This window comes from Pipistrellus kuhlii, unplaced genomic scaffold (genome assembly GCF_014108245.1).
Source record: "Pipistrellus kuhlii isolate mPipKuh1 unplaced genomic scaffold, mPipKuh1.p scaffold_m20_p_3, whole genome shotgun sequence".
Classification (NCBI taxonomy): domain Eukaryota; kingdom Metazoa; phylum Chordata; class Mammalia; order Chiroptera; family Vespertilionidae; genus Pipistrellus; species Pipistrellus kuhlii.
In genome coordinates this window covers 170,765,150-170,837,238 of record NW_023425529.1, presented here as the reverse complement: position 1 = coordinate 170,837,238, position 72,089 = coordinate 170,765,150, and positions in this window count along the sequence as shown.

The following is a 72,089-nucleotide window of genomic DNA, read 5'->3' as shown; positions in this document are numbered from 1 at the left end:
CTGCGTGCGGCTACCCCCACACTGTTTTGTTAGAGGTGGCAAGGGCACCAGTTATGTCTCACGGTTGATTGATCAAACTGGGTTTCTTCAAAAGCTCATCTGCCACACCAGTCTCTTGTTCCTCACTCAGTCCTCCGCTTTCCCTAAATCCTTTACCCCAATGGGCATTTTTGAGTTTGACAAATTGCACTGTCTACATGGAGATAAACGAGAGCAGTCTGATTCTTATTTAAGCCCAGAAACTCCGTGGCAACCAGACATGCATTTGAGCAGAGCAGCACCTGGAGCCTGCAGAAAGCAGAGAGGAAACCCGAGAGGACTGTGAATGCTATAAAGCCAGGGGACACTCTGCAGTTTGCAAAAACCATTCCCTCAGCACAGCAGAGTAAGGGACCAGATGAGTTTTCATATGCCAATTACCAAGGCTTTTCAAGAATGAGGGGGCGTTCCTTTGGGCCAAGTCCAGTCCCATATTGCTGTGGAAATGAACCTTCTGTTTCTTTTCTCTAACAGAACACAGAGGCCTCTTGAATGTTCTCACTTCTCACATTTATTTGTTTAAAAGAAGGAGTTTGCTGACAGAACCCCCATTAAGATGTCTCCCTGTATTTATCAATCCTGCCAAGCTCCCTGACAGGAAGGGGGTTTGGTGCTTTTAAAAATAGCTTTTCTTCCCAAATGAAGCAAAGCGTGGAGAAAGGGGAAAGGAAAGTGAAATGTGGAGCTTGTCATATGAAAGGCAGTTTCATTATTTGTCCTTTAGTGGCTTTTGTTCCCACCAAGGGAGTCTTTGGGCCTCTCCCCAATTTGCTGGAGATGAAAACCCAGTTGCCCAACCATAAAAGACAGACAAGGACAGGGGGAGGAAAGGATTTTTCCAGTACTCGTCCTTGGTCTTCAGATTGAAAGAGAATCTGAGGACCAGCTATGGTTACTAAGCAAACGTGGGAATGTTTCAAATTTGAGTTTTCAAGGCCTTGTGTCTATGAAAGTTCTGTTGGACTCTTGACGTTCCTATGGGTGAAAACTAACATCATTTGTATAGATATTTTATTTTTTTCAAAGCTCCTTTTCATCTCTCTGAACTCAAATCTTCTTACTCCCTTTAACCATCCATTAGAATCAAAAACATCTCCCTGCCCACTCCACTATCATCTCGGCCACAATCCTCCCAATGATTTTGGGGACATGGTTACCACATGGAAATGGGGTGGGGACTAAAGATATAAAAGAATGAACCAGTATCTGCTATCGGTTGACAGCATAGTATTTTAGAAACAGCCCTGGGTCAGATAGCGATTGGAAACCAGAGGGTGGGTCCTGTTTTACATCTTTGTAGCTCTCTGGCCATATAGAAATCATTCCAACAAATGTGGACCTCATTTCTACATTGTACTAGTAAAACAAGGCCAGAGTAGTGTTGGTTGCTTAACCTCTACAGTTCCTTTCTGCTCCATGGATATGGGTCTGGAAATCTTCTTGATCTTGATACTCCTATTCTTATGGTGATTAGAATAAATAAATTGGGAAAACTTTTCAGCTTTGGGGTAAATAGAGCCTGCTTTCGCTTTTTAAAAAATGACAGGCTCTCTACTAGTACATCTAATAGTACTTACCTCATAGGAAAGTTGTGAGCATCAAATGATAAAAAACTTGAAAGTTGCTTATCATAATGGCAACCATATTGTCAATGAGCAATATATTTATAGACATAGGAGGCAAAAACTCATTTTGAGGTATGGTATTGACTTATTTTGCAAATGGAGGCTGTCTTAGATTTCAGGACAAAAATTAGGTCATGTAAAAGAAGGGGAGTCTTACTCTTTGAGGCCACTCCTGGGTGAATCTCTGCCGTTCAGAGGTAGCTGGTGACACACTTGTAGCATTGAGGCTGTGATGTTTGATTTGGCATATTATTATTTTTAAAGCAGAGCCCAGAGGTCTGTCTAGGCTCTGTAAGAAAGGAAATGTCTAGGCTCCCCTGTCAGTATTTGTGGAATACACAAAGAGCCAGGGAAGCCCTATTGGAGAATCATTTGAGAAAGTTTTAAATTAAAAACTAGTGCCAGGTTTTATGATCGGGGCTACAATCAAAGGAGTTTTGATAATTCAGCAGAGAAACCTGCAACATCTCAGACACAAATGTTACCCTTTCACTTGGGTCTGAAAATGCAACAGGGAGCAAGGAAATTATTAGTGAGCATCTCTTGACTGCCAGATTTTACTACACAGAGAATCACACAGGTTTCCCAGCATCCTCTCAAGTCCAGTTGAGACAGTGGAGACTTGTCTAATGCTGCAATAGTAGGTTAACCTGAAATGCAAAGTCAATCAGGAACACTGTCCTCCTACCACATCATGCTGTCCCCCCCTAAGGATCAAGCTCCCTTCCCGGTGTGAGGCTGGCCATATGAGATAAATGGAATAGGATATGACATCCCATTTTCTTGAATTATAAAACAGAATTTGATTAGCTTGTTGATTAATCATTTAGTATATCTCCATATTTTCAGAGGACTGGAGCAGACTCCTCAGGGTGTTTCATGTTTAACATTTGAGAAAGCTTATTGTCTCATATTCCCTGTATTCTTTAAATATGCTTTCAAAGTGATAGAAAACCACAGATGAAAGGTACCAATGGAAAAAAAAATTAGCACATTTCTCTTCATGTGTAGGTAGATGCATATGTAAATGTGTAATCTGCTGATCTCAACGTGTGTTAACACAGGAGCGTGTGAGTAATCTCAAGAGAAACAGTGACAGCAACTTAATTAATTCTGCTGACATTGTTATGTCTTTAAATACAAGTAAGAATTGAGAGTGGATCAACTTAGAAATCTCTATGACTGCTACTGATGTTACTTTTCTATTCAGTAAAAATGGAACTGCAAATTAATAAAACCAATCAACCCCTGGTAACTGATGGCTTATTGATGATCAGATTTCTGTGGAAGTTCAAGGGATGTCCTCCTTGTCTGGAAAGGAAGGACTTCTCAGTCCTTGTGCCCAAAGAGTAGCAAGGCATTTAGCTCAAGAACGAAGAGAAAGGTTGGCATTGTGGAAGTTACTAACATGGCTCCATATATCTCTGTCATGTTACCACAGGTAATTAGCAGAAATGCTTTCCTAACAACTACTAATACAGGCAATATTATCCACAAAAGTTCTGAAGAATGAAACCTTAAAGAAACACAGAAGGAGAAGAAAACTGGGTCAACATGCAGTGCTTTATTTAAGTTGTATACGTATGTGAATGAAAAGCTCTCAAAACTAATTAATACTCTTAGAAGTATTTAGTTTTCAAATGGTCTATTCCAGTGGTCCAAAGAAGATGGTAGATTTGTATGTAGTCATTGACCATGCTGTTAACTAGTTGAACTTGGACAAGTCACAAACTTTAAAAAAAATATATATATTTTATTGATTTTTCACAGAGAGGGATAGAGAACTAGAAACATCAATGAGAGAGAATCATCGATCAGCTGCCTCCTGCACACCCCCCACTGGGGATGTGCCCACAACCAAGGTACATGCCCCTGACTGGAATCGAACCCGAACCCGGGACCCTTCAGTCCGCAGACTGACGCTCTATCCACTGAGCCAAACCGGTCCCAGCTAGAGTGATTACTTTTTAAAGATCTTCCCTCTACATTAACTATCCTTTAGTTCACCGGGAGAACAGCCATAAAATGTAAATATCCTAGAGAGAAGAATTGTACATTCACACTATTCATGTGGAAATAGGTCTATTTTTGCCTGGGGTTAATGGAATTCCATGAGGCAAACAGATGATTAGGAATATTTGAATGAATGTAAGAGAGTCTTTCAGGTACCTCCAAATACCACCTCATTGATACTGTCTTCATCTGGTTTACCTCTAAAATTAGCTGTGCATTTTGGTGGTGCAGATACAGTTGGGGGAAGAGCCAGGGATAAAACATGAAACTATGCCATATAGATCTTTTATTGTGGGTGGCATAATGATGACCCCAGATGCTATCTCTCTTCATCCACTTCCACATTGATGTCAAACCCACATTTTTTTTGTGGGCTGTTCCTAGCTATCGAGTAAGGCAAATTCATTGTGGAACTATTATAGGATTTTCCAGGAGGACTTTGGCTTTGCACATTCTGGTGGGCTGCCTGAACCTTTCTTGGAATCATGTTGCAGTTGATGGCTCTTCCTTTCCAAGCCTCCTTCTTTCTCTTTCTATTTCCACAGCTTCAGACCTGCATCCTAACCTGAAGATTCTCTCACCTTATCCTGTTCCTTTCCTAATACATCTCTTGCACTTCTGTTCCTGTCTTGACACCTGTTTCTCAGAAGACCTTAATATAAGTGGTCTGAGAAAGCAGGCAGTAAGGCAATGATTGGGGACTGGCTAACTCACTTTCTGATGGGCAAAGCAAACACCATCTTAAGCAGTAGGTTGGGCACAGATTCCCCTAGAACAAAATCATGCCTCAATTGCAAATGATTTTACTGGTGAGATGTTGGAAAATGTCCAGGTGGAGGGGAAAGTCATTACAAGTTTCATGGGGGTATATGATAGTTACAAAGACAGTGGAGTTATGATTACCACAAAATTCTACTGAAACCCTTCAGAAACATAATGAGAAATTGAGAACTGTGGAAAAAATGCAGCAAAAATAAGAGAGGACCTGATTTAGTGAGTATGTGTGAACCATAGAAATAAAAGCAAACACAGGGATCTAAACCATATCATCCAGTTTGTGCCTAATAAAAATAAGTTTTCATTTTAAATACAATTTTTGGTGTGTGTGTGTGTGTGTGTGTGTGTGTACATGTGTATTCAGCCAACATTTAGGCCTAGATTGAAGCTAACACATGGAAAAAAAGAAAGAAGGAATGAATACTATATTTTTTATTTCCCTAGAGTAAGCATGTCAAACTCGTGGCCTGTGGGCTGCATGCCTTGTTTATTTGGCCCATGTTAGCCTTTGAGTTTGACATGCTTGCCTCAGCGTCTCCTACCTAGAGAGGAAGATTGGCTGACCCAATGGGTAATAATATTTCTTTATAATCTTAAAATTTATGGAAGTCATCACTGATTATATTCATTTATAACTTGGATTTGCATATATTTTCTTCTAAACAATCTGGAACCTATACAGATGACTTTAGCAGCATGATTCACTTTGAAAATGTCATTACAAAATCCACCAATAATTAAAGTATGTTTATGATAAAGTGGATGATGGAGAAGTGATGAATTTGGTGCCCTAAAAGCTGGACTGCTTGTCTGGTGTAACCAGTGGTTGAGAGTTGACCAGTGAACCAGGAGGTATGGGTTTAATTTCTAGTTAGGGCAAATGCCTGGGTTGCAGGCTCGATCCCTAGTGGGAGGCATGTAGGAGGAAGCTGATCAATGATTCTAACTCATCATTGATGTTTCTATCTCTTTCCCTCTCCCTTCCTCTCTGAAATCAAGATTTTTTTTTTTTAAAGCTGAACTAAGTGTCCTTTATGATGTATTATCTTCTATTATTTTTATTACATTTTCCTTTGATTGATTTCTATATTTTCTTCTCTCATTTTTCTCTCTCACCCTAAGCCTAAATTGAGTGAAGGATATTTCCTCCCAAACTGATTGCTCATGTTACCAATTTTTTCAACTGACTGAATATGGACTTTGTTTTTGAAGCAACTCTCTTTTTTGTTGCCTCTTCAGTTCTGAGATCATTGGTATGAAATTTTTCTCAATTCTGATTCACCAAATCTTGTTTTTATTTAACATCTTTTGACATTCTTTTCATGTGGCTCTAAGTAATTGAAGAAATTTGAATCCCCTTGTTTATCATACAGAGATATTTCATGGAAACCTTAGTACTAATAGTATAGTTTTACGTTACTGCCGAGCTCTTATAATTATAGAAAGTTAAAGGCTTCTAAGAATGTAAGAATGTTGGCAGTAGTTGTGACAGACATAATGTGGCCCACAAAACCTAAAATATTACTATCTGGTCTTTACAGGCAAAGTTTGCTGACTCCTGATAGAGAAAGTCCTCTCTCTTCCCTCTTTGCCCCATACTGACTTGCTGAAGAAATAAGGCCTTTTTCCTGTAAAGAGACCAACACTCTTAATTTGTCTCACTGCTTTCTGTGATGTTTAATTTGTTTCTCTCTCTTTTCTATTTCTTAATAAACTGGAAGTTAAATTTAAAATTTTAACAGATTAACCAGATATATGTTTATTTTAGTCTATAAATATCCTTGTTTTCCCCAAAGCTTTCCCTTATTTAATCATATGTGCATTGAAAATAGAAACAAAAATGGATAATGTTTATGCACACTTACCATTTGCCAAAGATAACCTTTCAATGTTGAATAGTCAGTAAGAATGTGAAGGGGAATCTATTATATAGGTGAAGGGAGATCATCATTTATGTAGTAGGAATTAAAGGACTTAAGAAATCCAGGAGAAAATCACCATTCAATAAGATCTTGAAAAAAAGCAGAGAAAAGAAGGGGGCATTTGCAGAATGTTTATGTTCTTGTCACTTCAAAGAAAAGTCCACAGCAAACACAAGAGGAATTTTAACTGATGAGTTAGGGTTTCAATAAAAAACAAAAGTGGAAATTTATGACTTTTGGTTGTCCTGGCAAAGAAACTCTGTGCAAGCTATTCTCTAATTTCCATTTTCTTAAATCCATTTATTACTTTTCTGCCCTTTGCTATGGGAGGCTGACTTCTATCACCTACCTCTCTTACCACCTGGCTTCTAATTGGGTTAGGTTGAAGGAAGTTATCCATAGGAAATCTATGAGTGCCTGCAGAGGGGGAGTTCATAGGAGACAGGCTAGTTACTTATTACACTAATTCCATGAGTATAGACTAGAGGTTTTTACCAGTCAGGTGCCTGGTATATTTCATCAAAAAAAAGGTGATATTTACAAATGTGAGCAGCGATAAAAGGAACTAAGAAAGGACTCCTGGATTAGCAGTAGCATGACTGTGAGGTGTGGGAGAAGGGAGGAGTATATGGTGGGAGGTATGGACTGCCAGAACGATGTCATGAATGCATTATTTTCTGATGATCAGAGTTATTTTAAGAAATTTTCTGCTATAAGAGATCTTAGGCATCATCTAGTAGTACAGTATGCCACCCCATGAAGAAATTTCTCCCTTAAAATTTAATCAGTCTGTTTTAATGATAAGATTCTTCTCTCTCTGAAAGTAGCTATCTTGGGTAACCATTCTCCTTATTTATGAGTTCTCTCTTCTCTCCAGGGGCTAAGAAAATAATATAATACAACTAGGTCTACCTAGCTCCCTTCCCTGCCCTGTGGCAAAAGCATCATATTCCAGCTTTCCAGCGAAAATTATCATACCAGTGAGTGACTAGTAGAGTCTTGAGAAAAACTTCAAGGACTTATGACAAATAAAAAAGGAAGAGCCTGATTAACTTGAGTTAGGAGCAGAGGGGAAAGTTGCTTTAGAAAGAAATCCAATAGAACTACTGGTCAACAATTAGCCTGTTATTCATGGCTCTTTAAATTGCATTTAATAATTATCAATTATGTAATCCCATGTGCAAAGCTGGTGCTAGACCATGGGAGAGAGATGGCAGCAAATAAATGTTTACATGGCACAAGTGTCCACACCCACAGGGAATTTTCAGTGGACAATTAATTTTCTTGAGTAAGTGGTTGAGAGTCCTAAGTTTAATGAATTGACATTTATATCCCTTTTACAAAATCAAAAAGAAAGAAGTACCTTAACCAAATTAGTTTTCTATGGCCTCTGTAACAAATTTTCACAAACTTAGTGGCTTAAAACAATACAAATTGATTGTTCTACAAATCTGTAGCTTAGAAGGCCAACCTGGGTCATACCTGTACTAAATTAGTGTTGACAGAGATCTATTTTTTTTTTCCTGGCGGTTCTAGGATTTCCTTGTCATTCCATCTTGTAAAGGACATCTTCACTGCTTGGCTTGTGAGGATTGAGCCTGAAACCAGGATTTGAACTAGTGATCTCTTGGTTTATGGGTCAATGCTCAACACTGAGCCATGCCAGCTGGGTGAACCTCTCTCTTTTATTAGCAGTTTACTTTCCTGACAAATGCTAAGACCTGGAGACATTTTCTGAGTCAGTTACTGGAAGGACATAGGTGGCAGAGTTCCTAAGGACAGCAGAATAGGCAGTGCTCATGGATAATGAAAGACAGCAGTTCCTACACCCAATAAACATTTTTCAAACAAGCTCTGGAAGTTGTCTCCTGTGCTAAAGTATTAAGCCATTAGCTTTAACAGTGCCAATGTGTCCCCGCTTCCAAATTTCACTTAATTAGTATCCAAGGTAATATTAAGAACAAACTTCACACAGTGGAAAGTGTGAAAACATTAGCTGCTCATAAATGTGATGGTCTCTTGAGACACAATGAAGGAAAAAATGCTAGGCAGAATATAAACTGTTATCTATATAAATGGTAAAAAAAAAAAAAAAAAAAAAAAAAAAAAAAGTTGAGCCAGGAGGATAGATTACCAGAAGGGTTAGTAACATGCTAAAGTGTAGCACTGTGTAGAAGAACTTTCTATGATAATAGAAATGTTTCATGTCTTTGCTGTCTAATATGATAACCACTAGCTATATGTGCCTGTCAAGAACTAAAAATGGGGCTAGTGCAATTAAAGAACTACATTTTAAAATTTATTTTATTTTAATTTATGTTTAAGTTAAATAGTCACAATATGGTCAGAAGCTACCTTATTGGACACTGCAGCTATAGTGATTAACTTTTCTTTCTTTGCCTTACCCATCACACTGATCCTCATAAACCCCTGCCCCAAATAGCAACAAACAAAACAAAACAAAAACAATTACAGCCGTTCAGGGCACACAATAAACACCTATACTTGTCCAGAAGGGGCAGCAAGTCTGTGCCTGTGTCAGAAGGCCCTGCAGATCCCTGATTAGAGCAACCAGGATGGGGGTGTAATTCTGGATGACACTGAATTATCAGGATGTGCAGTGAGAGAGGGTCTGTGTCTGGAACTGGTTTCAGGAGATTAATACTACAGGTGCCAGTATCATGATCCTGGTGGAAAGAGCAGAGATAGAATCAGTACCCCTGGATTTGTCACCTACACATATTGGAATAAAGGCATTTTTAGGGCTCCTTGTCCGTTTTTGTTAACTCTTACATTCCAAGCATTTAAACCATTTCCTCTTACTAAGTGGATCCAATTTGTACTTTTAAGAGTGGTGGTATACATAGTTAATGATATTCAAGTTGCTTGGACCTCCTATTATTGTAATATTTACGTCTGACAAATGTTCGCTTTCTGAGCTACAGTTTGTTTCCATAAAGTTCTACTAAGGTGTATAAAGAAAAGGGCAGTTTGTTGTACAATTAATATAGTGAATATATTGAAATGAATACAGTTGCATGAAAAACTGATTGTCTCAGAGAATACTGGCTGAATAATCGCCATATGAACAGTTCATTGCCACCCGGCTCCAAAACTTTTGTCTTCACATGTAGCATGCTTGAAATTATTTTGGCTGTTTGGAAAAATCTTGTGCCTAAGAGCAAGCTCTCAGCACTGCTGTTCAATTCAGAGAATATGTTCTCAGGGCCAAAATGAAATTGAGAGATGAAGCTATGTCTTAATAAATATGATGCAATTTAACAAATGGAATGAATATAATAAATTAATACATAAAATAAAATGAAGAAATTTAAAACTAATAATAAAAGAATAAAAATTTAATAAATACTTTGAAATATCTTTCCTTTTATAAATTTATTTATTTTTTATTTTTAAATTTCATTTATTTATTAATTTTTATTGTTGATACTAGTACACATGTACTCTTCCCCCACTTAGCCTATTTCTCTCCAGCCCCCACCACAACTCCCCTGGCCTTCACTATACTGTTGTCTGTGCCCATGGACTACGCATATATGATCTTTGACTATTCTCTTCGCCTTCATTTATTCCGTCTGAGATATACTGTTGATATGGCTTTCCCCAAGATGTTGCTTCTTTGGCATGATAATTTAAAAATCTATCAGCCATAATAATGAGTAGCAGAATGATCACAAGTCAAAAAATAGCCTAAGAGTTGTGGAATTTAACTTGTTTCTATTTCCTTTTGGACTTTATGAACTATAAAAAGATGCATTTATTGCCCTTTAGAGATGATTTCTAAGTTATGCCTTATGCCTATATTCTTTTTTAAATTTTATTTTTATTTTTAAAAAATATTTATTGTTGGCCGAAACGATTTGGCTCAGTGGATAGAGCATCGGCCTGTGGACTGAAAGGTTCTGGGTTCGATTCCGGTTAAGGGCATGTACCTTGGTTGGGGGAACATCCCCAGTTGAGGGTGTTCAAGAGGTAGCTGATCGATGATTCTCTCTCATCGATGATTCTAACTCTATCTTTCTCTCTTCCTCTCTGTAAAATATCAATAAAATATGTTAAAAATATTATAAAAATATTTATTGTTGAAAGTATTATAGATATTCCCCTTTTTTCCCATTGACCCCTTCTACCCGCCTCCTCAGGCCTTCACCACAATATTGCCTGTGGCTATGGGTTATGCATATATGCATACAAATTCTTTGGTTGATTACTTCTCACCCACCCTCCACCCTCGCCTCCCCTCTGGATTTGGCAGACTGTTCTATGATTCTATGTACTTTTCAGATTATTAGCATTATATTGATTAACTTAAATCTAACATTGTTTCCCCCTGTGTTTGTGAGGGAGAACAGTGAGTTGATCTGTCATTCACGTTGTATTCTGAGACTGTGACAAATGTGCCAGGATGTTTTCTTTATTACACAATGTCTAGAAGGTGTTTATAGATGTACTTGTATCTTTTATGACTCCTAGAACACACATATCTGAATCATGGCATCACCCACCAAGTTGGCTTATTATGCACAAAGACATTTTCTAAACACCCAGAGGCCAATCACTCTCACAGCATCTAGGCAACACTTCTATGTGTTAGGTTATGGATCAAGTTATTTTCCAGCACTCTGCTTACTTTGTATCTAACAACTGCCCAAGTGCTTAATGCAGTTGAGTCTTTGCCAACAAAGAACACATTAGCTATTCTTTTCTCCCTCCCTTTCACTTTCTTCCTTCCTTCAGGGGTAATTACTACTATGTGGAAAGGCTATGCACTTCACACTGTGGAAGGTGCTGAGATAAACTATACTTCCCCCCCCCCCCCCTAGCAAGTAGCCTACAACTTGTCAGATTACTAGATATATAGAAAATGTCCTATAAATGCTGGTTACCAGGGCTTGCAAATTCTGGGGAATTAATCAACAGAAAAATACTCATTGAGACACTAATAAATATTTGAATAAATATCAGATATGTCCTCTGCCTTCAGTGAGCTTGTATTTTATTTAGGTAGGGAGAAGAAAATCACACATATTAAATAACTTCTGAACAACTAAATCTGAACTGTGTGATGTTTAATAATGTTAAATACAAAACAGTGAAATTAGTGAGAGCAGGAGTAGTTGGGAAACATACCATGTAGGGGCAGAAGTGAATTAGAAGAAGTGGTGTCTGTTCATATTTGGTTCATGTTACATAGACAATAGCTTTGGACCATGATTAAGGAGTAACTAAATTGATCAACCCTGTCACCAACGATGAACCCCACAATCATTTCCATATTAGCATTATACACTAAAATTATTGGAATCTTAAAAATGATTCTTATAGGTTTAGGGCAGCTATTTCTTTCTCATGAAAATTTCCACTGAGGCTGCGGAATAGTCATGGGATAATTATGGTGTGGCTTTCAGATAGGAGTTCCTAGAAATACTGAAATAGGAAATAAAGGAAAGTATCTGATTGCTGCAGAATCCTTGGCTCCAGGAAACCTGTGCAGGATATCTTCATTTTGTGCCTCCCCATCTACTGTATTCTAACCCCTGCCCTGTGATTGGGAGGTTGGCCAGTATAGATAGAATCAAGAGAGACTTTGGCCTTCCGCCTTCCATCTGGACTTGGCCAATGGGAGATGCTGGCAAGATACTAGAGGGAGAAAGAAGAATGAAGTCAGAGTATTGATCCCTTTGATTTTCTCAATTGGGGTCATGATGGGTTGACTGCCTTTATTAATTGAAAGACCACAACTGTTGGGAAGTCTTCTTTTTAGAGTTCTCTCTCCAGATTCTATAACTGGCCCATTCTCTTGTCCCTTTAGGACAAGATATTGCAACCACTTAGTAGTCCCAAATTATTGTGAAAATTCTGTTGCTTTTCCTAACCCCTGCCCCCTCCTTTGCAAGCAGTGCCTTTATTTCGTGCTTTTCAAGTACCCAACGTCAGTGTACTACCAATTTCCAGTGTAATGCAAATTCTAGGATGGCAGAGGGACTTAGAGCAGTTATGCCTACCCAACATAACAGCCCATGGGACCATTTCTTCTGTCAAGGTATTATCTTGAATGGTGTATGTGAGCTTGAGCCTGGGGTAAACATAGTTGGTACAGAGCACACTTGACTATAGTAAATTAACTAATAAATTGCTTGAAAATGAGGCAGAATAACAAGAAGCTAGGAAAATTCCTTGGCAAGTAGAATGGGAAAACTGAGATAGGTAGCTGAACAAACTGGCCATGTAATTTACAGACAGATAATAAATTTCAAGGTCTTATCTTACACCTTCCAGATCATGCTGGGGTATACCTGCTTCTGTCCCAGTCCATCTTTGGTGACATTCTTTGAAGGTGAAACTGGATAGGGACTGACCTATACATTCATTTTGATATAGCCTCATAGATCCTCCCCTTTGACCTCCCCCAAAATTCTGGTCTTTAGAAAACAGATAAAGGACCCAGTGCATGCTCTCTCTCTAGAACCCACCCACACCTTCTTTCTTCAGGCTTGTATGTTTGTTAGCTTTCTCCCAAGATTTAAGGGTCCTCACAAGACTTGCAACCAAAGGAGCAGCGGACAGTGGCAGCTCCTAAAGCTGTTTTTAATGGACTTTTTTTTTTTTTTTTTTTTTTTTTTTTTGCCTCTGTAACTTGTTTCCTGAGTCCACACAACCCAGCTGGCTCACTTCTGCCTCTGACTTTCTTTCTAAAAGGCTAAGGGAGCTCTCTGAGTAGCTTGCTTGAATCTTCTCTTCTAGTGTAAGTACCTGCTAAATAAACTTCCTTTTGTGCTAGAGTTCTAAGTTCTGAAGTCTTTCTTTACAGAACTCAAAAACTGAGAGCCAACATTGATGGCAACAAAAATATATTCACTTCAGACTGTGTGTCCACTTCGCCTCTCAAAAGAGCTACTGCATGTCCAGAAGACTGAGCCCCCCAGCTGTAGGCAGTCATCTCCTGACTACCAGCCACTCTCTCCAACATTCTCTGTAACCACACCAGTATCACTTCCCATTTGTGCTTGCAAAAATAATTGAATTACATGCTGAAGTAGCTATCACTTTAACAGCTCCATTTGCACGTGAAAATGCTATTTGTGTGAGAAAATATAGAGTTTTGTGCACACCAATAATTTGCTTATACAAAATTTTATCTAAATTTTTGGGTTTTCAAAAACTTTTTATTTAAAGCTGATTGTCTTAAAGCAGTTGTTATAAATAGGAAAATAACCCAGTGACAGTCTTTCTTCTTCCATGTGGATTCTTATCCCAGGCATTCAAATCCTATTTGATTATTTCCACTATTTCCCCTCAGAATCTGCTTGCCCAGGAGATTCAGGGAGGGTGGGGGGAGGCATAGGCAACATAGCAGACTGACATCCTGCTTCACTTCCCACTGACAGCTGAGTTCTCTTCACAGAATCTTGCATCCAACAATGATGTGCAAATCAAGATCTCAGATGGATTTGCAAGTCCCAGGTGGAACTCATAGCAAAGGCATTTAAAAAACAAAACTCTCTTTTGACATGTAAACTGATTAAGTGTGATATGTATGCCCTTTCCTTCAAGGATAAGCTTGGAGAACTAGAAGTAAGATCCACAGGATGGCGGCTCTGATGCCAGTCACTCATTCTGAGGTGAAATATGAAAATCCCAGAAGCAAACTGGGGGGCTTTACTCTGAAAGCTTAGAAAAATTATGCCGTTGAACAGCCCTCGAACTCTCCACAGCCTGCATGATATTGTTCTAGCAATAAAATGACTTTTTTTTTCTGTTCAGCTGAAGGAATGTCTGACACTGGAACTGGTCATTTGTTTTGAAAGCTTTACATTTCTTTTAATCAACAAACTATATCAAGTAAATATTTATTTTCTACTGTGGGCTTGGTATCACCTAGGTGGCCAAAGAAATCTAGTAAGTCGTGATCCTTGGCATCAAGGAACTTACTATTTTATTGGAGTTAAAAATATATAAGAAATGAAATAGGTAATTAAGAATAGAACAGAGCATATTTTTTCCAATAATTGAGACTTACTAAATGTTAGCCAGTGTAGTGGGATAAAATGGCAGGTATTTCCTTTGATTCTGAGGTGCTTATAATCTAGTTGGTGAATGATGTAGGTATAATTTGTATTTACCATAGATTAGACAAAGAAGAGGGTGTATTAGATTGGAAAAGTTAAAAAATGGCATAAAATTCAGGTTGGGTCTTTTTTTTAAATTTCTTTACTGATTAAGGTATTATATATGTATCCTTAATCCCCCATTACCTTATCCCCATTATTATCCCAACACCCTCCTCCCAGTCATGCCCTCCCCCCTGTTGTCTGTGTCCATTTGTTAGGCTTATATGCATGCATACAAGTCCTTTGATTGATCTCCCCCTTACCCTCACCCTCCCCTACCTTCCCTCTGAGGTTTGATGGTCTCATCTATTGGGTCTTAAAAGATGGGTAGGATTTAGGCTGGTAAAAATGAGGGGTTAGCTATAATCTAAGAGAGGGAATATAGACCTGGAAGCTACATGATAGGATTGGTTAGAAAGAGAAACCACTAACTTCTTTCTTTGAGACTCAGAGTTTATTTAGAGAGTGGTAGATGTGTCCTTGTGTCTTTGATTTTTGCCCTGGAAAGTTTCAAGACAGGGACCATCATGGTGTAGCATGATAGGAATATCAGTTAGGTGGCATGTGGTCCTGCCAGCAACTGTGTTCCCCTTCACTCCTGTCTCTTTAATTGCCAGGCTTCTATCTTTTACAGTAGCCTGCCTTTTCTTCTGCAGGTAAGTGCTTTGTGAGCTTTTGTTTTATATATGGAAACATTTCAGCAGTGTCCTTAGCCAAAGCTGTGTCATCAATCATGCTTGACAAATTCCGGGATGAGGGAGGAGGAAGAGAAGCATGCTTTTCATTTGGGGAGGCACAAAGGTCAGAGAGGCTTTACTCTCACCAGAGCTTTCAGTCTCAATATTTTGCTGTACACCTCTTTCTTTTTCTTCTTGTCAAACTTGCAGCGTTTTTATGCCCTTTTCAACTTCTTTCTTTTATGAAATGTATTCTACAAGCCTTTGTCAAGTTCCCTGTGAAATATCTTTGATGCACGAAGTCCAGAGGGCTTTAAAAAATCACCTCATTTTGTACTATTTGGGGAACACTAATCAATCCTTTCTTGTCTTTAAGTCCGCTGTGAGGACCACGCTGTGAGAGCCAAGTTGATGGGGGAGGGAAGCAAGAGGGATGACAAATAGAAGGAAAGTACTTCTGTGTCAGTCAGCCATTCATTTACAGTGCGGGATAGGTAGGAAGAAGCAGGTTGGGATTATGGAGAAGTCTTGAACAGAGTTGATAGAATGGGAGTAGTTACAATTGAATAAGACAGTGAACTTAGTGAGCAATTCAGGTTGATCAGAGCAATGAGAGAATTAGAACTTGGCTGCAGGCAAATGAGAGGCTTAGCATATCTCAGTGACATTGAATTAGGGCCAGGGATGGGCCAGAAGTCAGATCAGCAGACAAAACCTGGAAGACATCACAGCAGAAAAAAGAAGGAAGGGGAAGTACAAGGTCCAGGTGCAGAAATGGGAATCTCATGCCTCCTGAGACCCACAACAGAGAAGAGTTGCTCTTCCTTAAGAAGAGGACTTAACACAGGGGACAAAATCACAGGCCTACAGGGCCAAGCAGACAACTAAAGAGTGAGGAGAAAGAGGTGTAGCAAAGCATAAAGGAGCAGTGGAGATTGTGGCCAGCTAGAAGCCACATGTCCTCTCTGTCTAAAGGGGACAGTTGCTCCTTAGTTCCCATAGATAGCTGCTCAGAGGAAAATAAACCCAGTGTTACCAATTCTTCTGATTTTTTATAAAAGAAAAAGTAAAAAATTGGATTTTTTTAAAAGAAGATTTTACAGGCTAAACAAAATACATCTTTGGGCTGCCAGTGTGCAGAATAAATTGGCGAGCTAGCTTGGAATACTGAAAGTGTTTTCCTTGATATTGTAGAAAGTATGACAAGAGAACAATATTTTACAATGGTAATAATAAGAACAGCAATTTAGTTCGACACATCCACTTGGCTCAAGGAAAGTCATCTAGGGACCAAGGAGAGATTTTTGATAGAGAATTATAGAGGTGGGAGGAAGGGGAGTCTCAGAGGGAAGTTAGTCACCCAAAAGTAACCAACTAAATAACAGTTACCATCAGAGCACCGGGTAGAAACTAGGATTCATGCCCATTTCTCTAGTCTAGAGGGTCACAAAAAGGCACTGCACAGAGTCTCTGGCAGTGATATCTGCAGGAGTTTACCTTACAGGTGGGAGCAGTGCCCAGACAAATGAAAAGTTAAAGACAGGGACCACATAACACAAAGGTACAAGTGATATCAAAAGATAGTATATGATTAATTTCTAAACCCTCATTGCCACTGATATCTTCTACATCACAGCAAATATTTATTGGGCTAGCTATGGGTAGAGCACAAATAAACTTACTATGTCAAAGACCAAAGTGATTATCTTTTCTCCTCAATCTGAGAGTGAGAAGGTATTATTTTTTCTCTCTCTCTCCTTCCATCTATCCTCTTACTCCCCAACCCCCATTACCATGCCCGTGGTCATTATCTTTCTTACTCTATCAAATCTGTTCCTGTTTTTCTTCTTATCTCCCATCTGCTGTCCTGGTCTCCTTTCCTGTCTCATCCAAGAGGCCCTTAAATCCTGTTGATTCTTTCTTCTGAATATCTCCTTCAATCTGCTTCCTCTTTTATATTTTTAGTGCCTCTAAATTTCTCTCTTGTTCCAATTCCCCTTACTTCACTTAGAGTTATGTGTCACCAAAAAAAGCTGATGTGCCACTTTGCTGTCTGTTGGATGAAGGCCAAACTCCTTGACATACTATTCAAGGTCCTTTATACACTTTTTCTTGCCTAGCCATGGACCCATTGTTCTGCCACTTCCTTTGTCTAATTTTTTTTATGAACCCTGAGACTCCAAATTCAGAAATTATTTGTTGAGAGAAAATCCAGTAGATTAATTTTATTATTGAAGAGTATTTTAATTGCACATATTTTTTGGATCCTAGATTAAACCTGATTTGAAACATATATTACCTTCTAATTAGAAATATAATTTCTTCCCTAAAACATTTTTCCATCCCCCATAATGTTAATAACCTTAAAACATCCCAATAACTGAAACCATCATTAACGAAGGCCTGTTTGGTTGTTTTTCCAAGAGCCATGCCTGTTTGATGTATTGTTCCATACTTAGCTATGACAGTCTTGTGATGCATTATGTCACTCAATATTTTCACCCCAGAATAATAAATTGGAGAAACGAGACATCTGCCTACAATTTATTCCTGTTATATCTTTTCCTCACTGAAAAGGATATGACAATGATTCTAAAATGAGAAAGCTTGGTCAGCTTAACCCTTTAAAAAGTTACCCATAGATCCATGTGTCAGTCACATAATTTTTGTGTGTCTTAACATATTTGGTTGAAACACAAAAATATTTATGCCTTTCATTGGAAAGGTGTTATATTCATGATTTAATATAACCAAAGGCTGAATGTAAACTTATGCGTCAGATACTGTTCTGGCCACAGGGGCACACAGAGGTGGTAGACTGGGCATTCAAGGAAGGAGACTGAGTGGTGGATAGGTTGGGATTTTGGCTCAAGTTCTGCTTCACTCATTCATGAATTGTGTGCCCTTGTGTATATGACATCACCTAAATTTTATTTTTTTAGCTGAAAAAAATTATATGTATCACACAGGGTTGTGCAGGATGCAATGAGTTAATGTAAGCAAAGGACTCAGTATATATAGCAAACTCAATCAATAGTAATCATTATTTTTCATTTGGTAGAGTAGTATACAGACTATTACAATGGAGTAAGTATTGCTATGTTAGAGATAAACACTACATAGTAGTTGTACAGAAGGAGCATCTAATAGAGTTTTGGGGTAGATTCTATTGGTATCATAGGAGTGGCTAATGTTTATTTAGTGCTCATAATGTGCTAGGAAATGTTTAATTACCTCACCACAAGTTTTTGAGGTAGATGCTACTGTCATCTCTGTCTCACAAAGATTCTGAGGACACAGAGAGAATAACTAACTTGTGTAAGATTACCCAGCTTCTCAAAAGGCTTAGCAAATACTTCCAGGAAGAGGGATACCAACTGGGCACAGCAACAAATCCCTAACACATGAAAACTAGTAACTGGGCACATTTGTGGGTGGGAAGAAGTTGTCTCCTGTCAAGGTGTCAAAGTGATATGTTTAAGGAGTTGAGGGTCATGAAGATAGAGAAGAAATAAGTCTATATTAGGCCTATCGAGGAGAAATAATGAACCTGCCTTATGTTTTTTTCTTATGATTTTTAGGGGCTCTCAGAGTGCTTTACATAAAGTAGTTAACAATAAACTAATTAATTTAGAAAACAATGAGTAAAATATTACTTTTATAATCATTGGATTCAGAGGGACTGATAGGAAACACCCACATACACACTCTAAAAACTTGGATTGTACAACTACCATTATCTCCTTTGAGAGACAATTCTTGTCTCAGGAAACAAATGTTTGCGGTGGAGAATCTAGAAAGGACCAATTTAGAATTATATGCAGAATTTTTTTTTTTTTTTAATAATGAAAGGAGACTGTGACACACACAGAGAGGAGAAGAGACAGCATCCAAAGCTTAAGAGAGAAAGGTCTACTGCACAGACTCTCTGGTGTCTTCCTTTGAGTCAAATTCACTGGTGTTCTGAAAGGGAACAAGCAGGTTTGTTGAAGGCTATAAAAACAACTGACAGAATCTGAAGAACTCCTCAAAAATTGTCCAGCTCAATGAAGATTTAATCTCATCAGTTGTCTGACACAGAAGACAGAACTACTGGTTTACCTTGCAGCATTTCCAAACATTGTAGGTTTTGTTTGGTCACACGCAGACACTGTCTTGCTGACTGGCTGCCAGCGTGAATGCAGATTGTAAAGTAACACCATCCACTGACAGCACCGTGATCGCAGACATGTTCTGGGCTCTGCTCCTACAGGAAGGTGCGACGGAGCAAAATAAACTGATGAGCAAAATAGGTCCAGAGCCAGGGATGCATGGAACAGACTGACAGGTCTCAGAGGGAAGGAGGGTGAGGGGATGTGAGGGGATGAGAAGAGAGTAACCAAAGAACATCTATCTATCTATCTATCTATCTATCTATCTATCTATCTATCTATCTGGATAACCCATGGATATAGACAGTAGTGTGGGGAAGACTTGGGGTGGGGCAGGGATGGGTGCAGAGGGACAAAATGGGGGTGAGTGAAGGGGATATCTGTAATACTCTCAACAATAAAAGATAATAACAATTAAAAATATTAAAAAATCTTTCAACTCATCAATAGCATCAAGCTTTTAGGGAAAACTGTAAAGTCTGCAAAGCATCTTCTCATACTTTATCCCCTGTAATCCTCATAGAAACCTAAAGGGACAGACATTATTCCTCAATTTTAATAGACTTGAAGGGACTGAGTCTCAGGACATTTAACTGAAGTCTCTTGGGGTCACACAGTAATGTCAAGCCTGGATTCAAACCTTGAAGTTTCTGTGCTTCTTTCCATCAAGGTATTCTCTACAGAGTGGTCATGGGAGTTATTTCAAGAGTTGAGGTCTATTCCCCCTCAGTATCCAGAGAACATGCAGAAACAATGATGATCTGTACTCTATCATGATCAAATTAACTTCATTACTTAGAATTCTATAATTATTACTAATTAATTAGCTCAGTAGCATCCATCCAATTGAAAAATCTACATATACTGACAGCAGAGTATTTTTTAAAAACTCTTTAAGATTGCCTGAACCCGTTCTTTATAGTGATGTGTGTGGTAAACCACACGTAGTCATCCATTATAAGCTACAAGCTATATATAATGGGGATTTTTATATCATCAGCCTTTGGTTCCTCTTCAGAAGAAAATTCCCAAAAGTACTCACAAGTCTGTGCACCTAGGGGGATAGTTATGGTTCCCCCTTGAGCAGTGAGTGCTATCCAAGAAACATGATGGGTGCCATAAATATAACTAACCTTTCCAGTAGCCACACTAACAATAAATAGGTAAAAATAATCTCAAAAGTAATATTGTATTTAGCCAAATATGCTCAAATATTGCCATTTTAGCATGTAATCAGTATAAAGACGATTAAGGTGATATTTTGCATTTCTTTGTACTAAATCTTTAAAATATCATGTTTATTTTGTGCTACGTTGCATCTCCATTTGGATGAGCCACATTTCAGCTGCTCCATAGTCACATGTGGTGAGTGGCTACTGTTTGGAGACTTGGAAACACATCTATAGATTTCTCCTGACTTCTTGCTTCATGATTTGGTGACTTAGTCTTTTTTTTTTTAATATATATTTTATTAATTTTTTCCAGAGAGGAAGAGAGAGGGATAGAGAGTTAGAAACATCAGTGAGAGAGAATCATCGATCAGCTGCCTCTTGCACACCCCCTACTGGGGATGTGCCCGCAACCAAGGTACATGCCCTTGACCGGAATCGAACCCTGGATCCTTCAGTCCGCAGGCCGATGCTCTATCCACTGAGCCAAACTGGTTTCGGCTGGTGACTTAGTCTTAATCTCTAATCATGTACTTGCTAAGAAATGCATTTAATCCTAATTCTTTTATCAGTGGGTTTCAGTGAAAAGGTATAGCTTCTCTTAAATGTGCTCTAAAAAATCTCAGTGTAGCCTGTCTCTCAAACTCAAGCTCTCAAATTCTTTTTTAAAAAATCGAGTTTATTGGTGTAATACTGTTTAACAAAACCACACATGATTCAAGTGGACACCTGAGCAAAACATCATCTGCATACTGCATGGTGTGCCCACTGGTATGTGTCTCAAAATTTTAAAAGAAGAGGTAGGTAACAGAAATGTTTGAATTTGGCCAGGTGTATGATAAAATAAATGGTTGGATCTCCAGGGAATTTGGAGAATGTGGGCCCTAAGTTCAAAATCAAAAGCAAAAAACCCCCCCAAAAACTGTGTACCAGTCCAAAATATTTATTGGGCAGTATTTATGCCTGAAATAACCCAAATAATTATTCTTATATTCTTTAGGGCTCCCAATAGTGTCTCCATGTTCTTGGGCCACACTGTTATCTCATTTCTACCTTCTGGGGTATTATTATTTAAATTTATGGTTTAAGTGTTAACTCTTATACCTTTAATATACTGTCTGGTGTGGTCCTATGAACCTTTCTTCCTATGACACATTCTTCCTTGGTTATGTTGAGTGGTTTCAGCATGGTGACAGGCAGGAGTGGTAATGGTCTTTTTCCCTGGCTGAAGAGGCTTTATCCACATGGTCTTCTGGAGGAGTTTTTCCCTAGTAATTTAGGACAATGTGTTGGGTGGAAGGGCTGAGTATTTGGCTGCCCCAGCTATGCACTGCCATTCAGGCTGTCGTGCTTTTCTATCAGCGTGACACTAAACTAGTGAGAAAAATCTGTGTTTGGTCACAGCCAGAGGTGTGTGGCTGGTTATTCTATTTTTTCATCTGGGAAACAATTTGTTATAACCTTGGAGACAGAGTTCTATTTTCATCTCTTTCCTTCTCTCAAGCCTGCTTTTTCTGCAGTAACCTACACATAACTCCTTAAATAGTTTAGGTCTAAAAAAAAAAAAAAAAAAAAAAAAAAAAAAAAGCCACATTTTCAGAGTATGCCTCTAGAAGATTAAGAGGTTTTAAAAAAATGCCTCTCTCTTCCCGTTGTATAACATAAAAGCTAGTTAGGCCAAATTTGCTTTCCCGTGTCCTGTTAATGGTCGCCTCATTATCCAAAGCACAGTTTCAATGGCTAATCAATAGTTTCACAGGGAGCATTCCACAATGTACAGAAGGGGAACATTCCAGCCAATTTAGCATCTCTAGGCAAACCCTTACATGAAATTTTGAGAGAGAGAAAAAGGAGAGAGAGATAGAAAAAGAGAGAGAGAAAAAAATATGAATGATGGGATGGTGGAGGAGGTTTGGTCTGGTTGCTTAATCTATTTTCTTTGAATCCAAGCTTAGGCCATTTAGTTATTGGCATAGGCCATAAAATGGTGGTAGAGGGGGGAGTGGAGAGAAGAGGAAAACAAAAAAAGCTTCACATTATAAATCTGTTCTTTATTGCTTACAGCTCCAGGCAGCCTTAGGAATCAGCTTTCATTAGCTCCCTATTAGAGGACCATTTCCCTTACAATTTGATTATTAGAATGGATACATTTGAATTCTACATTTCCATATAGATAGAATCACTCTGTTTTTTATGACCCTAATGCACTCTTAAAAACTCACAGAGACTCCATCTGAATTTCCTCAGTTGATTGTTTTTGAGAATGAAATATGAATAAAGTCCACTGAGTTGAGAGAGAGAAGAGAGAAGAGAGAGAGAGCGCGCCAAGGCTAGGGAGTGGTGAATGGCTAAAGTTGGCTATAGAAAGTGTTTTATTTTTTGTCCTTAGCCAACCACTTGGATTTTTCATTCTTTGCCCTATCCAGACAAATATTTATTTTCTCTTTCCTCTCTCTTTTCTCTCCTTTTTGCTACTTAATATACATATTAAGGATGTGCAAACACCTGCAGAAATCCTGCTGACCCATCAATTCCTAAGTGTTCATTTCTCAATTCCATTTTGGCATTAATAATAGCTACACTCACTGACCTTTCATTATATACTAGGCACTGACAACATTATGTTATTTAATCTTTCCAACTATGTGATAGGTGCAATTATTATTTCCTATTCTTCAAGTAGATTTGTGTTTAGAGAGTTAGAGAAAATTGCCTAAGGTTATATACATAGTATACAAAGGTCTACTTGGGAATTAAATTTAGCATAGTTATGAGTCCAGACTCTTAACCATTGTGCCTTACTGCCTGCAAAAAATGTCCATATCCATTATCTCATTTAATTCCCACATTAGCCCCGTGAGACAGTTATTGTCATTACTCTCATTCTAAAGACAGACATGTAAGTTCAGTGACATTACATCATTGGACAAGTTCACATAGCTAGCAAGCGATAGAGCCACCAGGGTCTTAAAGTCACCGATTTTCTGCTACTCATGTTCGAAGACATTTTGGAGGAGTAGGTGTAGGTCTGGTCTCCAGTAAGCTGTGAGGAAGTTCCCAAGCGGACTCTTGATCTCTCAGGTATCTTTTGTAGATATGAGATTCAAGAATGCACTGGAAGGCTAGAATAACATGTAAAGTTGAGTTCTGTGGAAATAGTGGATGCCATGCACTCTGCTCTCTCCTCATACCCTAATCAATTCTACTACGACTTGATTGTGGTTGAAAAATGCAACCTCTCCTGAGACATTCAGAATGACAAGTGGAAAATTGTTCCATTAGCAGAACAAGGGGAAATTAATGCCTTCTAGCATTTCCCCCCTTTTGTCCGTGAAAACTTTGAATTGAATGTGTAATAATGAATAGAAAAAATTGATTAAATGCAGTCATATAAAAACAGAATTGTTCCAAATTGATTTCCTCCTCCTCATTATTTTTTATTCTACTTTGTGTTCCTGGGGAACATTTATTTAAGGCAGGAGTTCTCCTCTTAAAATATAATAATAGGACTTGTTCTAAAAATTTGGGTGGAAAAAGAAAATATGGTCCTGGTGGGTTAGCATGTAACTTCTATTTGTTTTTGAATTTCATTTTTACTATGTACTTTACAGATGGGTAGGTAAACATATGACTGTTGTCATCAAGCAAGACCTGGGAGTTCAGGCAGAACTGTGTGATTCTTCTCTCTAGTGAAGGAAAGACTTTCCCCATAAGAATGCTAGTAATAATTTTATTAATGATAACATGTGGGAGCTCAAGGTAATCTAGTCCAAATCCTCTACTTCTTCAGTAGATGAGTTAACTGATACTTAGAGCTATTGACTTGTCTAGTCTTTTCTGAGGATGAGATTGTGATATGCAGGAAACCAAAACTGTGTAGAGATGAAGGTAAAGGGTAAGTATCAGATTGAAAGAGAAATAGTCCAATTGGTTCTTCTTTTTAATCGTCACCAGAGGGTATTTTTTTATTTTTATTTTTTATTGATTTAGAGAGAAAGAGAGAGAGAGAGAGAGAGAGAGAGAGAGAGAGAGAGAGAGAGAAATACCAATCAGTTTCCTCCCTTAAGTGGGCTAAGGATCAAACCCGAAACTTATGTATGTGCCCTGACCTGGAATCGAACCTGCAACTTGCAACCTTTTGGTGTATGGAATGATGTTCCAACCAACTGAGCCACCTGGCCAGGGTTCCAAATGTTTCTTTAAACATAGGGAGTCTAAAAGAATATTTAGGACCTAAATGTGGAGCTAGAGAAGATGAGATGAGACATGAAGACTGAAAGTGATCAGTATGAATGACAAAAGCAGTGAGATCATCTTGTGTTTCTGTGGTGAAATCCACTTGGGGAACCTGGGACTGAAGGGACAAGGCTTTTCCAAGGTCACACAGAAAGTCTAAGACAGAACAAGGTCCTAGATTTCATTGTTTCCTGTTACCCTGTGATGCTAATACTGTAAAAAGTGTGTTGTGGGTGAATCAAAAGGGTTCTGGAGTTTCAAGTCAGATGTGGGATCAACTCAACTTTGCCAATTTGACCTTGGGCAAATTGATTGTTTTGGTTTTCTTAAAGTTAACAGAATTGTGAAGATAATGTGAAATAACACATGAAAAGCTTTAGCACAGTGTCTAGCATACACTAAGTAACAGCTATTATAATTATTGTTGGCTAAGGACATGACCAGTGCTTTCTGTTTTTATTTTTTATGAGAGTCGTGCTTTACTCTGACACTGATCTCCTTTCTCAGAGCAGGTACAAACATTTATGCAAGCACTGGCTAGGGAAAGTATGGCACTTGTGACTGTGCAAAAGGATTTCTCTGGGTGAAACTCTGGTTGCTATAGGAATTGGTATTTCACTTCATCATCAGCGTGTTCCAACCAACTGAACACATGGCCCTGATAAAATCTGATTGTCAGCTGAAATTACAGCTCAGAGTTTGGACACTTGGTCCCAAGTAGACACCACTAGTTTAGTAGTAAAAATCAGGATTTGTAAACCAGGATTAGGGATAAGGCAAAGCTAATGATGGGAAACTATTATAACTTTGTTTTGGACATAGCTTTTGGTTTGCCTCTCCTGATATATTAACAAAAAAGAAACTGCATAATATAATTTTTGTGAAAGAGACTTGATAATCCCTAGCTGGTTTGGTTCAGTGGATAGAGTATTGGCCTTTGGACTGACGGGTCCTGGGTTTAATATCAGTTAAAGACCCTGGCCACCACAATCCTACTCTGTGTTGCTATGAGTTGACTTTTTCAAAATAGATTGTACAAATAAGTATTTGTCTTTCCTGCCTGGCTCATTTCACTCTGCATACCTGAAATAAATCTCATTTGATCATGATGTATGAATTGATGTATTGTTGAATTTGTTTTGCCAATGTCTTGTTGAAGATTTTTGTATCAATGTTTAGCAGGGATACTTACCTATCACACTTATTGGAGCATCTTTGTCTAGCTTTGGCATTAGGGTGTGTCAAGACCTATCAGTGCCCTGGAGACATAGGAAATGCCACACATCTCTGTTCAGAATGCTGGAGGACTATTCATTGTATGACTCTTTAACTCCCTGATATAAGTTAATTGGAAGCCCAGCTTTCACGCTGAAGTTGGAAAACCCAGAATGCTACTGGCTTTGCAATTTAGCCTCTATCAGGAACAAACTGGGAACTTTTTTTTTTCTTTCTCACTCTGTGCTGAGCCAGATTTAATAGCCACCAAGAGTGCACCCAAATAGAACTATTTCTTTGTTTGTGTGGTCCTGGGAGACTAATGATTGTCAAGCCCTGTCAGCTTCCAGAGCTATGTGATTTGGGAGCCAGTCCCCTGGGTGACAGACATAACAGTTGGGGTGTTAGCTGTGTTGACAAGTTTCTTCCAGGAAGAAACCAGAAGCTTGGTTTTACTGTTGGATTTAGCTCAGGAGAGACAGTGTGGGATGTGACCACCAGCTCTAGCAAGCTCCCGGGGATCCTAGTCAACTTCCACATGCAGGCTTATTAGAGAAAGAACTTTAGGCTGCAGATGAGAAATGTACAGTCAAATCCTTTCTAGAGAGAAACTGGGAGATGAGTATTCCTGTCTGCTTTATGGGTATTGATCCTGGAGAGTAATGCTGCAGGAGGTCCTTACACACCTTTTTGAAAATTGCTTTTTATTTGTTTTGTTTAATATGATTTTTTGGGACTCATGAATGCTGAGTCTGTTGGCTATCAACAGTAGGTGATTTGAGAGACCAGCTCTCCCATGTCATCTGTAAAAGTTTGGGCAAGAGATGTATAGGCAAGCTCCTTTCAAGGACATACTGGCAATTTGGTTTTATTGTTGGAATGATCGAGAGAGAATGTGGGGAAGTGCCCACAGACACTTTTGGGTCCAGTCTGAACGTAGATCCGAGGAAGACTAGAAGCTGAACTCTAACCCAAGCAGCAAATGGGAAAGCATGCAGTCACACCCCTCCCAGGGAGATATTAGGAGATAGGCATTTTTGCTTGCTTCCTCTATGGTAAGTCCATATTTATGAGGGCTGCTCCTACACCTATTTATTTAAAAACTGATCCTTTGTTTGCTATAGTCCAGTTTGACTCACGAATGCAAGTCCCTTTAGCTGTCACAACTAACAGATTTAGGAGCCCATCCCTCAGTGCAGCCTTGAAAGTTGGGACATTGGTTTGTGGCTCCAAGTCTTTACTCCCTGGGGATAAGCTGGGAGTTGGGGGTTCCCTTCCGATTGTGTGGCACTGTGCTGGGGGTGGAGCTAAATGGCAATAGTATTTTTATCTTTTCCTGACCATTTTCATGTGGGTATTTTCCTCAGAAACTCAACTAGTTTCTGAATTCCCCACAGAGGAAATTGTAGGTGTATATTAGTACATTTATGTATAGAGAACAATTTAGAAGCCTTCATGGTGAAATTCTCTCCTACTTATTTTTTTCTTCTAAATGTTAGGGTTATGCTAACTGAATAATGGGATATGTTTTAAAGGTCATTAGGTGTATGGAAAATACCTTTGGGGAGCTTCATTGGATATTTAAATGGACTTTTGAATTCAAACCTGTAATTAGAGTCTGTTTGAGTTCAGAGTTCATGTTTAATATTCTCTCTCTAATTAAAAAAATGGCTTTTGGACAAGATCAAGTGTGTTCTGGGTGGCATTGTTTTCATGCTCTGTAAAGTGCCTGGAATATATTGTAATATGTGCTCAATAAATATTTATTGAGTAAATGGGTATAAATGCTATAAAAAAGCACTTATATTTAATAACATTACCAACTACTTTGTGTCAGGTAATGTTTTGGATACTTTACATGTATTAACTCATTTAATTCTCTTAGAAGATTGGTATTATTATTATTATTATTCCCATTTTTTAGATGAAATATAGGAAAATTAAAGAAGTTGTCCAAAGTCACACAGCTAGATGGAAGAGGGTCATGATTCTAACTTCAATACCCTGGTTCCAGAGCTTCCTGTCTTTACCAGTAAGCTGTCCTGTGACAAATAAAAGCATGTCCATATTTGCAAGATACATCTGGGGAGGAAAAGATAAACATGTTAGTGCTGTAAAAGGTAGTATAATGTACTAGTTAAGAACTTAAGACCTGGAGTCAGAGAACTATTTCATAAAACTGAGGCGATTAATTTTACAAAAATTTTACCAAAGAATGAGAGGGTAACGTAGAATTATGAACTCAAATGACTATGGAGATCAGTAAGATATCCTCAAATAAGTAAAGTGGGCTGGAAATATGAGTGCTTGTCTTATTGACAATAGAGTATGATGAGGATTATGAACAAATTAGTTTATGGTCACTGATTGGTGTCCTTATAAGAAGAGGAAATTTGGATATATCAGATATGTGAAGACACAACAAGAAGGTAGCTGTCTGCAAGCCATTGGGGTGCATTCTTAGAAGAAACTACACTGTAGATACCTTGATCTTGGAACTGTGAGAAAATAATTTTTGTTATTTAAGCCCTCTAGTTTGTGATATTTAGTTAGTGGTAGCCCTACTAGACTAATATAACTATTAAAGGACAGCTAAGTGGATTACTGTCTCATTCACTGAGCTATGGAACATAGGAAGTTTGGAAACCAAAGGGGAGGTTAATTTAGTTTTCCATATGTTGAATTTGAGGGGCCCATTGGTTATTCAAGTGGATGGAGAAATATGTACATAAAAGCAAGAGATGTGGGCTTGAGATACACATTTGATTTGTATGTGTATGAGTAATAACAGATCCTGGAGGATATGTGAAGTTGGAAAAGAAGAGGGCTTACTAAGAATGCAAAGTTGAGGAAGGAGGCACTTAGTATGTCACTCTTTTTAAAAATATATATATATATTTTATTGACTTTTTTACAGAGAGGAAGAGAGAGGGATAGAAAGTTAGAAACATCGATAAGAGAGAAACATTGATCAGCTGCCTCTTGCACAACCCCTTCTGGGGGTTTGCCCATAACCAGGGTACATGCCCTTGACCAGAATAGAACCTGGGACCTTTCAGTCCGCAGGCCAACACTCTATCCACTGAGCCAAACTGATTTCGGCAGTATGTCACTCTTGATCTCACTCTGTCTCAAAGCTTCATTCCTTCTGCTCACATCTATAGCTAAAAATTTAAATTCTATAAATAAAGCACAGATAACCATCACCTATAATAGAGATTTCTGAAAGGTGAGGATCCTATTATCTTAGATACATAATAAATTGTTAAGGTGTTGAGTATCTATGATAAATTAATGCCATCTATATCATTTAGAGATGTTGATAATATAAACTTTAATCTACTGAAATAATGCTTAGGATAACCTTGAGAAAATGAAATAATGTTTCTGAATATCTATAATGGGAAAATTATAATCACAACTATGTTTACAGTATTAGGACATAAATAATAAAATCTTACAAGCATGCAAATAAATAATCACCACTCTTCAGATTTTACCCTAGAACAAGGTTAGTAATTCCTTTCTCATAAGTATTTTAAAATGTAATTACCTGAGCTTTGTGGTTACTTAAATTCTGAGCTTAAATCAGCCAGGCTATTGAAAAATCTTATATAATCTATCATACAACAGTACATATCTCAATTTATTTGTCCTCATTTGAGCAAGAATAACTAAGTATCAAGGAATGTCCTTTAAGAAATAAACAGAAAAGAGAATAAAATAAAATGATGAGTGTATAAAAAATCCAAAAGAAGGAAAACAAAGTTGGACTTTTAACAAATCTATCTACCTACCTATCATCTATCTGTCATCTATCAATCAGAAGATGGCATATTTCAGTTTACACCTTGCTAAGGTATTAATTTCCTGCCTCAGTAACAGTGGCTGTAATGCCTAGTGGTTCCAAGGCTTTCAAGCATAAGATAATGAAAATGCATCATGTAGTAATAATACATCATAGGTGGGACTCTCCTTTGAACTAGAACCAGTTTTAGTACCACAGGAATTCATGGTAGAATGATAACAAATGTTTTTTTAAAGAGGTGTTTCAGAAACACTGACACCATGGATGTTTCCAAGGACAATTTTATTTTCTATTGCTTACTGCAATGGCAATTAGTGATTTTTCCCAGTCACTTCCTGGAGTTCTGACTGAGTTGGCCTTGCCTCAGCTGCGCCATAGGACCCATTTCAGGACTTGGACAAAACCCACGCGATCTGAAGTGTTCTGCCTCACCTGCTTTCATCATCACCATCACTAACCCATGAAGAGTATGGAAGTCCCCTTTAATTTCACATTTCTTTGTTACCTTCTTTCAGAAAGCACTCAGGATTCTATAGCCATAATCTTCTAACTTTTTTTCCCCCCTCGCTCCCAGAAATGAGGAAGAGGAAATATATTATCTCATTCAGTCAAGCCCTCTAGGTAACAAAAACCTCTCTCCCATTTCAAGGAGCTTGTATAAGCAAAAATGAAAGACAATCTCTGTCTTTTTTGCTAGCGCACATAAGAGGAAGCTTTTATACCAGAGGAAATGAAATAAAGGAGGTCACCGTTCAGTGGCCCGATCTCTTGGTTAAGCAGCTCTGTTCTCAGCATTTTATGAATGCTAAGGTTACCTCCACCCCGTGGCTACCACAATATGATTTGTATAGCCTTGAAAATGCCTAATCGTGCTATCTGTTCATTTGAAGTTTAAAAGTATATTACTCCTACAACTTGGTTTTGTTCTGCAACCGGAAGGGCAGAAGCTAAGCTGCTCTCACAGCTTGCGGTGAGGAGTAAGTTGCTCAAGGCAGAATTACACGGCTATGGATGTGGGACGGGCATCTCCAGTCTAATGGGCACTTGGCAGCTTTGTTTCGATTGGTTTATTTTCCTCCAGCTGAGCATTAGTGTGCCGAGAAGTGCCATATTCATCTCTCACCCCTCATCTTCAGTATCCTGGAATATCGTGTTTATACTAGGACATGCTGTTGGGATAAAGAACTCAGAACAGGGTGTTTTGAGATGGGAATAACATAAATAGTTTATATGGTTACAATGCAGCTAAAATTTTACCCAAGGTTTCAAAAACATCCCAAAATTACCACAGAAAGGAAACATCCAGCTACCCTTTCAGGATAGATTCAAAGAGACCTGCTAGAAGATGGCTTGCATATGTTGGCAAGATGAAATTTTGTATGATGAGTTCTCCCATTTGTGTGTATGGAAAAGCAAGTTGCTTTGCCAAGGTCTGTGGGAGACTCGAGATGGGTTTCCGTTGTATACACCCTTCGTGGCATATGTAGAGCTACTTATCTGCTTGTGTGTCTATTTTCTCAAATCCAATACATTGATGGTGTAGCTAATGAACTCCTAAAATTCCCTTTCATCCGTCTATGATTCAAAGAACTCTGAATCCTCAGAGGCAGAACTGTTTTCTTGACCCATATGTGCTTTACATCTTAGAATTTCTGGCAGTACATCTGTCAATGTAGAGCAGTAACAACTGATGATTTTTAACATTTGTTTATTCAATTATTTTTATTAATTTCACAAACATTTATCAAGTACCTATTATGTGATAGATACTGTTGTTGGCATTGAGGTTACACTGACAAGAAAAATACAGTTTTGCCAACTAGGAGATCCTTCTCAGTGGAGAAAATGATGAAATAAGCCACACTTCCAGTAGAGCTATGGAATGATGTTTATGTGATACTATAGCAGTGGTTCTCAATGGAAATGATTTGGCTATGCATATAGACTTTTAGCAATGTCTGGAAATATTTTTGGTTGTTTCAAGTTTTGGGGAGGGTGCTACTGGCATCTAATGTGTAGAGGCCAGGGATGCTGCTAAATGCCCTACAATGAATAGGGACAGTCTCCACAGCAAAAAGAGATTCAGTCCAAAATGTCAGTAGTGTTGAGGATGAGAAACAACAAAGATAACAAAGCCAGCCTAATTAAACCACAAGGCACTGGAAGCTCATCTAGTTTCAAACTAATTCAACATGAATATAGAGGGACAGTGGCAAGATACATCCCAAAGATTGGACATTTCAGTTGAGTCATGAAGGATGAATAGAAGATAACCAGATGGATTAGTGGAGAATGAGAGGGAGGCTACGTAGAAAAGCTTTCCAGGGAGAGGAAACACAAAGACTTGAGGGGTAACAGATTCTGGCATCATGCCTGATTGGCAAGTAGTTCTACTGCCAGAGCACATGTGGCATTTGTGTGGGCAGAGGTGGTGCAAAGGCAGAATTATGCCATGAAAGGACTTGTGTGAAATACTAAAGACCTTGGATTTCTTCTTGAAGGGATGGGATCCAGTGAATGACTTTAAATAAGACAATGGCTTGACCAAATCTCTGTTTTCTAATGATCACTCTGTTGAGAGAAGGTGGTTGGTTATAAAGGGGTGACACTAAAGGGTGGGAATCTGGTGAGGAGACTTTTGTGTTTAGCCCAAGTGCGGAGTGCTGAGGGCCTCAAAAAGACCATGCAAGTAGTCAGAGCTTAGAGACCTTTGAAATCTTGTGCTGTTAGGAGAGGTAGCCAGTTAGTTGTGGGTATTTCAAAACAGAGAATATTAGAGGATGACTGATAAGTTCCAGCACTACTAGGTAAATAGCCATAGATTTTATCAAGGTAAGTCAGAGAAAGACAAATACCATATGATTTCACTTATAGTGAAATCTAAAGAACAATATAAATGAACAAACAAAACAGAAAGACTCACTAGACACGGAGAATGAACTTGTGGTTGCCAGAGGGGAGGGTCATAGGGGACTGGTGAAAGAAGTGAAAGGATTGAGAAATATAGACTGGTAGTTACAGAACAGTCATAGGATGTAAAGTACAGCACAGGGAATATGGTCAATCATATTGTAATGTATGTGTGTCAGATGAATACTGGAGATATTAGGGGAACACTTTAAAGTGCATGATTGTCTAACTTAGGGGTGTCGAACTCAATCAGAGAAGGGGCCAAAATCTAAAATCCAGCCTAAATCGCTGGCCGAATGGTTTACTAAACAGTCATAAACTGTCATTGTGATGGAAAGAAATGCAGCGGAGTGCAGTGATGACAGCGTGGTGCGGGCCACATTGCAAGGCCTGGCGGGATGGATTTGGCCCGCGGGCCTTGTGTTTGACACATGTGGTCTAACTGCTATTTTACACACCTGAAACTAATACAATATACTATTGAATGTAAATTGTAGTTGAAAATTTTTTCAAAAAAACAAGCAAACAAACAAACAAAAAAAACCCCAGCCCAACAACACTAGGGAATATAAAAGGAGCAGCATGTTTGAGTGAGAGAGGTGGAGAACTTGGAATCCCTACCTTATTAGATAAAAACATGAAGCGAGGTTAATTAAAACCACAGGGTCCCTGGGGGCTCATCAAGCTTTCAAACTTGGCTTTGAAGGGAGCACATGGAATGATTTCCTGAAAAAATAACCGGACTCCTTTACCTGGTTTAAAGATGGAAATACAAGGAGGCATCTATTCTGACAGGTTTACAAGCAGTGAAAACTCATAAGGACATCCCTGTCAGAATTGTATGTTTGGCCTTTATTGGAAGCAAGCACTCCGGACACTGACGCATATTTATAAGGGCACCGGCTAGAAATGAGTCAGGCTGTGTTATCCTGACCGCGGCTCACTCTCCTCGTTCAGACAGTGATGGTGACCATGGATGGAGGAAGCGCTGTGACCAGGGTGCTCTGGGCTCACTTGAACTGGTTCCTGCAGTTGGGATGAAGGCTTGGCCTGCAGGGCAACAGAGGCCTCCGGGCTAATCAGTTTGGATTACTCTTCTCAGTGTTCAGGACATGTCCTGACCACTTAAAATCACAAGAGACTCCAGTCTTCCTGGGATTGCTTCTGATTGTCCTACTAGAGGCATTGTCTTCGAGTCTAAAGCTATCCAGCAGGAAATTGGTTTATTCAGTTTCTGAGATTTGAATTTATGACCTTAAATGTATTCTTTGGTGGTTTGTGCTTAACTTGGTTGCCAGCTTGAGTTTGTCTTTTTATAGATTCCAGGAGTTGAGTGGGATTTTATGGTTGGAGTTGGAAGTTTTATTTTACCCCACTTTCTAAAACAGCACCCTGAATCATAGCAATAAGATCTGTGATTTTACTCTTGCCTAAAAAATCCTAATAAAACATCTGAAATGATTAAATTTATATAAGCCAATTCATTTAATTTAAAAAATTCTCCTTGAAATAGTCATTGTCCCTTTTACAGATGAGGTATTTATAGGGTTGGGGAGTCTCTGCTCTTGCTGCTCCCAGTCCATGAGTATGATACCTAAGATCATCCTTTGCTTCCACTGGCCAGTGGCAACTACTGGGATGGCTTTGTTTTCTTTTGCATTTCACTTTTCCTCTTCCTTCAGGCCTGCTACCTAAACAGCCTTCATTGATTTTCCAAGAAATATTTAGATATAGCTTACCCCCAGCTGTATATGAAGATTACTTCCCAAAAGCCCTCCCAAGCTCTAAATCTCTAGCTCTGTGTGGCCAATGCTATCTACTCCAGCATGAAGTTTGTGCTATCAGCAGCCTCCCTCCAGGCAATGCAGCACCTTATCTCTCTGCTGACTGGTTCTCTCCCCAAAACTGATCTGAGGTAATTCCCTTGTGTCTTTGTTTATTTAATTATTGGAATAATTTTTTTTTAATCCAGAAGTTTATCTTGAGTATCTGAAAATAAGTTCAATAAATTTAAATCTTATTAACAAGAACAATAATTATGTTGATAAAGGCAGAATCAAGAAGAGGGTCACTTTGTATTTTAAGTTATACTAGAAGTTTATAAGAAATGAACTTGAGTAGATATATGTGTAGGTCATTAGGAGAAAGCACAATGGGCTTAGGTTACTAGAAACCAGCTGAGACTAGCAGTTAGGTCTAAATCCTGGGATGTCATCAAGTGAACCAATTCAATATGACCCCCAAAAGGCTACATTAATAAAATAAAGGGGCCAAGGGTTGGATTGAAGTTTTAAGAGATTGACAGTCTTCTTGGGGAGCACAAAAAGCAAAGTACTCCTTTAAGAAAGGACTGGAATCTGACCAATCCAATGTTTATACCATTAATACTTTTTCTTTGCATTGCATTGTAGTGCTTACAAAGTACTTTCAAACACTACACCATTTCATTTAATTTTAACAATGGCCTATGTAGAAGGTTATTATCACCAACATTTTACAGAAAATGTCACGAAAGGTCGACTGCTTGCTCAAGACCATAGTGGAGCTTTGATAAGAGAGTACTCGTCTTCTGACAGGAAGTTTAATATTCTCCCCACTACATCCATATTCCATCCATGCCCTGGAGGATAGTGGTTTCTTGGTGTTCTAAACGGTTGGTTGAATGTGATGTTATTGATGAGTTCACACTGCAGAAGGGACATAGAATACAGTTAAGTACAAGGATTCTGCTTTTTGGGGATAGTTGTCACAGTAACTCAAGGGATTCCTATAGGTTATTACAGTTTAATAGGAAAGTTATCCAAAGTTCTGATTCTATAGATTTTCTACTAAAATTTTTAGGCTACCAAGCTTTAGTTGAGGAATCCCATTCTCTGGATAAATCCCACTCTCTCGCAGCTTTTTTTTTTTTTTTTTTTAATTTCTGATCATATATATGGGTCATGCAACCATACCAGACAACAGACATATTTTTTGCCCTTTCCTAACCTTCGCCATGTGACTTACATGGTCCATTCCTTTAAAATGCCCTTTTCGCCGAAACCAGTTTGGCCCAGTGGATAGAGCGTTGGCCTGTGGACTGAAAGGTCCCGGGTTCGATTCCGGTCAAGGGCATGTACCTTGGTTGTGGGCACATCCCCAGTGGGGCGTGTGCAGGAGGTGGCTGGTCAATGTTTCTCTCTCATCGACGTTTCTGACTCTCTATCCCTCGCAATTCCTCTCTGTATAAAATCAATAAAATATATTTTTACCTTTTCCTTCATTTCCACCTGCACAATCCTCCTGCTCTTCCCACACCTGAGTCACATGCTGCATCTCCCCAAAAGACCCTGCCCACCAACTGCCTGTTCATTCTGTGCATTCCCACTGCATTTAGTTTGCATCATTATAGCACAGGCTGCAAACTCACGTATGTACATGAGCCAGCCCACTGACTTAAGTAAAAAGATGGTTGGGTATTAAAAAATGGGAACTAGGAAGTCTATGAAGAGCTCCTCATCTAATAGGTAGATAGTCACTATTTGGTTCTGGGCATATTATAGGGAAGATCCTGGTCCAATGTAGATTGTGTGTGTGTGTGTGTGTGTGTGTGTGTGTGTGCGCGCGCGCGCGCGCGCGCGCGCTCCCATCATCACTTTGTTTTAGAAACAACAGCAAATAGTTTAAATACTTTTGAAAAACCTGATGGCTAAACAAAAATCTGGCTGAAAGGTATGTCTAGCCAATGGCCCTGGATTATGATTCTATCTTATAGACTTCAGGGACAAATAAATCATACAAGTCAGAATATAATATCTAGAACATTAATTAGAAATACTCTGAGAGTGAGAACTAGTTGTGAGTATCTCTTCAGCCACAGAGTCCCTCTTCTGGAATGGGTGCTTAGTATATTTTTGTTGAATTGCAGGAAACTTTGGAGGATAAGGACTGCAAGGGATTAAGAAACATTTGCTGGTTGGGTTGAGTGTGCTATTTCAGGCTGGGCAAGTTGAGACCACTCTTTGTAAACTGTTTCATTTGGATGTTTTATTAATCACTGCTGCTGGTGAATTTAAATATTTTAATGATTGGTATATTTTACTCTTTGCATGCCCTGGGGCTTTTAAAAAGAAATGGCAGTTAAAAAAATAAAATAGAATCCCTATTCAGTCAACATACAAACTGCCTGGAGATACTTAGGCGCTCGCTTCGCTCTGAATCTGGGTCAGCCTGGCATCTGGTGACCGGAAAACCTGAACGGCCTACCCTGAACAAGCAGGTTGTAACTATGCTGAAATCAGGCCCTTAAGTAATTCCATCTCTCATGTTAGAACCCTGAAAATTATTCCATGAATCAATTTTCTATTTAGAGTGTGAATACCCATATTTCCAACAAAGCTTGGAGGGAAGGAACAAAGCCATTAATCACCATTACACTTAAATCTTGCCTTTCGAACTATTCAAGTATCTTTTCTAAATTGTAGATTGTGTATCTGTGGGGAGCCTCTAACTGAATGTAAGTTCAGATCTCCTTAAGGCTACTAAGCGTTTATTAAAACAGAGGCTGGGGAAGGTGAATTAATTTATCAAACCTTAGCGGAATGGAATAGGAAAAGGATAGAATTTGTTTGTTTGCTTTTTAGTGGCAAAGGTGCTTGTTCTTGTGCCAGGATGTGAATGTTGTCCCTCTTGGAAGGAAACTGCTTTCTTGCTTTGCTGACCCCCTTTTCCTACTAACACATCATTCTCACATGAAAGTTAGGGCACAGTCTGCTTGCTCTAGTGCCAGGAGTTTCTCCCCTTTGGTTAACAGCATGGCATTTTCTGTCCCCTTCTCTTCTGCAATTCACCTAAAACCTGCCCAATTCACTCAAAACTTGGGGGCCAACCTTTTTTTTTTTTTTTTTTTTTTTGTACAGGGTTTATATCTCCCTTTCTGAGTTGCTATCAATTCTGTAAATCATTGAGAGGCAGGGTGTGGCGCTCGACAGAATTGTGACTTTTCATTCCCTCCCACTAATCCTTCTGAATTGTCACTTGCCAGCCAACTCTTACACATGAAGTTAAAGAAATACATTAATAGCTTTGTACCTCACCTGAGGGATGCTTTGACCTTTTACTTCCATTGTTTTCACTTTCTTCTCCTTCAGTTGGAAATCAACAGTCTGTATTTTAAAACAAAACTCATTGCTTCCCTCTGTGAAAGGTGAAACAGAATAAGGAAGGATTTCAGAGACTCCACGGGGAAGAATTTGGGAGGGATTATGGTTATAGATGTGGACATTTTAAAGGATATGAAGTTATTTCCTCGCATGAGGATGGGTAATAAAGACATCCCTGGCCCCATCCTCAGCCTCTTGGCCACATAGAAACACCTCCCCTCAAAAACATCCTGTTTCCATAAAAACAACATTAGCCTGAATTCTGCTCTAGAAGAGGAATAGAAACTAATAAAGCTTATCCAAGAGCCCAGCAATGTGATCACATGGGCATATGCTCTGTAAAAATTGCAAAAGCAAGATATTTTAAACTGCCATTGAACTTTTTCCATTCCAACTTTCCTAATGACCCACTTTCCCCAATGATCCTTGGGCATTTTAAGGATCTCCCTAAGGGAAGTTTCACGGAGGACATTAGTTTGGGTTTAATGAGCTACATTTATGTGATTATCTGATCCTCCCGTGCACAGTTAAGTCACTGTCAGCCATCCCAGGTAGGCTTGGCTTTCAGGAGTATACCTCTGACAGTGCTGCCTACAGGCAGACTGGCTAATTAATGGGTTGTCACTTAAAAAAGGATTTAAATTATTAACTATCTAAGAAAACCTAAAATGCCCTGAAATCTTACAAATTCAATATAAAAGGAGCTTAAAAAAGATTTTTCCATACTTAACAAACTATTATAAAAATATGCGTGACATCACTAATATTGAGTTGTGACACTAACACTTTTCTAGACTCTTGATAATAAAAGGAAATTTGGGGCAACCAAATCTATCTGAAGGATTAAAAGTATTTTTTGTTCTCTTAATATAAAATTATTTGTATAACATTATTATGAGATGAAGCAATGATAAAAAAAAATAAGCAGTTAAAATTGTGTGGGAAATAATATAGATGTGTGTCACAAGGTTAATTAATGAAAATATCATGCTATTTCTGATGTTTTGTGATGTTTGTGGCATCTGCCAGCTTTTGAAAATTTGTAATTTATTCTCATTCATTTTCTCATTTATTTGTGTACCCTAATTTTGCAATCTAAATATTGTATGCTTTTTCATAAAGGGGGCCTTCAAAGTTGTAAAAGATTCAGGTTTCCCTAAACCTGAATTTGTCCTTCATATGACTTCTTAGTCATCGAATCAACATGTCTTGTCCCTCAGCTGCATGTAGCTGAGGTGCCCATGGCTGAATGAGATTACAAATTCTGAGCAGACTATAGAGTCTGGGGAAGGGGATTCCAGGCAGTGTGTGCATTACAACCTGGTGACAGCATGCTCTGCATTCCTTGTTGATTCCAGATTAGCTGCTTGCTAGGTAGGAGAAGGATCAAAATGTTCTGGAAGATTTCTGAAAATGATAATCCTGATTGGTTGGAAAATTGGACTATGATATATGTACTGGGGAATCAGTACAGATTATCCAGGACCTTTGTCTTGGCGCTTTGATTATAAAAAGTACTACTTTTGCCTAGCCCATGTAGCTCAGTGGTTGAGCATCAACCCAGGAACTAAGAGGTCTCTGGTTAGATTCCCAGTCAGGGAAAATGCCTTGGTTGTGGGCTCGACCCACAGTAGAGGGTGAGCGAGTGCTCCATTATTTTTCTATCTGTCTATCCCTTCCTTTCTCTCTAAGAACCAATAATAACATATTAAAATAATAAAAAAAACTACTGCTATGTGAGCAGGAAAAAAAAAATACCATTAGGACAAGATGAGGTCAAGAGAACAGTCTTACTATAAAATCCACTAGATTTTCTTTCAATGATTAGAATTCTAAATATTCTGCCATCTAAGTAGGTTTATACATAATCTGATAGGAGCTGGTGAAGGCCTTACTCATACTACTTTGCCTTGTGTGGAATTAAAACACTCCAGTTTTGCTTTGATGGATGTTACAGTGGCATATCTTTCTTCATCCACTTACTTTTAATCTGTTTGTGTCTTTATAGTCAAAGTGAGTTTCTTGTAGAAAATATATAGCTGGGTACTTTTTTTTTTTTTTTTTAAATCTACTCTGGCAGTCTTTGTCTTTTAATTGAAATACTTAGTCCATTTATATTTAAAGTGACTATTGATATAGTTGACTTACTATGGACTATATTTGTATCTATAATCTATTTTTGCCTTTGATTTTTTTCCCCTTTCACTCTCTGTCTTCCTTGAGTTTAATTAAGCACCTTATATATTTCAATTTTTCTCCTTTTTTAGCATGTCCCTCCTGTCACTTATAACATTTCAGTTGTTCACTTCACTTACCCATATGCTATAATCACTGTGCACGGTAGAGTTCCTAGAAGTAAAACTCACAAAAGTGTTGGACCTGCCCTCCTTTAACTGGGTTCTATCGCCCATCCTAGAGTTGCCAAGTCTCAAACTATAGATGTTTCCTGACTTCTGATAAACTCATTGTGATTTGAGAATATCATAAGTTACATGCATTTAATACACCTAACCCAGCAAACATCATAGCTTAGTAGAACCTACTGTAAACATGCTCAGAACACTTGCATTTGCGAACAGTTGGGTCATTCCCTTGAGTTTCATGTGAAGACTAATTGCCTTCATCTTCTCACCAGAAACAAAGAAGGACATTTGGTAGACACAATTGGACCCAAAAACACAGTATCTAAAAAATGCTTGGGACACAGCACACTGTAGAGTATCAGTTGTTTATCTTCGTGATCGCTTGTCTGAGTATGAGCTGTGTCATGAGAGAGTATTATACTACAAACCATTACTCAGGAAAAGATCAAAATTAGAATTATGGTTTCTAAGTATGTGTATAGATTTTACACCATCACACAGTTAAGAAATTGTAAGTCAGGGACCATCTGTAGTCTATATTGAATCTCTAGTAATTTGTTTGTTACATTTTAAAGTTTTCCTACCAACAGTAGTTTCTACTGTGGCTTCTGTTCTTGAGCTTCTGATCTGTTAAGCTGTGTTTCTCTATATTTGCTTGTCTATCTCTGATTTTGGAGGGTAGTAGTTTTCCCTGAGATCTCAATTTTCTGATGACTTGAAGAAGGGTTGCTTGTTCAGAACTTTCCTTGTTGTGAGAATGTCAGTAATGACTTCCAAGTTATATATGGGTTGAACCATAAACTGAAGTCTTATTTTACTTATAAAATGGTTCCAATTTGATGAAAGTAAAAAATATTACTTGACAAAAGTAATTTATTTGGTAAAAGAACCACATAATCTATGGGGAGCTAGATGATGGACTCTAGGGTTGACAGTTTTGTGTCTCATTGGATTTCATCTTAGATATTAAGTGTCTAAAATAAAAATAACTCTGCTTTCCTCCCTCCTTACCATCCCCCTTTTCTCTTCCCTCTCACTCTTCTTCTTAAAAAATTCTCAGTCTGCCGAAACCGGTTTGGCTCAGTGGATAGAGCATCGACCTGCGGACCTAAAGGTCTCAGGTTCGATTCTGGTCAAGGACATGTACATTGGTTGCGGGCACATTCCTGGTAGGGGGTGTGCAGGATGCAGCTGGTCAAGGTATCTCTCTCATCGATGTTTCTAGCTCTCTATCTCTCTCCCTTCCTCTGTGAAAAATCAATAAAATATATTTGAAAAAAATTCTCAGTCTGTGGTAGGCAACAGGCACAATGCTAAACAAGATATGAAGTTACTTATTTTTTTCTCTTTTTTTACCCATTATGAAATAAAGTAATTATAACTGGAGAGTGACTCCTGCCTTTTTGTCTGACTTCTGCAAAACACCCTTCTACTGGGAGTAAGTGATACACATAATGAATAACCCTCCCTATTTTTACTGCTATCAGAGTCAACATTTTAATGGAAATTAATCTAGAGAGGATTATTTCAGAACAGTCATCATGCAGTCCATCAAGTACTAGTATAAAGTGATCCTAGGAGTACTTGATTCTAGCACCATTTCTGGGTGAGTTGGGAAAGATGATTAGAGAAAATCACACGGACTTTCTCAATCTGCACAGCAGCTCTGTCAAATAAATACCCTTGATATCCCTTTTAAGAGGTAAAAACGGAGTCTGAGAGACATTAAGTGATTAGTCACGTTTATGCAGCTAGTAAATAGTAGACTGAAACCTGAAGATAATAAGTCTGTGTTCAGAGATTACCTACTTATTTATGAAGTCATACAGTCTTCCGATGAAGACTATTTGGATCAAAGGGATTCAGAGGAGAGGATTCTTTCAGACTGTTTTGCTTTCATAAGAAGGTTAGAAGGGAATTGAAGTATTACAGATTTATGGGGAGATGATCTGTATGACTTGGGGCTTCTCTCATTCCTGAAAACAGAATCCTCTCTTTTCTCTGTGCTCAACTTCTCTTCTGAATATCAGCTTGGGTACTTGGGACATTTGCTTGGATTTACTATGTTCTGGGGATAGCAATGGGATGCTTTGCCACCTGATATGAAACAAATTGTTTTCCTCCTATATTCATATATTGAAGTCCTAACTCCTAAAATGACTGTATTTGGAGATAGGGCTTATAAAGAGGTAGTGAAGATTAAATGAGGTCATATGCATGGGGCCTTAATCTGATAAAATTCTCTCTCTCTCTCTCTCTCTCTCTCTCTCTCTCTCTCTCTCTCTCTCTCTCTCTCTCTCTCCCTCCCTCCCTCCCTCCCTCCCTCCCTCCCTCCCTCCCTCCCTCTCTCCCCCTCTCCCTCTTTCCTTCCTACCCCCCCCCCCCCATGTGCACAGAAGAAAAGCCATGTGAGGACATAGTGAAGAAGTGGACATCTACATACCAGGAAAAGAGTCCTTATGGAAATTCAACCCTGACATTTACACCTTTATCTTGGACTTCGAGTCTTCAGAACTGTGAGAAAATAAATTTCTATATTTCTATATTTTAGCTACCCAATCCATGATCTTCTATTATGGCAGTCTAAGCAGATGAATACAGTATGTATGTCAGATAACATTCTGGGAAATACAGGCATGAAGAGTTTACTAGCTCAAAAGTGACTGACACATTCTAGAATTGATATGATTACTTCCTAAAAATTTGCATGGTGTTAGATGCCTACCTTCTTTCAAAGAAGTCCTTTAAAATAATTAATAGTTAAATATAGGTTAGAAAAAAACACACACAAAAGAAACACCTAAACAGCCAAACAAAGAGAAAATATAATCGTTATACTTTTCTTTTTATCACAAGTACTTTACAGATGACAGCCAAAAACATCTGCACAGATGCTAATCTAATGGGCCAAAAAGAGAAAGAGATTAGTAAATGAAATTTATAAAGGGAAATTTATCAAGGTAGAAAGAAATAAATGCAATCAGTTATTAATATATACTTCATAGACTATTTGCAAAAAGCATGTGAAGTGGCAGGTGACTAAGTTGAGTGTGCCTGTATTGGACAGAGTCCAGGGAGAGAGTCAGGCATCCTGATGAGAAGCAGCTCTAAAATTCACTAGCACTGTGATATTTGGTTAGTTGTCCAACTCTTCCAGCTGTATCTTCCTTGGAGAAAAGTGGAGATAACAGCCCTCCCTGACTACATCACACTTTATTTGAGGGGATTAAGTGAGGCTGAGTATGTGGAAGGGCCTTGGCCTCTTACATTACTGAAGAGTGTATATTGCTATCAGGGCAAAGAACAATGTAGATGAAAGCTTCTAATATAATGTTCAGCTAAAAGTAGACACTCCATGAATGGTTGTTGAATAAATGATGACTATTGAATGGCCTCCATTGAAACTGTGATATTCCGGATTACAATCTTCTAGAAGCTTGAAAGAGATGTTCAAAGGCTTTTGCAAATGCAGCAGGTATGTTGAATGTGGAACTCCACATTGTAATAAAAATGCAATTCTATTTTTTACCAACCTTGAACCATTAACATTTTTTCCCCATGGGTGAGTTATTTTTCTTTGTTCCTATATGCAAATCTGGTATATCCCCTAATTTTTCTGCTCATTCTTAAGTAATGGGAGAACAAATAATCATAAATAAAAAAGCATGAATACTGCGTTTTCTTGGCAACTAGAATGTAAGATATTGATCAGTTTTCTTCAGTCTTCTACTCAAAGTTCTCCTTTCCTTTCCTTGGTGTGTAATTGATTGGAAGCTACTTTTAGGGTGGTTTCTTTCATTCACCCCTTCACACACCAGAGACGTATGCCTTTTAGGGCTCCTGGTTGGGGCCTTAGGGACTGAGAGGTGAAGGGGTAAGGCAGGCTTTAGTTAGCTAGGCTACTTCAAGCTCTCTGGGCCTGGCTAATGGTTAGAGTTGGCTCTCTTTTAGTACTTCCATGGATTCCTCAAAGCTTCTAGTTATTTGTGATTTTAGTTCTCAAGCTGCTACATACCCTTCAGTACCCGATATTTTGGTTGTTTTCCCCAAACACTGTTCTCTTGCATTCCTACTGAGACTTCTGGGGCAGGATTTCAAAGAGCTGTGGCCCAAATCTGCCTCTTATAAGTAGTCCATATTTGGTTTAAGGACACACTTTTGTAACCCTCTTTCTTAAAAGACCATGAAGGTATAGAGGGATGCCAATGAGGCCACATTTTTCTGCTGCCATAGGATAGTTACTTTAGCTTTACCAAGATTTTATAGAACACACAGAAATCCCTTTTAAAGCTCCACCTTGCTTACTTCTTGAGTTAGATGTTAGCATCTTTCACATCAGCAAACTTCTTCCCTCTTTGTAGGAGAGGACTCAACAGCTCTCTCTAAAGAAAATGTCAAATCCTTTTTCATTTTCTACTTCCCGACCCTGCTTATATCCTTGATTCTTCTGAAGGGTCCAAGATTTAAGGAACCTGATCTCAATCATTTCTTATAAATGTTGTCCATGGCAGTTGTTCCATATTCACACTGAAGTCCGATATCCCTCACAGTGATGCTTTAGTTGAAATGTCAGTATTTACATGCTACTACTCAAGCAATAAATTGATATCAACTACATATAATTATTTAATCCCTCTGAGGGAAGTGTTCATTATTTGTAACTTTTTATGATGAGGATCAGCAGAGGTTTTATATATAAAGAGTTTCATTGCTAAAAAGATTGGAAAATGACTGCATTAGTGAAACTACTTTGTTCAGGAATTTCTCAATATTTCCAGTGGATGACAATTCCTTATTTAATAACATATGAGTCCGTTATGTGAATAACACTGAGCTAGTTTCTGGAAGGTACTACTATACTTGTGACCACTATTAAAACCAACATTAAGGCAACCAAAGGTCCTGTAGGGGTTCCCTTATCCTTCAGCTCTGGACAAGATATTCTATCACTTAGTATTCCACAGACTCTATCTTTATCATATCATTTACCATCATTTCATTGGCTCAGTAATTTTGTTGAAGATATGGGGGCTGATGACAGGGATAGTGGGTCACAAGGAAGTATCACAAGAAAAAGAAAATCACAAAACCTACTCCCTCCTCTCTTCTCTCCTTCTCCAGAGTAACCAGCTTTAGTTGAAATGTCAGCTTTAGCAAAATGTCTCCCCACATTTTGCTCAGATCAGTTTTCTCCTCAAATGCTCTTGGAGTAGAACTACCTTGCCCACTCAGCACTTTTCTAGGAGATCCAGTTCATTTCATAAGGGAAATTCAGATGCATCTAATTTACCCAAGTTAAATTAATAATAGCCTAAAACTTTTCAATCTCTAAAATACACTTAAATCTACTTGACCTCTTGATCCTCATCACTTTCTTAGGGCACACATAATGTAGGTATTATAATATGCACTTTATTTGTGCATATAGGCTCTTAATATATACCTGCATTCCAGAAATCATAAACTAGAGGGGAAGATAGAAATTATAAACTATAAGAAAAGTATAAGCTTAAAAATATACATAAATAGTGTTATGTAAAGATAAATTATATTTGTTGCATTTACTACAGACAGAGGTTTTGTGACTAGTGGAGAAGAAGAGTTAAAAGTATTATGAAAATTTTCCTTTTGCTTTATATTCTCTATTTTGTTAGATAAGAACTGCTATTCAATGTGTATAACCCTATTCATGTGTGGCTTTGAGGTGGTACAATTGGTTGTGCAGTCTCTGTCTAAAAATCAAATCTGTAATACCCAACAGAGCTACTTGGGATTGTTTGTATAAAATTTTGATTGCTATAGGAATAAAAAAAATATAATGTTGATTATATACTGAATTATACTTATACTACGGACAACATTTAATATAAAAAGTCTACATATGCAACTATGTTTTGGAATTCTCCTAGTACAGGAGAGAATTTCCTACATCTTTAAATAACTATTCCAAGAGGTATCAGTAAATCTAAGTGCAGGTTCTTTCCTGTTACAGAAAGTTTTACAGGGTGTTTTGTATTAAAAGAGATATTAAGGAATTTATACTTTACCTCTTACCTAAGGGACCCATTACAGGTTTTGTACAGAGAAGAAAATTGTCTAACCCTACTAGATAAGTGATAGTAGATTTCTTACTTTTATAGACATGAAAATAGAATTGTCAAATCTGACTATAATGTAGCAGGTGGGTAACAAGAAGTCTGTATACAATTTTTCTGAACAAATATTTGAGCATCTACCCTGTGTCAGACACTCGTTTAGAGACTGGCCAAAGGGTTGTGAGTTCACCTTTTTCAGGAGAGGGGAAGAAGTAATAGTATTATTATAGGGAGGGGAAGGGGCATGGCTGAAGTTTGCAGGCTTGGCAGGCTGCCAAAACTGTAGCACGGGGAAGCCATTTTCTATAGATGAGAATGCTGACTATAATCAGATATTTTTGAACTGTAGTTTTAAAAGCAGAACTATATTTATTAATGAAATTTTATAAAGATCTTCAATCAACCAAAACCGGTTTGGCTCAGTGGATAGAGTGTTGGCCTGCAGACTGAAAGGTTCCAGGTTCGATTCTGGTCAGGGGTGTGTGCCTTGATTGGGGGCACATTCCCAGTGGGGGGTGTGTGGGAGGCAGATTTATGTTTCTCTCACATCAATGTTTCTAACTTTCTTTCCCTCTCCTTTCCTATCTGTAAAAAATCAATATATTTTTTAAAAAAGATCTTCAATCAATAAAACAGGAAAAACCCATGGATTCATTGAAGCATAAATTCAGAGTCTGGTCACTGAACACTCCTCAATCTGTCTCCACACCCCTCCAAAGTCCATCATGCACCTCTCTGAAACCCTGAAGGTCACAGAATATAGTTTGACAGTTATCAGGTGTGGAGATTGCAGAGACTTATAGAGCTCAAAGAAATAAATGCATTCTACAATGATCAAACGTATCTGCTTGAGCTTCAGTTGGGTGGCTGTGCTGGCCTCATTAGCACAGGGCAGAGCCCAGCCAGGCCTTCCATCCCTAGTTAACTTGTCTGACTGCTTAGTCAGACAGCAGCCTAAGCAGAACTAGCTGCCTGGTAGACACATTATTTGCTCACCAGGTGGGAAGTGGAGGGAGGTCAGGGGATGTGAATGAATCAGTTCAAAATCCATCATCATTAACTGGAAAAACAGCTCCCAGCTCATTCCTCACTGACTGTGAGCTGGTGACGCATCTCCATTTAGTCAGGGTGGCAAGTGCTTCCTTGGAAATCAGCATTTCCATCATCATGAAAGAAAAAATGCTTTTTAGATTAGCTTCTCCCCCACTGTACCCAGAGGGGGAGGTTATTGTGGTCATTAGCTTTCCCTGAATTAAATCTGCTTGGTCTGACTAGGCCATTTGATTTCAGGTTTATCCTAAAGCCACAGAAATTGAGTTGCTGGGTATTTACTTGGGATTAATGACCAGTTAGGAGAAGCTGTGCTTTGTACCATTAACCCGAACTAGGTGCTAATTCCTGGAACATGCCCTGCATCAGGGGTTATTATTGTTGTTTGGAACTGTGAATGCTGCCTTCTGACTGCAGGCTTTATTTAAAGGAGAAGCCGTTTTGATTGGTTAACACGGCATATTTCTGGAGAATTAATGCCCTGTGTATAAGCCAACCTGATTGCCTCCTGGGCTATTCAGCTGATAATCCACTTCTAGACAGGGGGCAGCTGGCTGGAAACTGTAGCAGGTTCTATTTTTGGCACCTAAAATCAATGCTGGACTCTGGCAGCCTTGGCTGCCTCATTATTTCCCCCTCTCTATCCCCCCACCCCCCTTGCCCAGTGTGCTGAGTGTAGCTTCCCTTTGTGGCAGATTAAAGTGAGTCAGGGAGTGTGATAAATGCTTTCAGTCATATCTGCTGTCATTTGAATAATGCTGGGTGTCAGGAAGAAATACATCCCTGGCCAGTTTGCTCCAACCAGACTCTTCTGATATCCTCTCCCCAGGGCTGCAAGAAGCAGCAGCTTGGAGAACTACCCCCCTTTCCTTCCCCAAGTCCTGCTTATAGATCAGGCTGGGTGAGAGAGTCTCTCTGGAAAGATTCTTTTTTCCTTTATCCAGCAAAAGCCAAGAAATGCCTTTCTCTATTTTATCAGAAGAGAAAGTGGCTCCATTTTGAAGAACCTTCCAGCCTTTTGGAACAGCATGTCACGCTTTCTGACCGAATCTCCATCTGTATGTGTATAAATTAGCCTCGATGAATATGCTGACTCCTGCTTCAGTGTTTCTACTGATACAATGAAAACAGAGGAAGGTGTGATTAAAAAGCATAGATGAAGGCATGGTCTATAAGGTGTGAGAGTCCTGGTGCTTCCCCTCAAGTCACACTAGGCCATGACTATCTCTATGGCTTCTTGTGTGGCTAGAGCCAGCCAGAGGCTGCACTGAGGCAGGAGAAATTGATCTTCAGAACCCCCAGCATGTCTTTTTAAGGTTGTCTGCTGCAGACCTGAGTTTTCCTTCCTTCATTCTGTCAGAGGCTAGGGTCCTCAGTTCTCTCTCCCCTCTTCCTACTGGGATGAGATATCATGAAGGGATCTGTTGGATTTGTTTGTGATGTGATATTGATGGCCGGGGTCTTCACCGGCTAGTAAGAGGCTGGCATACCTTGAATGCCGATTGGGTGGACCTGTCTGGTCATTTAAAATCTGTGATTAGCTCTCAGTCACTGGTATCAGGGGTTTGTAGACTCCAAGGATGAGTGCCCAAGGGCTCTGCTGTGTGTGCTGATAAACGATCTCTCTGAGGAAAGGAAGTCCTGATTAGCATGTTTGCTGAGTTCAGTGGCATAACTATTTCCATGGTGGTTGATTTCAGGCTACCAAAGTCAAGGTACTAAACACGAAGTTGGAAAGGGATATGTACTGCCCATTCCAGTGAGCCACTGACAGTCTCTTTCCTTTGGGGGAATTTCTCCAATGTGGATTTTGCTTTTGTTTCTTTGTAGCACTCTGATTTTACTAGCAATAGGAGAGAGTGGTGTTAAGGTTTAGACTAAGAACCTTAGCTTTGTATGCTGGATCTCTCCATGACTTTATAATTTGAGGCAATTTAACATCACTGAGCTTCTATTTCCTTGACGAGCATATAAGGATAATGCATGACTTTCAGAGGTGTTCTGAAAATGAAATGATATAAAACATGTGAAAGAAGCCTGCACTTGCTAGTGGCTCAGAAACTGTTCTTAGATTTTCATTGATTTCAGAGAGGAAGGGAGAGGGAGAGAGAGACAGAAACATCAATGATGAAAGAGACTCATTGATAGGCTGCCTCCTGCACACACCCTAATGGGGATCGAGCCCGCAACCTGGGCAATGTGCTCTTGACCAGAATCGAACCAGGGACCCTTTAGTTCATAGGCCGACACTCTATCCACTGAACCAAACCAGCTATGGCAAAAACTGTTTTTAGAATCTGGCTTTTATTTAGTAGTATAATGTGCATCATATTAATTTACTTCTGTTTAATCTTAACTTTAAAAAGAGGAGCAGAAAATAGCAATCACTGTGGATGTACATGAAAATAGACATTACTTGGAAATGAAGAGACTGAATGGATTCTCTCTCTGGCTTTCCTTTTCCTGCTCTCATCCCTTATGTGGCACTTCAGTCACAAACAAGCATCCTTCCTTTTTTGGATGGTGGTGTATGTGACAAATAATGATTATTCTTCCCTCTTCTTGCCTAAAAGATAACTTTGCATCAATTGCTCTATTTGATTTTAAGAACTATCCAGTACTTCCATGCAAAGATTTGACTTTTTAATAAAGATAAGGTTTCTTAGTCAAGACAATGAATATAATTGCTAACACCCATTCATGTTTACTACATGTTAGAGACGTTTTATAAGAATTAGCTCATTTAGTTTTCCTAATAGCTCTGTAAGATGGGCACTAATATCCCATTTTACAAATAAATTACCTGAAATTTAGAAATGCTCAATAATTTTCCCAAGGTTACAGAGCAATTATTCTTTAATTATAAAATTTTAAGTACCTGTGACTTTGTATATGAGGTAAATTGGGAGAAAAGAAACCTCTTTAGGATTCCAACAGTCATGCCTTATGGCACATGTGTCAAACACAAGGCCCGCGGGCCAAATCCATCCCGCCAGGCCTTGCAATGTGGCCTGCACCGCGCTGTCATCACTGCACTCCACTGCGTTTCCATCACAATGACAGTTTATGACTGTTCAGTAAACCATTCGGCCCGCGATTTAGGCTGGATTTTAGATTTTGGCCCCTTCTCTGATTGAGTTCGACACCCCTACCTTATGGGTACTTTTTGCATGGCTAGCTATTGATATTTGTGATAAGCTCTTTGAAGGCAGGGTCTTTTTCTATTCATCCCAATATTGTCTCACCAGTACCTGGATGAAGTACCCTGTTTCCCTGAAAATAAGACAGTGTCTTATATTAATTTTTGCTCCCAAAGATGCACTAGATCTTATTTTCAGGGGAAGTCTTATTTTTCCATGAAGAAGAATACGGTACACATTTATTGGTTTTTTTTTTTTCTTTAAAAAAATATATTTTATTGATTTTTCTTACAGAGAGGAAGGGAGAGAGATAGAGAGCTAGAAACGTCGATAAGAGGGAAACATCGACCAGCTGCCTCTTACACACCCTCTCCTGGGGATGTGCCTGCAACCAATGTACATGCCCTTGACTGGAATCGAACATGGGACCTTTCAGTCTGCAGACCGACACTCTTCTGCTGAGCCAAGTCGGTTTCGGCTACATTTATTGTTAAATGAAAATAAAGGAAATTTATTACCTGTATACGGCAGCGTTTTTCAACCGCTGTTCCGCGGCACACTAGTGTGCCGCAAGATGTTGCCTGGTGTGCCGTAGGTGCAGACAAGACAAGAATTTTATACTTTTTAACTATTTTGTTTACTTAATATTTCATAATAAAGTAATTATAAAATACTTTCTTTGTGTTTATTTGATTCCTATTCAAGAGAATTACTTTATATATAGTCAATATAGGCACAGAGTTAAATTTTTTAACATTTTCTAATGGTGGTGTGCCTCGTGATTTTTTTCATGAAACAAGTGTGCCTTTGCCCAAAAAAGGTTGAAAAACACTGGTATACGGTATGGTAGTACGGTAGTTATCAACACAAACCAGACAAACTGTGAATTCTATAGTATCAAGAATTTACTCATTTATTCAATGACAATCATGTCATCATCTTCTGGAACATCATCATAACAATCCAATTCTTGAATTTCCTGGTGAATTTCTTGTGACTCCATTTCTTTCAGAATCAGTGGACCAAATCTCTCATGGTTAGCCTAGGGGGGGCCTTATTTTCGGGGGGACGCCTTATATTTCACTCAGAAGAAAACCTTTAAGTAGGTCTTATTTTCAGAGGTTGTCTTATTTTCGGGGAAACACGGTAGGTGCATGAAGTAGGTGGTCAGTAAAGGATTGTTGAAACAAATCTTTAATTTACTCCAATAGGTTTTTATAAAACACTTTTCATGTGACAGGTGCTTTTCTGGTTACCACAGAGAGGATAGTAGAAAAACAAAAAATCAGAAAAAATTCTTCATTCTCATAGAGCTTGTATTCTATTAGAAAGAGGCAAGAACATAATAAGCTAATTATTTCATATATTATAAGATAACAATTGCTATAAAAATAAGGTAGGATCAAGAGGGAGAGGGATTTGGTAAAATTACACTATTTGAGGCTTAAAATTGGGGAGTTTACTAAAATTATGGTATTTGAGTAAATATTTTAAATTGTAAAGGAGTTAGCCATTCAGGGAAGAGTGTTATAGGCAAGGGGAAGGCCCTGAGGTAGAAGGATGCCTAATCTGTTTTGGAATAGCAAAGAGGCCACTGTGATGGGAGCAGAATGAGAGAGATGGACATCAGAGAGTTGGGGGTCCATAGGGACTCTGGCTTTTACTCTGATGGAATGAAAAGCCACTGGAGAGTTTTGAACTCAGCATCAGTGATTTGACTTACATCTCAAAAGGATCATCATGGCTGCTATGTTGAATGCAGATTATAGAATGGGAAAGGTTGAAAGCAGGATGACTGATTAGGATTTCATTGTAATAATCAAGGCAATCATGATGATGACTTGGATCAGGGAGGTAACAGTACTGTCAATGGAATTTGAAAGAGAAGAATCAAAGATGACTCTGAACAACTGGAAAGTTGGGATTGCTGTAACCTGAGCAGGGGGAGACTACCAAATGCAGCAGGTTTTGGGGAGAAGATAAGGATTTCAATTCTAGACATGTTAGCTTTAAAGTGTCTATTAGGCATTTGTCTAGAAGGTAGCTGGGATAGGAATATGGAGTTCAGAGGAGGTGATTGGGAGGGGTTAGCATCTGAATGCAACTTAAAGCCAAGAGACTGGAGAATACCAAGAAGAGAAGGACTTCTAGACTAAACCCTTTGGGCCTGAAGATGGGAATAAGAACAAAAATTTATGAAGACTATTAAGAAAGTGGGTTCAGAGTTTAGAGAAAAATCACAACTATATGGTATTCTGGAGGGAAAATGAAAAAAAAAAAAGTATATCTAAGAGAAAGTTATAAAGAGCAGTGTTAAAACTCCCAAGTCAATTAGGATGAGAACTGTGTAATAATTGACCTATAATTTACCAGCATGGAGGTCACTAGCAACTTTGACAAGAGCAGTTTGAGTGGAGTTTTGGTGGCAAAACCTAAGTGAAATGAGTTTAAGAAAGAATGGGATGAAATAGAGACAACTCTTTTAAGGAGTTTGAATGAAAAGGGGGGCAGAGAAATAGAGCAGCAGCTGAAGGATTCAGAAGAGGAACTAAGAAAGGGTTTATTATTAACATTATCTCTTTAAGTTGGAGAAGTAATACGGTGCTTCATGCTGATAGGAAAAACACAATAGAGATGGCAAATGGATAATGTAAGAGAGAGACAGGTTATATGTCCTTGTAGGAATAGGGAGATGGGATCTTGTGCAAATGTGGAGGGGTTGGTTCTAGGAAGGAGCATGAGCACTTTATTCTTAGTAACAGGAGGGAAGTCGCCGTGACCGGTTTTGCTCAGTAGATAGAGCATCAGCATGTAGACTGAAAGGTCCCGGGTTCGATTCTGGGCAAGGGCATGTACCTTGGTTGCGGGCACATCTCCAGTAGGGGGTGTGCAAGAGGCAGCTGATCGATGATTCTCTCTCATCAATGTTTCTAACTCTCTATCCCTCTCTCTTCCTCTCTGTGAAAAATCAATAAAATATATTAAAAACCAAAACAAAAACAGGAGGGAAGTCAAAGTATATATTTAGTGATTCTTCTGAGCTTTGTTAGTCAAATATTGTTCAGGTTTTTTATAATACATATGAATATATATTTCTCAAAATTTTATATATATATAATTTATATCTATATATATAAATAACACACACACATATATATATAATTTTTTCTGTGATGTGTGTGTATTCTAAATATATATATTTATGTATATAAAATACAATGCAAAGACTGTTCATTTGGGATATGTATGTATTAGATACATACATATACTAGTATATATGTGGTGATATTCTCGGTAAGACAGAAAACAATAACAAATGAGTCTTCCTTCAGTGCGATTTCCCAACTCTTGAGAAATATGAAGCCACTTAAAAATTTCCAACCATTCAAAGGCAAATTGTAAAGCTCAATTAGTTCTTTTTTCTCCCCTGTCCCTCCCAGTATTAAATTAAAATGAAAGAGCAGTTAAGTATATTTAGGACACTTTATTTAAAGTGTTTTCCAATCAGGAAACAATGATTTTTTTCTTTAAGAGTGAATCTTTGAAGCAAGTCAGCTGCTGTTTCTCTCTCCCATAATGGAACTGAGAGAGAATTATCTAGAAAGTGTCCAGGGTGCTCTTTAGTCCAGACAAAGCTGTGATGATTAGGAAAATGAAATGCAAATGAGAAAGACAATGGGGAAGAAGATTCTTTTATGGTGGGAGAGAGAATGGGTGTTGCAGAAAGGACTTAATAATTACAACCCACGCTCAGAAAGCACTTGGGGATGTGAATAATTCAGCAGCCACTAGAGAAAGGGAGGACTTCGGAGACCATCAATCTGTGGACACGGAATTGTACAGTATGTTCTCCTGGAACGGGCTTTGCTGATCATGGGTAGAAAGAAACAGATGTAACCAGTTTATTAAGCACTTTCAATTAAGAAAAGTGCAAACATGAAAGGATTTTATTTTTCAATTACTGTCCCCAACCATTTTATGCCAAGTATTCACCCCCTACTGCCCTTCTTCACTGGGAGCAGATCCCTTAATTTACTTTGGTCAGATTTCATAATTCCCCAATAGTTCTAGTTATTAAAAGACAACTTGTTTTAAACTTTTTCCCTCATATCCCATTCAAAGCTTTCCTTGCTTTCCTTATAAGTCAGACCTATACCCAGGGAGAAAGACAGGAAGTGGGGAGGCAGAACATTGCAATACCTTGCCTACCTGGCTGCTTTTGATGGTTCAATGTATGACACAACCAGTGGATCCCATGGTCATGGGCACCCTACAGCACCCCATTCATAGTGAAATGGCTGCTTCAGTTAAATGCTATGTTGTGTGTAATTTCATGACTGTAAATCAAGTACTCCATGGCCCTGGATGGTAGTGCAGGCTGAGGCTTTGTCTGCAGGAAAGGCAAATCCATAGCCAGCATAACTATCTATTTTTGTGAGAATTTATCATGGACTCTTCCAGGTTAAAGGGGGCCCATTGCAACCACTTTGCCACTTGGTCTCCTCAGAGAATCCCAGCGTCAGTCTATGTTGCTTTCAGTTTAGACATTCAGAGGTGACAGAGGCCAGGTGAACCTTAGTAAGAGGGTGTCTCTTCTGCTTGCCACATGTACTTGGGACGGCAGCTGACACAGGCTGACTGATATCACCTGTCTGATTCAATTTATCTAATTGATAATTTACTGCCTCCTCTGTGGTGCATGCTTTCTGAGTGGCGTTAAAGGGTAATGCAAATATTATAGCTCATACTGAGGCCTATATTGCCATCTATGTGTTTCTACCCCAGAATGCCTTGTCTCACTCTTCTCTTATTTTTTAGGCTCTGCTCAGCATTCATTACATTTTTCAGTGCCCATGAGTTCACATATATATTAACTACTGGCCTCCTTTTCTTCCATGCAAAGCCAATGATCAATGCACTGTCCAAGCCACCCACTGGAAAGATATTTTCTCTCCTCTGGTTCTCAAGGCTAGCCTCTACTGAGACCGTCTTGCAGCTCTCATCCATTTTAACCTGCACCTTCCTACTAAGCCTATCCCTCCAGAAACTAGTCTTGGGTTTCTTTTTCCTTCTTCAGTGTATCTTACAGGACTTCCCATGTGGTCATCTGTGTGAGCTGAGGGTGATGTGATGGTCTAACTGTGATGGCAGACGAGTTAACCTCTAGCCTGTCCATGCTTTCTGTTCCTACTAGTGCTCAGTCCTTGGGAATTGCCCTTTGGCCAGCTTGACTTTGTCATTCAGTGGACCACAGACCCACTGGAGGGCAGAGCTGTCTATACATTCAGTTGGTGTTTCATGGGCCCAGGAGCATGCCAAGATGTGTTTTGTTCAAAAGGCATGTTATTGTGCACGGCTACATACTTAATGCTTGGCATTAGAAAAGTCACTTACCCTTTGAGGGCTGTTTTCCTCATTTTTGGAATGGGTGGATCACATTTTTTACTATATCATAAAATGTTTGGAGATTATATTGAGTTGTACAGATGCAAACACATTGTAAAATAATAAAATGTTTCCAAAGGTAAAGTGATACTCTTTTTAAAATAGGTGGCTCTCAAGGACACTTTTGAGGATGTTGGTACTGAGGGTGAAAGTTGATTGAAAAATTATTCTTGTTGGCAACTCTTTCCACCTACTCATCACCCATTGATCCTTTAGTTGGTTCATTCATTTATTCACTGAGCAACTCTCATGTGCTGGGTGCCAGAGATACAAAAGTAAAACAAGCCTCCTCAAAGAATAGATAGTCTAATTAGAGGATTATATGTAAACAAACAAATAAGGATAATGCAGAAGGATAGATGTTTTTATGGGAATAAGTCATAGGGTATTGGGAGCACATAGGTGGAGAATCTAACTCCTGCAGGAGTCAAATGAGGTGAAGATCCCATCCCAGGTGAAGACTGGGAGAGTGAACACAGTTTGAATTAGGCTGATCATCTTCTGAGAGTCGTCCCATGATGAAAATTACCTCCTGGATCATGTTCTCAGATGCTGCCAATTTTCCTGCCAGGCAACATCTGCTGTAGCACCTGTTGCCTTGAGCTAATGATTATTAATGACACTCTCTCCCTGCATTCTGGTCGATTGCAGGAGGAAGCAACAGCAATAGCCTCTCCACACGGTTTGTGCCTTGGCCACTGTGAGAGGGACGCATGTGTCTTATCCTGGCCCTGCTGGGGATCAGCCCATCGATTTCAGATCACTCCTGACTGCAGCAAGCAGGGCCTTAGCTTTTGTTTTCATGTAACTTCTCTTCCTTGAATATTTGTTTTGTACCTTTGGATTTTAAGTTCTCTCAGAAAAGGGGCTTGTTTCCCCCTATCCATGATTGTTTTCCTCATATTATCCATTAAAAACAACACCAGCAACAAAAGCAGATTTCCATGTGTACTCACTCATTCAATAAATTTGGGTATGGACAGTGAGTATGAAACGGATATTGATTCATAGACCAGAATAGTCCCTTTATTAGCCTCTTGTGTTAGAAACAAAGACTCTGGCAACACTAACATAACAGATGGGCATATGGTACATACATGGGTATGGGAGTAAGTTATTTTTTCTGGAGTCAGGTAAAACTGGGTTTGAATCTCAGATTTCATACTTTCTAGTTGTATGACCTTGGAGAAATTGCTTATTTCTGCAAACCTCAGTTTCATTCTGTAATCCTACTTCCACAGGGCATTTAGGAGGATTAAATGAGATTATGCACATGAAAAATACTTAATCACAGTGCAGGCACATGGTCAGAGCAGGATAAATGAAAATATTACAACTATTGTTGTTATTACTATTGTCATGATCCCCTCACCAGCTGGTCTTTTCCTTTGTGGTTAAGATTACTATTAAATGGAAGATTCCAAAAGACAGAAGAGGAGTTGCTGGGACAACGATCCCGTTGGCAGTATCTTTACTAGTAGGAGAAGGTAAAACTCTTACTTTTCTAAGACAAACACTGTGACCCTTCTTTAGGTCTGAAGTGTTTACTAACAAATACCATGGGGCCATTTGCATATATGCTGTCTTCATCCTTTGAAGAGTATTTTGTTTCTTGGTGAATGCTAACTCTTGGATAAAGGGTCTATCCTCCCATCCCTTGCTGAAAATCCTTACCCACCTTTACCTGATTGTTAAGTGAGTTCATCATTCCAACATGAGCATCCTATGGCCCTTCTTCCCATGGTGACCAAAAGCAATGTTCAAAGTGAGTGCTGAGATGTACTTCTGAGAACAAGATGCTGAACAATTGTGTGTTAAGAAACCAGGCTATACTCTAACTGGAGAACATTTCTTCCATCCTTCTTACAAAGCAGTTCTTATAAATAATTGGGCCTTCATTTTAAATTCTGAGTCGACAGGCTTGTTTACCCACACTATTTTATTTCCTTTCATAAGAGGAACTTTACTTTGGATAGGACCATCATTTTCTTTCTATCGCTTATCTCTTCTCCCTTTATTCATATTGCTGTTATTATTGCTCAACAAAAACATTAATAACAGTTGCAGTTGCATAGTCATAGTAGCTGACAGTTAAGTTTGGCTCACAGTGATCCAGGCCCTAGTCTAAATGCTTGGTGAATTATCATAGCATCATGCCATCTGCACTTGACAGAAGGGAAATGGAGTCTTCAAGAGGCTGCAATTTCTAAGTCACACAGCTAGGAAGGAGTGGAAGCACATTTTTCACCAGTCTTTACTACTGGGCATTGTCTTTCATCATCGTGTTTTATAGTTAATCAAGCAGTTTCATACATATGATTTAATTTAATCTTCATAGTGAGCTTGTGTTGCAGGTATTAATATTTTTCCATTTTTTATAGGGTTTTAGAAAAATTTTAGAAAAATGTACCTAAAGATTCACAGCTAGCAAGTAGCCATCCAGCTGGAACCTGGAACTAAGATTTGTAGCTAGGAACTAGGCTGTGCTCTAGCTCTACATATGTTTGGAGCCTTCTGTGTAACTACAAAGAATCTTTCCATGTAGCACCTTTATCCAGTTTGACAGTAAATGTCGAACAGGGGATTAATATAGCAACTGCTCATTTAAGGAGCATTTGAATCGTGGGTCCATTTGCTATCTTATAGTTTTGCCCTACTGAAAAAAAAATGGCATGCAGGCATTGGCAATTCTATTCTCCAAGGTCTGATTTTTCTTTTTTAAAGTGTTTTCCCCTTCACACAGGAAGGAAAGCTAATTGAAATTCATGCTAAGGCCTTATGAACTATGAGTCAGAAGAAAGGAAGCACTTAATCACTTAATACGATGATTGTCTTTTCAAGCAAGTGAAAGGGAATAGGATGGAGGTGGGGGTGCACAGCAGAGGAGAAACTGTGAGATTTCTTATTGGAAACTCTTTGAAAACATGACTCCTTGATCTGTGGGGTGTTTTGGGAGCCCTCCTGTATAACTGACAATGTTCCTTTTCCATACTCTGTCCAATAAAGAGGAAGCTAGCTGACTATAATTTTCCTTCAGTGTCAAAAGACATGGCCATGTGTGACTGTGTTGCTTAGGGAGGATCAGGTCTTTCAATTGGAGTGAAAGACACAATTACCTGTCTGAGATACTTGGGTTCCCTTTATGTACAATAGTTTAAGAGGCCAGGTTAGATTTGTTTCTTAGACTCAAGCATAGGAAGACAGACACTATCCTTGACTAATTTTGCCTATCCTCTTACCCTCCACCTGTTCTCCTCCTCTGGAGTTAGGCTCCAAAGTCATGATTTATGACAACCTTGCATGTAGTCACTATTACTCTAGAAGAATCCTTCAAACTTCCCATGAAGAAAATACTCTATGAGTTTATGATAAACAGCCAGTTTATCCCTTCAGCATGAAAGAAGTTTCTGTTTTGTTTGCTTTTATACCAGATTAAGTGGTTGGCTTGTGCTCGGAACAATGTGATCTAAACCTGTTTATTTTAGAAAATGTTATTTTTTTTTATCCTCATCCAAGGATATTTTTACATTGATTTTTAAAGAGAGAGTGGAGGGGAGAGAGAAGGAGGAGGAGAGAGTGAAAGTGATAGCGAGAAAGAGGGAGGGAGGGCGGGAGGGAGACGAGAGAGAGAGAGAGAGAGAGAGAGAGAGAGAGAGAGAGAGAGAGAGAGAGAGAGAGAGACATTGATGTGAAAGAAACACATTGATTGGTTGCTTCCCACATCGACCCCACTGGGGCCAGTGATTGAGCTTTCAACTGAGGTATATACATGCCCTGGACCAGGAATTAAACCCAGGACCCTTCAGTCAGTGGCCTGTCACTCTAACCACTGAGCAAAAACCACCAGGGAAGAAGGTATTTTTATATGACTTTTCACATTTGAATTTGCAAAAGTTAAATGTCATTGCATTTGTACCTATGCCACATAGCACCTGTATGTGTGCCATATGCTGACGATAACTGATATTAGTTTATTGAGTTAGTCTGTGCTCAAGGCACTGTGTGCTGCCAAGGATGTCACCCAGTGGTTAGGGATTCGAACCTAGGAACATTTCACAACTTGGACAGCTCTCACATTGACCACATGTGTCAAACACAAGGCCCGCGGGCCAAATCTGTCCCGCCAGGCCTTGCAATGTGGCCCGCACCGCCCTGTCATCACTGCACTCCATTGCGTTTCCATCACAATGACAGTTTATGACTGTTCAGTAAACCATTTGGCCCGCGATTTAGGCTGGATTTTAGATTTTGGCCCCTTCTCTGATTGAGTTCGATACCCCTACATTAGACTCTTCTGAACATCCTTTGTTGTGTATTAGGTAAAAGAATATGTCATGTTCTGTGATTAACTGTTGTCTCATGTTTCTCTGCCTAGTAACAGCTCTCTCCAAGTTGTTTGTTCTTTATCTGTGGTGAGAGAATTATTCCCCTGTTTTTATGAAAAATTGTGTTTGAGTATGAGATATAAATACTGTAAGAAACTCAAGATAAAGAAGACCTGCATATTCAAGTGTGGTGAAAGATAAGTGCCCATGCTTTCTGAACTCTAGATAGTGTGACCTTGGAGACTCCAGAGATTCCTGCAGCCTCAATTTCTTTATTTGTTAATGGGGACTCAAGGAAACTGGCCTCCTCACTTTCACATTTGTGGTGAGGATTAAGTAAAGCAATATCCAGAAAAGAATTTTATGAAATAAGTGGATTCCTAAAATATAATGATTTCCTGGGATAAATATTTGAATTTTTATTTTATGATTGTAAGAGATTATTTTGAATTATTTATTGATACCTTTATGTATTAAAAGTTATATGTTATATTAGCAAAAACAAGTCATTGCATTTTTAGAGGAAACATCTGGGGAAAAACAGAGACCCAACTAATGGTATTAAGCTATACTAAATTAATTAAATTTTATCAACACAAAGGAGGAGGGCTGAAACTGGTTTGGCTCAGTGGATAGAGGGTCGGCCTGCAGACTGAAGGGTCCCAGGTTTGATTCTGGTCAAGGGCATGTACATTAGTTGTGGGCACATCCCTGGTAGGGAGTGTGCAGGAGGCAGCTGGTTGATGTTTCTCTCTCATCAATGTTTCTAGCTCTCTATCCCTCTCCCTTCCTCTCTGTAAAAAAATCAATAAAATATATGTATTTTAAAAAGAATAAGGAAAATCAATAGGAAAGAAGAAAGTTAAGTAATATTTAAGGCTATTAGTGCTTACTTACTGTTAAGATTATGACTCTCTTGAATGATGCAAGGGGAATTCGATTAAGGAATTGAGTTGCAATGTACAACAATGACATATCAGTTTTTAATGTGTGGCATGGAAAATGGATAACAAACAAAAGGGACTGCACATTGCATGCTTTTCTTACCTCCAGGATTTAGGTAGCAGCAAGATTTCTGACACATGTGAAAGTGGCACACTTCTCAGGAATCTTTTGCTTTCATAAGTGTCCCACTTTTTTATTTTCTATTTATTTTTTATTTTTTTTGTTTTGTTTGTTAGATTGTTTTATTTATTTATTTATTTATTTATTTTTTAAATCAATCTTTATTGTTCATATTATTACAAAGGTTCCTCATTTCTTCCCCCCTTCACCAGGTTCCCACCCCACCCTCCGCCCCCTTACCCTCCCCCATTGTCCTCATCCATAGGTGCACAGTTTTTGTTCAGTCTCTTCTTCCCTCCCTTTCCCCCGATAGTAAATCCCTTTTCAGATAGTAAATCAGTTACTTAGCATTTTCTCATATCAATAATACCTCCACATGCCCAATGATACACTTCACACAAAAGACACTTCCAAATAGGTCAACCAACCTCATCCAGGCCCCGCACAAGGCACTCACAGATCAACACCCCAGTGCTATACTAACTCAACATATCCAGATCTAAGCCTTCATCACTTGATTCAGCAGACCCTCAAGTTCCCGCAGAAGTTTCTAGCTATGTCTGAGAGGCAGCCTTGGGGCGGGGGCAGGCGAGGAGCGAGCTGTTCTGGGCGTGGCTGCTCCAGGCCTGGCCTCTGTTGCTCTGGTTCGTTCCACAACCAGCTGCTCCGGGTCTGGCCACTGCCGCTCTCGACCTGGTTGCTCCGGGCTTGGCTGCTGCTGCTCTGGGCCTGGCCACACCCAACCCGGCTGCTCTGGGCCCGGCTGCTCCGGGCCTGGCTGCTCCGGGCCTGGCCGCTCCCAGCCTGGCAGTTGCTGCTCCAGGCCTGGCCGCTCCCAGCCTTCCAGCTGCTGCTCCGGGCCTGGCTGCTCCCAGCCTGGCAGCTGCTGCTCCGGGCCTGGCCGCACCCGACTTGGCTGTTCCGGGCCTGGCTGCTCCCAGCCTGGCAGCCGCTGCTCTGGGCCTGGCCGCACCCAACCCAGCTGCTCTGGGCCCGGCTGCTCCGGGCCCGGTCACTCCGGGCCTGGCTGCTCCCAGACTGGCAGCTGCTGCTCCGGGCCTGGCCAGTCCCACTTTTTTAAAAGTGACATGCCATGGAGACACATGTTTTGATGATGTTACTCATCCAGAACATCAAATATTGTATTGTCTCTCAGATAATTGTAGTACTCTTAAGGACTGACATGAGTATTATTCTGATTTATCAATGGAATGGATTGGTGAACCAATATATGCTTATACTCTTCCATTCAGCAAGATTAAAGGAAATACACTCTGAGCATTCTCTCTTAAGATCTAGCAAATTTCCTACTGATTCAGACAATCTTTCACTATTACAAATAGAAAAGATCTTAAAGAATTTGGAGACAAATGTCTTTATTTTATATCTATAGAGAGTGGTCATGAAATGCATTTGCCTATGGTCACATAGGTGATTTGTTAAAGTCTACTTTTCAATCTTTTCTTAGCTACTAATTTAATAGAAAAATAAAATGAAAATAAAATGAATTTGGCAGCTATTTTCTCAAAAATTTTGACTGAATGCATTGAGTTGGTTAATTATGAAGTTGCCAAGTTTTTACCTTACCTACTGCTATGAAGGAAGCCTACTGGCATTTACCTTAGAAATATGAGCATTCTTTGAGCAAAATAGCATTATAGTTTATTCTTTTTTATTAAAGCACAAGAACATTATTCCTAAAAGTCAGAGAGGTCAGCTATAGTGCAACTACCAAAAGAAATGTCAAAAAGAGATTATATTTTTCTAACGTGAAATTCTTTCAATGTTAGAGAGTCTGAGTAGCTGCTGAATCATTTCCTAGGAAGGTTTTCGATTTGAAGAAACCATTGGGAGCTGTGGTAGTTTAAATGTATCCACACATTCTTTGACCTTTTTTCCTTTGAGAGGGGGAGACTAATTGTGATTACGTTCTAACAAATAAAATAAGCCAGATGAGTACCTTTGGAGACTAAGTTATAAAAAGTACTGCAGCTTTCTCCATGACCTCTCTCTAGCATTGTTCAGTCTGGGTGAAGTTAGCTCCCATATTGTGAGGACACACTGGTATCTGCTTATGGAGAGAATGGTGTTGGGAGGAACTAAATTCCCTTGCCAAGCTCGCAATGAATGAAGGCCTCTGGCCAATAGCCATGTAAGTGTAACCTCTTGGAAGCAGATCCTTCAGCTCTAGTCAAGTCATCAGGTGACAGTAGAACCTACTGATATCCTAAGTATAATTACCTGAATACTTTAGATCAGAACCACCCAATTAAGTCCAAGGTAATCAAGTCATCCTGGTTTGCCTAGAACTTTCTTGATTTAAGCATTAAGTCCTATGTCCTAAGAATACTGAGTTCCAGGAAAACCAGATTGGTATGTCACCTTCATCATTCCTAACCTATAGAAAATGTGAAATGATAAGTGTTAGTTTAAGCCACACGATTTTGGATTAATTTGTTACCAACAATAGATACTTATAACTAGAACCATTATTTATTACTGGTTGTGATTGAAATGTCAAAATACAGAAATGAAGGTTTGTCTCAGACTCACAATCTTGAACTCTACTCTGACTCTAGTCTTTATAATCTAACCAACAGCTAGCTGAAAACTCAGTCATTTTACCCACTGACTTATTCCATAGTGTCCATTTAGATAAATTTCTTTTTTCTCCCTCTAAGTTCTATGGTTGTTTGGACATCTGGTGGAAATGCATTGTACTTCTAAATGTACCCAACATATTAAATTCAGAATACCTGCCTTAGGATTATCTGGAGAATTAAAAAAAATGCAGACTCCTGCCTTCATTTCAAACCCACTAAACCTGCATTTCTGGGGGTGCAAATCAGAATTCTGTGTGTTTATTAGATATTGCAGGTAGTTCTAGACACTGATTTGGGTGAAGGGATTAAGCAAAGATCCTGCTATTAACCACCAACTTTCAAGCTGATAGAAATAATACTTTGACTCTAATAGGTTATGAAAGAGCTGTTATTGATAACAAGATTACAATTACCCTTGGTTTCCATCTTAATTTCACTGGGGGAAAGAGCGGAATATACACTGCCAAAGCAGATGGATGAGTTCAATGATTGCTTTCAGAATACGGGAAATAGGTCAGCAAACATGCTGCGCACTCATTTTGGGAGAAGCCTGGTGTTGTCTAGTGATGGGAACAGAGGAAACGATTCCAAGTCCACTGGCTGAGAGGCCCCCGTGCATATTTTCCCTATCTTGTGAAGTCACACAGACATCGGAAGGCCCAACTAACCTGTTACAAATCCAAACAATTATAACTGGAATCGGGCTGCTTTTGAAGGAAGATGAGCAGAAGGAAGACAAATTGAGGAGGCACAGAAGAGCTGAAAAAAGAAAAGCAATTGCAGCCCTAGAGTAATGACAACTATGAATAATAAACACGCCCTCTTCCTAGTGTACACATCTTCGCTAATGAAACACTACCGATTGTACAAATAACATGTCCATCATGAAAGGGGAGCATAAACCGAAGTGAAATAATTAGGGGAAGCTACTCTTCCCAGGAAGGATGTAATACAGCAGCGGAAGCAACAGATGGCAGCTAATGGAAGGAAAGGGAGGCTGTGAGATGCTTCTTGCGCTAATATAAACAAAGAACAGCAGGTCAAGGAGGCAGGACAGAGCAGGAAGAAAATGAATACCAAATAGCATATTTCTCTCTCTTTTTGATACACATGTTTAGTTAGCATAAATTTGATTAGTGTCAAGTCAATTAAATTTAATTCAACTCAATTCAACATTATTAACTTCAATATACTCCACTGAGGCACTAAGGTTATCTAGGAATGAGTATGATGAGATTTATATCCTCAAGGAGCTTACCATCTAGAGGGCAGGAATGGAGATGTGTAAGCAGACATATCAGCAGCCTGTGTGATAATTATATCAGTCTCTGCTAGAAGATATACTGCATGTCCTTCTCTGTATCCTGGAGGTATTTCTTGCGTCTTTCTGGGCATATGAAGGATAAAAAAAATCTGTGGAACTTATATAATTCATCTATAAAATTCAGACAGTTGTGTCATTGTTATCTCAGATTTTCTACATTGCAGCTTTTTATCTCAAGCATAAAACTATCAGAGAAGTTTATTTAATGAAAGTCATCTAGAGAAAATATTTCTTTCTGATATCTATTATTTAAATTACCGTATTTTCCAGCATATAAGACGACCCCCTAATTTTACAGTTAAGACATAGGTTTAGGCCTATATTCGCTGTATAAGACTACCCCCCACTTCCGAGGCAACATCTGAGCAGGCTTTTTACTAGAACACAGTGTAGCTTTGGATACAGAACATGTATTGCCAATATAATTTGCATGCATGAAAAGCCTGCTTAGATTGGCTGAGTTAGAAAGGCAGTCTATTAAAAAAAGAACTGGTGTTGCCTTGGAAGTGGGGGATAGTCTTATACAGCGAATATAGGCCTAAACCTATGTCTTAACTGTAAAATTAGGGGGTTGTCTTATATGCCGGAAAATGGTAAAGAAGATATGTAGAAGTATATAGATTTCTTTAATCCTCATAATAATTATGTGGAGTAGCTATTATTATCCACTTTTTGAGATAATAAAAAGAGGTGAGAAAATTTAAACTAAGTATGTTGCCCAAGGTCACCCAGCCAGTAAGGCACGAAGCTGCCCTTGTAACCCAGGTCTTCCTAATGTTATTAGTATGTTCTCGTTTAAACTTCCTTCTAGTGCCTCTTAAGATAACATGGGAGGAGAATGCAATAAGTGCTAAGTAAATGTTCAAATAAACTATAGGGATCCAAACTAAGATGAATTTCTTTTTCCTGACTTGGTGTTAGATAATCCAAAGCAATAGTGGCAACTGAATTGGATCTTGAAGGATGAGAATGATTTTAATAAAAACTTGAAAACTGAAGGAGCATCAGGAGCAAAAACATCAAGACACACAGTTCAGGATGCATTTTGAAATTGATTAAGACATCAGACATCCAACATTATGCAAATAGAATGATAATTTGCAATTTAAAAATTCATAAGAATTTGGGGTTTTATTCTACAGACAATGAGGAAGCCATGCACTTTTTGAGGAGAGAAATGAACTAACCTGATTTATATGTTCGGTTGATAAAGAGTGGGAATGAGATGCATAAGAGAGGCAAGTGTTTAGAATTTGTGAGCCTAATTTGGAAGCTGTTGGATTAGTCTAGGCTAAAACAAAAATAAATAATACAGTCAAGAGCAATATTGCAAATAACAAGATTGTCAGGATTTGTTGGGTACCTGTGTGCGGTGGATGAGGAAGAAAAAGCTGATGAAGATAACTCCAGAATTTGCAGATGTGATTTGGGTACAATGGAATTATTAATCAAGCCAGAGAAGCATGTTACAGGAGAGGAATGATGGAGACTTTAGGTTCACTAAAGCAGAGTTTTGAAAATCCATAAGGAATATGTCCGGTAGCTCAGGAGAGAGATTAAGGCTTGTGATATGGCAGGGAGCATTTAAGCTTGTTGAATGATTTGGAATATCATTTATGTTTCATCCATTGATAACTGGAGGACAAAACAGGAACATTCACTTCCCTATGATTATATAGCATCTAAGTTAAGACATTAATTTCCATAAGCATTTCCTTCACTCACTATTAATATCCTAAATTTCCTCCTGACTCTTATTGCCTCTTTCCTTAAAGATTTACTTTGCCAAATATATGGTTGCTTGCTCTGCCTAGAATGCTTTTTGGAAATTTTGATGTTATTCTTTATACAACCCGTTAATGATAAGTAGAAAAAGCATGCATCACAATTGAGAAATATGCCTTTTCTCTCCAATATTAAATGGAGGTTTTCGCAGCTCTCATTTTGAAAATTAATTATCTCTTATGTCACATGTATGACATGCTATCACATTATTTTAGAAACACTGAGAGCCATATATTGGTTATTATGCTAGAATGTTATAATCATTATAATTATTTAAAATCCTTCGAATAGAGCTTAAAGGGACATGCTCTTTTATAGTAAAACTTACAGTTCTATAAGGTGTCTGCAGTCTGACTTCAGATTTTAGTTTCCAATTTATGTACTTGAGCATTTATCTGCCATAGGAAATTTTGATGATTAGGAAAGTAGTTGAGAGACAGAGATATTTATGCATGATGCAGTGTTTGTGCAAGACCTGGTAAGTAAACTGCTATTGGGGGTGAGTAGAGTGGGGAATCGAGGCAAGAAAACTCCATTTGCATCCACTGACTTTAGGGAAGGTAGCCTCTACCAAAGAGAGAACACATGGGAAGAAGAAGACAAGATGCTTACTTAATTCCCGCCCCCCCCTCCCCCCTCCAGCTAACTCAATAAATGGGCTCATAAAACTTCATCTACCTGTGAAAAGGAGTTATAAAAATAGTTTTAGTATTTATTTGTTACTATGAATAATTTGCTATGTTTTTTATATTATTGTATTTTCATAATCTTATATTATTGCCATTACTTCAACATTGGAGATTCATTTCCTAAAACTTGAAACATTTACTTTTCTCAAAGCTGTACATCTAGAAAGTTCCAAAGTCATGATCCAATCTCTAGCCTCTAATTGTAAAGTCCATGAACTTTCCACTCTGTAATTCAGCCTCCTTTACCTGCTTGTATGCTTTGGACATAGGCTGAGAGAAAAATAATATGATGGATGACTTGGCCAAGAGAGATCTATGAGAAGAGTTAAAGTAGTTTATCCAATATCTGGAGATAGGCCCCATCCCAGTCCTTCCTTTTTAAGCTTTTAAGACATTGTAAATCTGTGAAGGCCATAACAATAACCCACAAAAGTGCAACAAACAATATTGTCCAGAGGTGGGACTAAACAGGACTAATCGGGATACCACATGTAGACTGAAGGCCAGGCAGCAGTTTGGAGAGGGAGGGAAAGTCCTCTGAATCTTGATAGATTGGAAACACAAACATTCCTCAGAATTATTTTTGTAATTTTGAATTATATTTCATAAAATTTGTAACTAAAATCATTTTCCTTTGCTTGTAAATACATCCATTTCTCCTACCTTTTGAGGGTACCATTCTGGTTTTTTTTTATTAGCCAGATTTCAAAGCAAAATTATCCAACCAGATGTACAAGTAGCTTGTGGGTTTGCCAAAGGGTAAAGAAATATACTTGCCAAGTTTCAATCAGCCTAATAGAACATTGCAAACACACAAATTTATGTGTCCCTCTAAGTCTAAGGACTGAAGTGGTGATGGCAGGCCTGAAACTGGCTTTTTAGTCTAGGGTTATGGTTGGGGAAATAGAAAAAATTGGAGAAAGCTCTGCATGTGGTTCCTTCCTTCTGTAGCCATTGCCTTATATATTTTATTCATTTATTGATTCAACAAATATTTACGGGGCAGTATCTGTGTCCCAGAAACTATTCTGGATTCTAGGAAAATATCACTGAGCAATTTAGAACATGTCCCTGTGCTCATGGCACTTCCATTTTATTGGCTGGGTGGGCAGGGGCAGACAATAAACAGACATATCAAAATGTGATATAATTTGAGTTAGCAATAAGTACTTTGAAGAAAAAGAAGGGAAAAGATGGAGTCAGAGCACAACTGGATAGAAGTAGCTGAGAGGACAAAATGAGGGTCAAGGTTAAGTTAGGGTGATTAGGAAAGATTTCTTTGAGGATGTGGCAGCTGCTGTTGGAGCAGATACTCTGGGGGTGGGAAGAGGAAGAGGCAGGAGGGAGAGAGTGAGCCTGCTTTAGAAAGAGAAAAGAGTGTCATTTCCTGGGCTATGTTATTACATGACAAAGATAGACAGAAGTGGCAATAATTTATACAGGCAATACAGAGAAGAGCTTGGATTCTCAAATAGGTGCAGATGTGTTTTGATCTTAGTTTTTCCCCTAACTTATAACAAATAACACCAGATATAGTTAGTAGGATATTTCTTTCATCTGAATCTCTCCTTTTGCAAACCCTTCCTTCCTTTTCTTCCCCCAGAAGGTTGTCTTATTGGGAAGAGGTTAATTTAACTAGAAAAGCTGAAACTGACACTGTGAAACCTTGCTTCTCTTGCAAGTGTATCCCTGATTCTTACAAAATCTGCCTATGACAGGTCTCATATGTCTCTCTTTACTGGTCAATTATCATTCATCCTGAAAGGTGTGAGGATTTAATCCCTTGCATTTAAGGAGCTCAGAGTCTAAGCACTGCAATTATAAACACATTTCTCTTTCTTGAGAGGCTCCAAAAGTACTTAAAACATGCCTGTGTACTTGCCTTTAATGTCATTGTAGGCTCAACTCTGCTGACTGGAGTTTAATCGGTTTGTGGTATGTTTCCTCTCTGGTCCTCTTGATGCTGTTAATGTTTTAGGTAGAGCTTTACTAGCTTAGTGTCTCAACAAAGCCAAACAAAATATTTCATCTGGTAATATTTCCACAAGTACAAATACTTTAAGAGGTGGCATGAAATAATGGCAAGAGTGGGGATGTTGGAGTCAGATCAATTTATACAGCTCCATCATTTACTATCTGTTTAAACTTGATGAGGTCAATGTATTAGGTCTAGTAATAATTAATGTCGTTTTCTAATACTTTTTTAAATCGAATTTATTTAAACGATACAACAAAATTTAATCAACAATATAGTTGCCGTTGGTTTCTACTACTTGTGCCCAACGCTCAGGAAGCATTTTAATCCCTCTGTTGTAAAATTCTTGTGATTTTGATGCAAAAAATTCGGTCAATGCATTTTTGAGGCATTCTTCATTATTAAATTTTTTTCCAAGAAGAAAGTTTTGCAGAGAACAAAACAAATGGTAATCAGAAGGGGCAATATCAGGAGAATATGCAGGTTGAGGGAGAACTTCCCATTCCAACTGGCGCAGTTTTTCAGCAGTGATTCTTGCAGTATGCGGTCGTGCGTTATCGTGGTGAAGAATTACGCCCTTCCGATTAATCAGCGCGGGTTCTTTTTCTCTTAGCACATGTGTCAAACACAAGGCCCGCGGGCCAAATACGTCCTGCCAGGCCTTGCAATGTGGCCCGCACTGCGCTGTCATCACTGCACTCCACTGCGTTTCCATCACAATGACAGTTTATGACTGTTCAGTAAACCATTCGGCCCGCGATTTAGGCTGGATTTTAGATTTTGGCCCCTTCTCTGATTGAGTTTGACACCCCTATAAAGCTTGGGCTAACCTTTCCAATTGGGCACTATACACTGCACTTGTAATGGTTTGGTTAGATGGTAAAAGTTCATAATGAAGAATTCCTTTAAAATTCCACCAAACACACAACATCACTTTTTTCGCATGCAAGTCAGGTTTTGGCGTGGGCTGCGGAGCCTCATTTTTGTCCAACCATTGAGGCCGCCTTTTCAAATTAACATACAGCACCCATTCTTCATCTCCAGTAACAATTTGCTCTAAAAACGCAAACTGTTTTGACGAGAGAGGAGCGAACTGCAAATTGTGACTCTTTGATTATGGTTGTTGTCCGTCAACTCATGAGGAACCCATTTTCCAAACTTTTGGGCTTTGCCAAGTGCATGCAATTGATTGGAAATTGTTTTTTGTGAACAATTTAAAGTTGTTGCAAGCTCTTGTTGGGTAATTTGAGGATTTTGCACCAAAAGAGCTTGAAGAGCTTCTTGATCAAAATTGGACACACGGCCTCGACCACTCTTGTCATCTTAATGAAAAATTTCCCTTGCGAAATTTCTCAAACCAACACTGGCATTTTCTGGCGCTAACTGCATCTTGACCGAGAGCACTACAGATGTTTTTTGCAGCCTCACTTGCTTTTCTTCCTAATTGGAACTCGTAAAGCATGCAGTGCCGAATATGCTCTTCATCCGCCATCTTCTTAGCCCTAGTTTTGCAACAAAAACCAAACCAAACACAAACTTTTTCAAGCAAAACTTGTTAATTGCACTTCACACGTTCTGTAGATACCACGTGTTTGAAGGTTATGTCAATACAAGTCAACGCCAAGCAAGATTTTAAATGAATGTTTAAAAACGACATTATTACTAGACCCGATACTTCCTTGAATCTCATTTTCCTTTTGAACGAAATAGAGACCTACCTTGTCTGGTGGCTTGAAAGAAGATGTGATACCTGGGTATCAGGTGCTGGGCAATGTCTAAATCATTCATCCTTTAAAAAAATTTTTTTTCTTGATTATGGTATCACATAATTGTCCTCATTCCCCAATCCCATCCCAAACCCCTCCCTACATATACCCTCACCCCCACCCCCTTGTGCATGGCCACTGGCCAGGCCCATATGCATGCACACAAGTCCTTTGGTTGATCTCTTCCCCTTTACCCCGACCCTCCCCTACTTTCCCTCTGAGGTTTTGAAAGTCTGTTCGGTGCTTCTCTTTCTCTGACTCTGTTTTTGTTCATCTCTATGTTGTTCATTATTTCCTCTAGATGTGTGAGATCTTGTGATCTAAGAAATACCCTTGTAAGAACCTAAACTGAGAAAAGCCATAATGATTATGCTGAGAGGAACTGTTGGTACAGAAAGGAACTCACTACATCCTTTAAAATTTTAACATCAAATACTACAATGGTGGATACATATCATTCTACATTTTCAAAACCTATGAGTGTAAATACCAAGTAAACAGTAATGTACACTTATGACTTAGGGTGATAACGATGTGTCCATCTCATCATCGATTGTAACAGTTGCACCCCTCTGGTGCAGGATGTTCATGATAGGGAAGGGAGTGTGTGTGTGTGTGTGTGTGAGAGAGAGAGAGAGAGAGAGAGAGA